Source organism: Lolium rigidum, chromosome 2 (assembly GCF_022539505.1).
Source record: "Lolium rigidum isolate FL_2022 chromosome 2, APGP_CSIRO_Lrig_0.1, whole genome shotgun sequence".
In the NCBI taxonomy this organism is placed as follows: domain Eukaryota; kingdom Viridiplantae; phylum Streptophyta; class Magnoliopsida; order Poales; family Poaceae; genus Lolium; species Lolium rigidum.
The window spans coordinates 56,036,023-56,108,111 of NC_061509.1; the positions used below are offsets into that span (position 1 = coordinate 56,036,023).

Genomic DNA, 72,089 nt, shown 5'->3' on the forward strand with positions numbered 1-72,089 from the left:
AGGAAGTGTCCTTACTTGTTCGTGGTCCAGTGCATGTCAAAAGTCTATTCACACACTAGTAGTAAAGTTGTCTTCTTTTTTCTTTCCAGAAGCAAAAGGACACGCTTAATCCTGGACAAGTTTGGTTAGCACCTGTCGAGCTTTCAAAAGAGTTTTGATGTTGGAACCATATGGTTGGTGCTTGCATCTGTGCCTCACGGACCGATCGATCAAAAAGTTGTGTAATTATATATGAATTTTAAACAAAACTTGATAAGAGTGAGCATTAAAATTAAACTATACTCCCTCCTTCTATTCTGAAATAGTCTACATTCTAGCTCCAAAATTTGTTCTAAAATACTCTATATTCTAGTTTTTAGTCATCAACAACACTGAAAACGAGGTGATTTTGCTCTCTTTATTAGACATTGTTATTTTCAATGTAGCTTGGATTAGTTGTTCACGTATGTAATAGTACTATTGGTACTTGTATAAATGCAACACTAATTTATCTCATTTTTTTTTCTAGAATGTAAAATAAATCAGAACGAAGGGAGCATTGCATCTTCTTCCTATTGGTACTTGTATAAAAAGCTGGTACTCCCTCCGGCCCTAATACTTGGCACATATTTAGGCAAAATGTAGGCTAAAATATGTTTAGACCCTCTAAACACGTGACAAATATTCAGAGGTTAAACCCGTGAAGTATTTAGAGTCATTGTAGATTCAACCGTACCGATTACCATCCATGATACTTCATCTGTTTATAAATAAAAGGCCACTATAAAAATAATTTTTTTTATCTACAAGGCCACTAACACTATTCGAGAAAAAATGATTAAACTTGTACCTAGTAGCATGGTGCTAGTTAATGTGAATGTTTCATGTATCCATAGAGAAAAATACACCGTGATATATATGTTTAATTAGCACAGAAAACGAGAGAGTTTCCGCATGATTAGTCATGATATTTATTAGTTGAAGTTATTTAACAGTAATCGGAATGGATCCGAAACGGAACTTACGTATAGAGAAGAAACAGGCATCCAAAGGGTGAAAATAAAATAATCATGGAAAGGGTGATCCACTTCTACATTTTCGCCCAGCAGAGTATTATATAGGGTATTGTGCTCCAATTTTATTGGTCCTGATCCTCGATGATTTACCTTGTACTTGGAGAGTCCTCCGCAATCATCATTCAATAGTAGGGAAATAAATCAACACAGGATGCCATGCATGTGCAATAGTCCCTGGACGTTTGGCTTCCATCTTTCCCAGCAATTACTAGGAAAATCAATCAGCACCGGACCATGTGTGATACACACTAATTTCATGCCTTAATTATTTGCCCGGCCACCTGCCACGTTAACAATAGGCGACCCTTTGCAACTTGACCGTTAAAGAGAATCAAAAATTTCACCATGGATGTAATTTTCTCGAAACCTCAAAACCATGCAAATATTCTCGAAAATGCACAGTAGTTCGCATGGTGAAAGTAGCACAGAATGTTTCCTTTTCTTGGAACAATCGTAATATTGTTTCCATCATGGAAGAAAAGAAAGATGGAAAAGCATCCAAGGCGACAAATCCAGCAGCATCATTTTAGTTACTACTATTGGAAGCAAACTTGGGACAGACTGGATCGCTTCGTAGTAGTTATTTAGAGACATTGAGAGATTTATGGAAGAGTGATTTAGGGCAGACAACAATCACTAGTAAGTGCTACCGAGAGAGTCCAGGGTCAATTAGCAGGGAAATCAATCAGCACAGGGCAATGCATGAGGCACATTAATCTCCTTCCTTGATTGTATTAACCATAAGAGGCGGGATCAGCTTCCTTGAAATATGGCTGCTGGAAGCAGCTAGCGATTATTAGGAGGGAAACTCAGTAATATTTGGAAGCTATTGCTATTAGGATGGGATTCGTAAAAGTCAATCAGTAATCATGCCCGATTTAACGTATCAGTGGTTTCGTTTGGCACGCCAGCGATCTGTGTGCTCCCCAATGTGAGCCATCCATTCCTCCTTCCCTCTCATCATCTCCCTCATGCCCATCGATTGAAAAAAAAAAGGGCGGGAGATGAAAAGAGTGGTGCAAAATTTCTAGTAAAACCTCTAACCTTGACCTCTTGCCGCGTCTACAAATACTAGGGGAAGGGCACTAGTGCGTCGTGTGTGACTTTTTTTTTTTTTTTTTTTTGAGAAACACAGTACAAACGCAGACGCTCACATATGTTGGCTTATGTATTTATATCTAGATAACATGTAGTGCTTGTTGTACATACAATGTGTATGTTGGCTTATGTATTTAGAATTTTAGATCCAGATTTTGAGTTTGTAAACATATGATGTATGTTGGCTTGTTATTGCACTTGCGATTTATATCCCTAATGTTACATATAACATGTATGCACGTGTATAAACTCAGTCCATCCTCTTAAAAAAACTCAGTCCCTAATGATAATTTTTATGTGTGTGGTCATAACCATTTTATAATTGATATAAACATTTTATGTTTATCTCACAACGGAGCAAAATACTCGAAATCATCAAAACCATTTGCCGATGGAAACAATTTCTTAGCTGAACCGCGGTGCAGTTTCCATGGTGAAATTAGAAGAGAACTTTTCCTTATGTATTTTGATTTGAGCAATCCAAATACTATTTCCATCATGGAAAAAACCAAGTAGAAAAATCATTGATGGCGATACAAAACCAATCCGGCAACATTAATTTAGTTACTATTGAAAACAAACATGGAACGAATGATCGTTTTGCTAGTAGTTCCCTAAAGATATGGAGAACAATGTGTAGTCTGGCGTCAAATATACTGTAGTAGGGAAATAAATCAGCATCGGATCAGGCGTGATCCACACTAATTTCTTACCTTAATTGCTTACCCGGCCACCTGCCACATTAGCGACACGCGGCTCTTTGCATCTTGACGGTCAAAATAAATAAAATTTTCACCATGGATGTAATTTTCTTGAAACCTCAAAACCAATCTCTGATGGAAACAACCTCTTAGCAGAAAATGCGCCGCAGTTCGCATGGTGGAAGTAGGAGAGAATTGTTCCTTGTGTGTTTAATTTGAACAATCCAAATATTTTTTTCAATCATGGAAAAAAATAAAGCAATAAAATCATTCATGGCCACAAACCAGTAGCATCGTTTTTACTCAGTACTAGTAGTTACTATTGGTAACAAGCATGGGACAGACTGGATCGTTTAGAGCTATGAATAGATTTGTGGAAGAAGCATTTAGGGGCAGCCAACAATCAAGTATACTATACTCCCTCTATACAGATTTATTAGGCTTGGAATGGCCACTGATAGGGCGAGAGAATCACACTTGTAATCTCCCCAAAATCTTGGCAGTAATTGCTAGCAGTAATTCTCTCTATGAGCCATCTGCGTGGACCAGAAACATTCACGCCGAGGCATGTATTGGCCATGCAAGATACTAGTACTATTCACGGTAGAAGCATGCAGGAGAGGGCTCGAGACATTTAAGCCAAGCTCACCGAAGGAGGGAGCCATGCAACGCTAATTAACCGGGGCATTAAGTGCTAGCCTAATGAATCGGCGGAATCTAGATTTTGTTAGAGGCCCAATAGACCAGTACAGAGGGAGTAGCGAGAGTCTGGGTCAATTAGCACCGAACCATGCATGAGCCACATTAACTTTCTGTCTTATTTGGGGGATCTGTTTCCGCAAATGACATCTACTGGAAACAGCTCAAGATTAGGAGGAAAGATTGTGGAAGCTATTATTAGGAGATGGACCATCATGCTTGATTTAAGGAGATGTTTCAGCTGAGAGGCCACGCCAGCGATCCGCGTGCTCCGCACATGTGAGCCGTCCATCCCTCTCTCCAGGTGTCTATGGATGGAAAACAGAAGGAGTGACGGGAAATGAAAAAAAGTGGCGCAAAATTTGAACGAAAACTTCCGCTCTTTTAGTCTATAAATATAGAGAGGGGTGGAGCTAACGCGTGCGTCGTGTGTGACGACTTAGACTTTGACTCTTGCTCGGAGAGGAGAGGAGAGGAGAGGAGAGGAGAGGAGAGGAGAGGAGAGGAGAGCGATGGGTGCGCCTGGTGCTTCGACAAAGCCACCTCTCTACAGAGGAAGATGCATGGGTCGGCAATGCAAAATCTTGTGTAGGTACGTATTTCCTCTGCTCCGATACGGCCGGCCCGATGAGTGAATCTTGATCATGTCTTGAGTTGTTCGATCAGTTCTAAATGTTTACGGAATCAGTTAACAGGAATCTGTTCATAGATCTTGTTTGGAAGGGTGGGCGGCCTTGCAGCGATCGGTCGACGCGGGGCGTAGCGCGGGAACGTACGTCCAGGTCCAGGCCGCGCTAGATCTATCTTGTGGCGTGTGGGGACGACCAGTTCAGACCGATCGACGAAGCAGGAAGGCCAGGTACGTTCTCTTCTTTTTTTATTGGTCTTGGTTCCTGAGTTAATACGCATTCACGAAGAAGTCAGCACAGTTCCTACGCACCCGGTCAAATGGATTTCTGAACCGGCCACCTGGGTCTCTGAGGTAACTGAACCTCAGGGCATCTGTAATCTCGTTTGTTGTTATATTTTCCGGATATCTGCAAGGCAGGAAGCAAAAAAATATCAGCTGTAGTTATATTTCCAGATATCCGCAAGGCTGGAAGCAAAAAATGATCGACGTGTGGAGAAGAGTGCGGTTTAAGGCTGAAAAAGAAGGCCAATCATTTGAGTACGAAAAATGAAAAACAGTATACCAATGAAAAATATGATGAATCATGTCATAGCAGAAACTATAATTTCTACAATTATATTTAGACACAAGCATCTGCATAAACAGAATACATCCCTGTTGATCTCACTGCTAGACTAGAGAAAATGCAAACAAATTACAGATGGCACTTTGCACTGGAATAATAATATGTAACAGCGTACAAATGGGTAAACAATGGAATGGCACATAAATGTCCATCAAGGAATGCGGCACTTGGTTCACGTGCCGGTCATGATCATCAAACAGAAAAGAAGACCAATAATCTTGGCTCACGTGCGTGGTCATCAAAACCATGTGAAATTGTTCATATCAGTCATCATTAAGATAGCGGCAACTGCAGCCAGAGTCTCCATAGAATATATTACATATAAATTTAGCAAATAAAGCAGCTACTAGAAGTAGAACCCTGCCCAACAGGACTGTCAACAAAATGCAACTTTGTCTAGTCCTCAGAGAGCATACTCCTACACCTGAAACCAGTGCCTACTGCAACACAACACAATAGGGCCTAGTCTTCAGGGAAGGCCTCAAAAGGATCATCAACTGACAAATCTGATCCCGCTTGGAGGCTCCAAGAACCACCTCCTATAGGATAGCAACTCATCTTCAATTGCACTTTGCAGTCCTTGCTAGCCCAATTAGTAGAATAAAGAGCCCCCACTCTGGCAACCACCACTTGCCTCTCGGTGTACGTTAGGCCATTTTTCATCACGATGAACATCCTTTCCAGCTTCGGCGCATTCTCCGCGATAAACATGAGGAAATCGAACTCGTTATGATCCCCTTGTACCTCATGGAAAGCCGAGTCTTGAGGTGTGATTGGACACACTCAATAGAACTTGTCTTCCGCCGAGATCTTCGACTAAGGTTGTTGCTAGTGGGATCGCGAAGTACCGGAGACTGCAATTGAAATCCATAAACGGTTCAGCTACACATAGTGGAGATTATGCAGCAGTAATCTTATGCAATATAGTGATGATGATCTGAATGTCAATGAAAGGGTTACGTGATGGTGTTACCTCGACAATCAGCGTCTCAACCCTAGGAAAGCATTTGAGGAAGCTGGGAAGCATCTTGACTTCACTGCGGAGTCCAAATTGCAGTTGGACAGCCAACATCTGGACGCTTGACACAGTGGTGTGTGTGCTCGCCTTTGTTTCAGCCTTCGACGCACAAAAAGAGCACAAATCAATCACACTCAAAATTGGTATCATTTTTTTTCTAAAATTCGGCGAAGGTTATTTGCTCGGCCACCAAACCATCTTGCCATGTAGCGATTATACGGTGATCGACTCGGTACTTGGCCTTTTACTCGATTCGTCTATTTAGAATAGCGGATCAACATATATCACTCTGTCCCATAATATAATATGTTAACATCTTATATTATGGGACGGAGGGAGTAGTTTTTTTAGGTGCGCACAACTTATTTTGAACTATCCAATTTATACGATCCTCAGGTATGGCTAGATGATGAACTTATGTGAGCCAATTTTGACGGAGGGAGTAATAAAATATGCAACTTTCTATAAAATGATGAAAATGCTATATATAGAATGACCAGATGGTGAACCTACCCTTGATCAATCAACGGCTAAGATATATATGTAGAATCAAAAAAATAAAAACGATTATACTATTTGGATGTATACTGGAGGTTTATAAGTAAAACACACATTAGCTTGGTCCTCCTATCATGAAAAGTGAGGCCACCTCATGAAAAAATGGGTAACTGTATAGCAATGATGCAAATTTTCAACTGAACAGAAGTAGTGATGAAGGATCAGAACTTGAGCAAAATTATTATAATATATCATGTGATGGTAAATCGGGATGAGGAAGGTGACTTATAAATGCAAATCAGCACTATGCCTTATAAATGTGAAGTTAAAAGTTCACAACATATACTATTTAGATGTAAACTAGCACTATGCCTTTAACGCTAGGATGGAACATGAAAGTTGTATATATTATTAGTCTCTGAAAGATACATTACTAACGTTACCATATCAAATACAAACATAAAATATGATTAAATTTAAAGCACAAAATTTATAGAATTTTGGAATCTAAAAATTAGAAACCAATAGCATTAAAATGAAGTTCAAGAAAATAAATATCTGGAATCAAAATCCCCAAATAATTTAAAAATTCTTCAGATAATTCAGTGGTACCAAAGAAACTATCAATACACAAAATAGGATAAACTATTCCTTTGTCCACTCGAACTTTTCTGACTTTTTCATTAAGCTGTAAAAGGGCAAAGCTTTCTCTCCTAGCTTGGCGATGAATCTACTGAGGGCTGCTAAACGTCCTGCCAACTGCTTTACTTGGTGCAGATTCTTTGGCGGCTCCATGTCGAGAATAGCATTGATCTTCAAAGGGTTGGCTTCAATCCCTCTAGCTGAGATGAAGTACCCGAGTACTTGTCCCCCTGGCACTCCGAAGAAACATTTTTTGGGGTTCAGCTTGATTTTATACTTGTCTAGGTTATCAAAAGTTTCCCGCAGATCATCGATGAGAGTGGCGGCATGCTTCGTCTTCACCACGATATCGTCGATGTAGACTTCAATGTTCGTCCTAATCTGCTCTCCAAGGCAAGCCTGCATGCAACGTTGATAAGTTGCTCCTGCGTTTTTCAACCCGAAGGTCATGACGTTGTAACAAAAAACGCCGTGTGGGGTGATGAACGTGGTTAGCTCCTGGTCTTCTTTCTTCAGTTTGATCTGATTATACCCGGAGTATGCATCAAGGAAGGAGAGGCGATCGCATCCGGCTGTCGAGTCGACTATCTGATCGATACGAGGCAGCAGGAAGTGGTCTTTCGGACAGTGTTTATTAAGGCTGGTGTAATCGATACACATGCGCAGAGCGGTGGTGTCCTTTTTGGGCACCATGACAGGGTTGGCCACCCACTCAGCTTCCTTGAGGTCCCGAATGAATCCTGCTTTACGGAGTCGACTGATTTCTTCGCCAATTGCTCTCCTCTTCGGTTCGGAAAATCGGCGCATTGACTGCTGCACTGATTTGGCTGTCGGGTCAACATTAAGGGCATGCTCAGCGAGTTCCCTGGGGATACCTGGCATGTCGGATGGTTCCCATGCAAATATCTCCCAGCGCTCACGGAGGAACTCGATGAGCGCGCCTTCCTATGCGCCAGTAAGGTCAGCTGACGTATTGACCGTTTTCTTCGGGTCAGTGGGGTGCACCTGCAGCTTCTTGGCTTCCTTTGCAACGTCAAACTCGTCGTATCTTACGTTTCGATTATCGGCCGGTGGTTGCGTATGATCTGTAACGGTATCGATCGCGTTGAGTTCTTCCTTGGCTCCGAACTTCGAGGCGATCTTCTGGAACTCCCTGTCGCAGTTGTCCGATCGAGCAAAGCTTCCATGAACGGTTATTGGGGTCCCGTTGTTGCACGGCATCTTCAGTTTCAGGTACGCATAATGAGGTGCGGCCATGAATTTGGCAAACGCGGGCCTGCCGAGGATGGCGTGATACTGAGACTCCCAGTCGACTACTTCGAACTCGATCTTCTCTTTCCTGAAATTGCTGGGCGTGCCGAAGACTACATCCAATGATGTTTTACCAAGAGAATAAGCGGGTCGAGTCGGTATAATGCCGTGGAACCCTGTATCAGACTCTTTTAGCATATCGACTGTTAGACCCATTGCTCTCATTGTGCTGGCGAATAGTAGGTTCAAGCCACTTCCTCCATCCATGAATACTTTACTCATATTGTACCCTCCAATCTGTGCTTCAAGTACAAGGGCCGCGTGGCCGGGCCTTGGAACAACTTTCGGATGATCCGCTCTGTTGAAGGTGATACTCTGATCTAACCAGTCGATGAAATCGGGTGTATCAACCATGGCGACTTCCGCATATTTTACTTCTCGGGAGAACTTCTTGATTTCTCTCTTTGAAAAGCTGGTTTTATGGATCATGTTGACTTGCCCGCATGGTTCCGGGAACACCTCGGTTGGTACATGCTCGTCTCCTCCTGCTGGTACGTATGGTTCCGGTACATATGGTTCTGGTGGATAACTGTAGGACCCCGCCCTTCTCTCCATTGCGTGAACTCTTGACATGGCCTCAGCACTGAGGTCATCGCAGAACTGCCGAATTTCCAGAAAATGTCGACAGTTCCTTAACAGGTGACTGGATTTCTCTCGACCGTCCTTTGGATCAATGTAGGAGTGAAGGTAGCATGGTGCGCTCCGTAGCCGATAGGTATGGTGAACGGGTGCGACCCCTGATTGACGATGTGTCGTGGCATCCTTGTTCGAACTGACGAAGGTGAGCTGTTGTTCGTCCTTCCTCCACGCGGTGCGAGCCCCTTCGTCTTTTCCTCTGTCCTGCCATGACGTCGAAACTTCCTCGGTTGCTCTCTTGTATGCTCCTAGGTGGAATTTTTAGGGTTGCTGTTGGAGGAACGCCTTCCGAAGCCGCGACTTTCAGGTCGGATGCGCCGGCCCTAGGGAGGCGAAGAAAGCCTCCGGAGTCGATGATGAAGTGGACACCACCGAAAGTAGCATCCATGTCGCGAGATGATCCCACAGGGATCGGGTGAAGTGCTTCATGGTGCGGTACGAACTCGAAGGACCCGCATCGGATTGAATCTCTTGGTTCTGCTGGCGTCGGTGATTCGAGTAAGAACGCCGCGGACGTGACTGGTACTGCCGATGACTTGCCTGGTGCCGACAGGCTTCCACGAACGGTGCCAATTGTCGAGGGTACTCCTCGGCAATGCCCTCCGATTGGGGCTTAGGGTTGACGGAATCCTGCAAGCTGACACGAGACATCGGTTCACATACAAGCGGGGAGAGCGATTTACCCAGGTTCGGGGCCCTCGATGAGGTAAAACCCTTACGTCCTGCCTGTCTGTTCTTGATTATGAAGATATTGGGTTACAATGGGATGCCGAATAGTTCGGCTGAGAAGTCGTCGAGAGGCTAAGTGCTGCGGCGACCTAGCTCTGGACTTTTGGTGGCTAAGGCTGCTAAGATTGATTGTATCCCTCGGCAGCCCCTCTCCTGGCCTTTATATAGGAGGCCAGGTCTCAAGAGGTCTAACCGAGTACGTCTAGGTTTATAGTAGCTTTAGATCTAATCTTTCCTTGTTCGGCCGCCTCTTTGTCTTGCCCGTCAAGGAATCTTCTGGTGCGCCATCCAAGTAGCCCGTCTTGCCTCCAAGTGCCTTCATGGGCCTCCAACTAGACTATACGGGATAGGGCAATGTCGGTTACCCGAAGGGTAATGCCCACGTCAGAGGCGGTGGTGGAGGCGGCGACGCAGTGGCAGAGAGGTGGGGAGAGCGAATTTGGGATGGGGGTAGGGGAGTGTGCTGGGACGCCGACATCTGGCCCAGTTGCTCTTTTACTTCCGCCGGAGCCCCCACCCCCCCCCCCCCCACTCGTTGGGTTTGGCTACGATCGCCGGCGGAAAAACGGCCCAATCCGGCGAAAATTTGGCTCTTGGGGGGGGGGGGGGAGGGAGTGGGAGAAAAAGGCATCCGGCGATAAAAAAAGGTTCCAGAGGGCCTCTCCGGGGAGCGAGTGGAGATGCTCTAACAGCTAGCGGGATTGTTACGTACAAGGCCCAACCCTAGGCCCAAAGCGGTCTTGGCAGCTTTCTTACTGTGATTGTAACATTTAAATGAACTGACTTGACGATTGGGTTTCAAGTGGGCTTGTGAATCAGCACAACATTGGTCAGTCCCATTAGCATGAAGTGGCATGCACCATTCTGCCGGACTGGACTTGTCATTTGAATAGTTGCCATTTCTTCATCAGGATGCAATGTCTGTTTTACCTTCTCAATATCCTTACCCATTCAGGAAGAAGTCAGCACAGTTCCTACGCACCCAGTCAAATGGATTTCTGAACCGGCCACCTGGGTCTCTGAGGTAACTGAACCTCAGGGCATCTGTAATCTCGTTTGTTGTTATATTTTCCGGATATCTGCAAGGCAGGAAGCAAAAAAAATCAGCTGTAGTTATATTTCCAGATATCCGCAAGGCTGGAAGCAAAAAATGATCGACGTGTGGAGAAGAGTGCGGTTTAAGGCTGAAAAAGAAGGCCAATCATTTGAGTACGAAAAATGAAAAACAGTATACCAATGAAAAATATGATGAATCATGTCATAGCAGAAACTATAATCTCTACAATTATATTTAGACACAAGCATCTGCATAAACAGAATACATCCCTGTTGATCTCACTGCTAGACTAGAGAAAATGCAAACAAATTACAGATGGCACTTTGCACTGGAATAATAATATGTAACAGCGTACAAATGGGTAAACAATGGAATGGCACATAAATGTCCATCAAGGAATGCGGCACGTGACCACGTGCCGGTCATGATCATCAAACAGAAAAGAAGACCAATAATCTTGGCTCACGTGCGTGGTCATCGAAACCATGTGAAATTGTTCATATCAGTCATCATTAAGATAGCGGCAACTGCAGCCAGAGTCTCCATAGAATATATTACATATAAATTTAGCAAATAAAGCAGCTACTAGAAGTAGAACCCTGCCCAACAGGACTGTCAACAAAATGCAACTTTGTCTAGTCCTCAGAGAGCATACTCCTACACCTGAAACCAGTGCCTACTGCAACACAACACAATAGGGCCTAGTCTTCAGGAAAGGCCTCAAAAGGATCATCAACTGACAAATCTGATCCCGCTTGGAGGCTCCAAGAACCACCTCCTATAGGATAGCAACTCATCTTCAATTGCACTTTGCAGTCCTTGCTAGCCCAATTAGTAGAATAAAGAGCCCCCACTCTGGCAACCACCACTTGCCTCTCGGTGTACTGTTAGGCCATTTTTCATCACGATGAACATCCTTTCCAGCTTCGGCGCATTCTCCGCGATAAACATGAGGAAATCGAACTCGTTATGATCCCCTTGTACCTCATGGAAAGCCGAGTCTTGAGGTGTGATTGGACACACTCAATAGAACTTGTCTTCCGCCGGATCTTCGACTAAGGTTGCTCGCTAGTGGGGTCGCGAAGTACCGGAGACTGCAATTGAAATCCATAAACAGTTCAGCTACACATAGTGGAGATTATGCAGCGATAATCTTATGCAATATAGTGATGATGATCTGAATGTCAATGAAAGGGTTATGTGATGGTGTTACCTCGACAATCAGCGTCTCAACCCTAGGAAAGCATTTGAGGAAGCTGGGAAGCATCTTGACTTCACTGCGGAGTCCAAATTGCAGTTGGACAGCCAACATCTGGACGCTTGACACAGTGGTGTGTGTGCTCGCCTTTGTTTCAGCCTTCGACGCACAAAAAGAGCACAAATCAATCACACTCAAAATTGGTATCATTTTTTTTCTAAAATTCGGCGAAGGTTATTTGCTCGGCCACCTGACCATCCTGCCATGTAGCGATTATACGGTGATCGACTCGGTACTTGGCCTTTTACTTGATTCGTCTATTTAGAATAGCGGATCAACATATATCACTCTGTCCCATAATATAATATGTTAACTTCTTATATTATGGGACGGAGGGAGTAGTTTTTTAGGTGCGCGCAACTTATTTTGAACTATCCAATTTATACGATCCTCAGGTATGGCTAGATGATGAACTTATGTGAGCCAATTTTGACGGAGGGAGTAATAAAATATGCAACTTTCTATAAAATGATGAAAATGCTATATATAGAATGACCAGATGGTGAACCTACCCTTGATCAATCAACGGCTAAGATATATATGTAGAATCAAAAAAATAAAAACGATTATACTATTTGGATGTATACTGGAGGTTTATAAGTAAAACACACATTAGCTTGGTCCTCCTATCATGAAAAGTGAGGCCACCTCATGAAAAAATGGGTAACTGTATAGCAATGATGCAAATTTTCAACTGAACAGAAGTAGTGATGAAGGATCAGAACTTGAGCAAAATTATTATAATATATCATGTGATGGTAAATCGGGATGAGGAAGGTGACTTATAAATGCAAATCAGCACTATGCCTTATAAATGTGAAGTTAAAAGTTCACAACATATACTATTTAGATGTAAACTAGCACTATGCCTTTAACGCTAGGATGGAACATGAAAGTTGTATATATTATTAGTCTCTGAAAGATACATTACTAACGTTACCATATCAAATACAAACATAAAATATGATTAAATTTAAAGCACAAAATTTATAGAATTTTGGAATCTAAAAAATTAGAAACCAATAGCATTAAAATGAAGTTCAAGAAAATAAATATCTGGAATCAAAATCCCCAAATAATTTAAAAATTCTTCAGATAATTCAGTGGTACCAAAGAAACTATCAATACACAAAATAGGATAAACTATTCCTTAGTATTGCATAGGCAGATAACGTATGTTACTTTCGAGGACAGGTGTATTTAGGTCTTTTGACTTCGAGCACTCCATAAAAATTGGTAAAGAAGCAGTATAAAAACCCTAGTTACCTCCAAGGTACTAGGAAACTTTTCATTTACAGAACGAATAAGCATCCAAATATTAAAGAATATATGATCTGTACAACTTAGCAACTATATTGTGAATCATGTAGAAAACAAGATAAGTCACCTGGTATTTAAGAAAAAACATAAGGGAATCCATAATATATTGAAAGCTGTAACTAAATCCATTTCAAAGATATGCATCTTTCTATAAAACGATGTAAAATGCTATAAATAGAATGACCAGATGGTAAACTTACTCTTGATCAATCAACAGCTAAGATATATATGTAGAATCAAAACGATTATACTATTTGGATGTATAGTAGACATTTAAAAGTAAAAACACATTAGTTTGGTCCTAGTATCATGAAAAGTGAGGTCACATAATGAAAAAAATGGGTAACTGTATATCAATGATGCAAATTTTCAACTGAGCGGAAGGAGTGATGAAAGATCAGAAGTTGAGCAAAATTATTATAGTCTATAGCATGTAATGGTAATGGGGATGAGGAAGCTGACTTATAAATGCAAATCAGCAAAAAATGCATGTCAAATTGGAGATGATAAGTTTGAACCATCAAATCCATATCATCCAAAGGCAAAAGTACGACTAGCAAATGTTCTAAATCCTAAACAGGGAGCATGCATGCTCATCTTATACTCGGCCCATTAACTGATTTTTTCCCTAAGCAATTGCCTGGAACTTTGGCTTATCCTGTTAATTACTTGTCTTTGCTAATCTTACTCGTGCCACACCTACTACGACTACTAGAGTGAGTAAACTGAGTTTTATAACATTGTTGCCTGTAAGCATTTAACTCAAATGCTGCGCACGAACTAGACCTTGTTCTGTCCATGTATCATAAAATGAAATTCGATCTGAGGATGTATGCACAATTGCAACAAGGGGCGTTGCTCATACCTTGATGATGGTGTTACCGATCTGCAGCATATGCACCCCTGGCTCCAGGTATCCCAGCACACGCAGCTTGGGGGCATGGCCAATCTTGACGCTAATTTTGACGTGCCGCTCATTCCAATTTCTCCAGAGGAAGAAGCGCTCCAGGCTTGGGGAGTCCAGCACGGCGACCTCCTCCAGGCTGGACAAGCAGAACTGCGCGCACCGTAGGCTGTGGTTGGTGAGCCGAGCGCGCAATGGGGTGAGGCTTCCGAAGAGCGAGAGGATCTCCAGCACGGGGCTGACGGCGAGCACGAAGTCGAGGTCTTTGTCCTCCATGACGACACAGCCAAGGGCGAGCTGGTGGAGGTTGGGAAAGGCGACGCCGCGCGGGAGCGCGGTGGTGTCCGGGAACGCCCAGGCGCCGATGTAGAGGCGGCAGAGGGAGGCGCAGCTGAAGAGCGAGGGAGGGAGGCGCAGGCCGCGCACGGACCAGGGGCGGTTGACGACGACGAGCTCGTCGACGCCCTTGGTGGCGAGGAGCTGGAACCAGCGCGCGAGCAGGCGGCGGTCGGCGGTGTTCATGAAGCTGCAGGTGAGGCTGGCGAAGGGGAAGGGCCCGGGATGTGACTCGAGGGCGGCGGAGACGGCGCTGGTGACGGCGCGCGATGCGGCGCCTGCGCGGGCGGGCCGACGCTCGCCGTCACCCCCGCGGAGGAGGTGGGTGTCGACGAGGACGAGCGGGGCGGAGCGCCAGAGGTGTCGCCAGCGTGAGGATAGCACGGTGGTGCGCGCGCCGTCCTTGGCGGGGAGGAGGGAGACCACGCAGAGGAGGATATCGTCGGGGAGGCGGCTGACGTGGTCGTTCTTGTCGTCGTCGGCGGCGGCGGCGGCGCAGAAGAGGGAAGGGGATGTGGAGACGGGCGGCTTGGGGAGGAAGGCGTAGAGGAACATGAGGCGCGCTTCGTCTTCAGTGCTCCGCGTCTCCGGTGCCAGCCCGTGCTGCATCGTCGGAGGGATTGAGGCCATGGCGATTGAGGCGGCCGCACAGCACGCGGAGGATGAAGGGGAGAAGGAGGGTTTGGGCCTTTGGCTTTGGGGCGACTATGGACGGGGAAAGGCATAGAATTTAGTCTCGGAATTGAATTGGACTGAAATTCTAAATTAAGATGGAAAGAAAATAGTTTCCATTTTAATTCTGTTGTTTGCGTGTATATGGTATTTGTTCTTGGCATTAAAGGGTGGCACCAATTTCAATTCATGTTCGGATGTGCAAACCGAAATGTGTGTTTGACACATGAACACCAGTGCCTCTAGTTTTTAAAAATCATAATTTTGAATTTCAAAGAAAAATGAAATTAAATACCTGCATAGATATAAATATTCTGAAGGTACGGCAGAAATTTTGAAGAAAATATGTTGTATTTTAAGATACAAAAAAAGAATTTCTTTTTAACAAAGACAATGCAATTTCTACCGAAACTTCACACGAGTATTCAGGACATGTGTACGTATTCATGAAATAAATATGACAATTTTTTGGAAATAAATACATGATTTTTAAATATTTTGAAAACTAGGAGCACTGATGTTCATGTGCACCAAATGTGATTCCCGCGCAAACCGTGAAATTTCATGTTTTATTAAGCTTAGACAATATAAAGTTGTCTACATGTAAGAAAATAATATGTTTATATTAAAATGTTTATGTATTATTTTTTACACATAGTAATATTAAAAAACTCATCATCTAATAATATTTTTCAAACAACTTTTCTGTCAAAGGCAGCACCGATTGCCTTACAAAATCTTCCAAAAAAATGGCAACAAGATCGTCATTTACCATCAATCATAAACAAGGAACAAAAGATGTTATCTAACAATTGCCTTCAAATGGGCCATAAAAAATATCAAACAATTAGCTCCAAAAATATGAAAAATCAACCACGATTTAGAGGAACCGAATGGGGAGACGAAGCCCAGAAACCACACATGGAGCCTGAGCTACATGGTGACCTTTTTTTTGGAAAAATTGAAATGGCATTTGTAAGTTTCAAAAAAATCGGAAAAAAAATTCTTGGTGCAGATATTGTTGAACTCTACCATTGTGAAAAACCTCGACTAAAAATTTGTTATATTCTAGGCTACACAAAAATGACGAATTTTCAACTTTTCAAATTGTGCACTGTTCATCACACCTAGATCCACGCATTTGTCACTTTTGCTGAGACAAAACTACAACGAATTTGTGACTGATTTTTTGCACACTAGTAGACTTTATTATTATCTACATCAAAAAAAATTGTTCTATTTTTTTTGGAAAATTTAAAATGTCATTTTTGATTATTTTTTTTAAAAACGAGCTACATATAGCTTGGGAGCCATTTGGCCACTCTCAGATGAAGCCTAGCTAAGATGTCGACTTGGGGAGCGACAGGGAGAGGGCTTTGTTCCCCTTCCACCACTGTTAACAATCCCGCCGTCATTCCCCATCGCATCTAGAGTGAGGGCAGGGATGCGGAGAGGAGGGAGGGGATGCGGAGAGGAGGGCGGACCTTGGAGGAGAGCGGGGATGAGGAGAGAAGAGCGAGGAAGAGGTGAAGAGGATGACGACGGGAAGAGGCTTACAGGAGTTGTCGCCGCTGCCGAGAATCTCCACGCCGGTAGCGTTGAGTTCGTGAGGGAGAACCGCTCGCTCGCCAGACATGGACGAAGCGGTATACGGGTTCGCGACAAATTTATGTGCGTTGCTGAGCTCTCCCCCTCAGAAACTCGCTAGGCAGAGCGTGCGGGCGCTCGAGGTGGGCTTGGAATTGGGTCAACTTTCCGAGCCCTAATTCTATGGCCACCCAAACATCCGAATTGGCCTATCCAATTCGAATTCCGCCTCCGAGGCCAAATTCTGTGCATCCAAACAGGTGGAATCGCTGGGGAGGGGGGTCCTTGCCACCAAACTGGTCAATAGGTGCGGGACGCAGCACACCCTCCGCGCGAGCTGGGCCGGGCCCAACAGGTAACATTGTTTTTTTTTGTTTTTTCCTCTTTTTTCTCTATTTTTTGAAATATTTATGCTTCCAGAAAAACTAATATTTTTTTAGAAATCTGAACGGTTCGAAATGTTGTAAATTTTGAACAAAAAAGTAAATATCCGAACAATTTTATGAATTGAACAATTTTCAATTTGAACAAATTACAAAAATGATGTTTTAAAAAGTTGGAAAAATTTTAAATTTCCAAGTTTGAACTTTTTTCATGTATTTGAACAATTTTCAAATTTAAACATTTTTAAATTTAAACAATTTTCAAATTTAAATAATTTTAAAATTTGAACACTTTTAATTTTAATATTATTTGAATCGTAAAATAAGAAAAGTAGAAAAGAAATAGAAAAATAAAACATAGAACATAAAAGAAAAATAAAAAACGAAAAGCGAAAAAAGGGGGGAAAAGACCGGGAAGAGCATTTCTGCTCCCGGGCACAGCTGCACACAGCACACGCTATCCTTATCGTCCATGTGAGCATGGAGATATGTGTGGGGCACGTTTTCTACACCGATGCAGTCTGCCGTATGTAATGTACCCCGTATCAGACACAAAGACATTAAATTGGAGCCGTGGCATGCATCTAGTATTGTCAGGTTTTAACATGCGTCTAGCTCCAGCTCACTACAAGCCAAACCTGATGCAAGGTCATGGTGAAGCAAGCGTGCGACACGTACTTGTCCATGTCTAGATGCAAAGACTTTCAGGGGCAACTATTATTACACAGGACCCACATGTGGACCATGCCAGCCAAATAGAAAATTGTAAATACAGACAGCGAATACAGGAGCATCTATGCCCGCGTTCAGATAAGCATTTTCGGGAAAAGACCTACCTAGGCCAGGCCCACACCCGCGCGAGGGGTGTACGGTGCCTACCAGGCGCCGACCTAGTCATTGCATAGGCTTTACCGAATCGCTAGACTGAGAATGAAGTGCTGAGTAACATCTTTTTTTTTAGAGGGAAACAGCAGCCATTTTAACATCTGGAAATGCTCGATGTTGTTCTCACATGATTCATATTTTGTCTGTGTTTCGTATTGGTTGGCCCGTTATCCTGGTTTTCGTGGGCTTATTTATTTTGGGCTGTCTATTGGGCTGCTATATTGTCTTGGTTGGCCTGTTATACCCAATTCGTTTTCCCTTTTAGATTGACAAGGAGAGTTGGAAGTTCCTAGCATGCTAGGTACACAAGGGCCCCCAAACTAAAGGCAGCGATCAGCAAGACAACAATGCATACTAGCTAAAAAGCACTAAAATCTTTATAGCGACCATTCACCCCCCCCCCCCCTCCTCCCTAGTCGTGCCATGGTCATTCACATATCTTCATCGCTTGTCATTTGATGATCAAGATTTTCTCTCATTTTTTGTACTACCAAATTGACATTATTTAAACAAACATGGGAGTGTAGTTCCATATTTGATGTCACCGGTATTGTAAACGATAAGATATTTTCTTCCTATATACCAAGTCAGATTTTATAAAGTTCACCTTTGATCAAATCTAAAATACAAAGTAAACTTAAATGGTTGGAATAGGCGTAATCTCGCCACCTTAACCAAGAGGTCACCACAACATTCTCCATAGCGCCAAGCCTCCTCTTAACCTTTCAATCAAACAATGAATTAACTCATCTAACCCAATCAACCAAATAAAATGTGACTATTACTAGCCATGTGTGAACCAATTCCCCAACCAAACACGTTCTTAGTAGAAATATACATTGTAGAACCCTCGACTAAGATATCTAAAGATACCCAATACTCAAATAGACAAAAGAAAACTTATAAGGCATCGTGGTGCACCTAGGTGCTGCAAATTAGTAGAAAGTGTCTTATCAAATTTATTTGTTTTCCTTAGATTTAGGGTAAATCTAGTTTAGCTAAATGTATGTAACTAAAAGTCTTCTTCCTAAATTTCAACTTAATTATGTAGTAATGTTTTCACACAACAACGAACTTTGGATAACATTATACCAATACAATTATATGGTTTGTATTGTTAGACACACAAGAAACAAATACTACATGAAATTGTATATGTAAATACTATGATTTCAAAAGACTACTTAACATTTAGTGATAACTCAATGAGATAAGTAATAATTTTTAGTATAAATACCTTCTGGTTGAGTCCATGATGTTGTTATTGTTGTACTAACACGACACAAAAACTGCGTTGCCAACTACAACACTCAGATGACACTTCTAAGTCTTCTTAATAAGCTTGGTGATTAGCCAACTCTTAATGCTATGTGCAAATCAGTCACACAAACTAGAGACAACTTGCAATATAACCAATGGGTTCAAGTGGTTCAAATAACTTAATACTGAACCAAAGGAAGAGGGTGCTAAAATGTAGTCCAAATCCAAGATCATGACACGGGAACTCTGATTTAAAAGGTTGCTTCTGAGAAAAATTGGTCTATCAGGTTCTTTTGAAAACAAAAATCATATGCGATCTTGCTACTGCAAATCTAGAACATGTGGTATCCCTCAAATACAAGATGGCTACTTGGTTGTTCGTCCAAGGGAGATTCTCTGGACTACGGGTAGACTTGAGAAGCGTGGACAACTCCACAATGACAAATGTGTTCTCTGTAATTTTGATGTAAAAATGCACTTCATCTAACTATTGGCCGTGTGATCATAACTACTATTTGGAGCAATATATTAAATTGGGAAAATTGTAAAAAATCACGATGGGCATGGACCTCTATCGTACTCATGATCAGGTTCTCTATCTCTGAATTTGGAAACTAGTGTGTACTATGTTTTGTAGCTGAAACTGCCATGACATTACTTTGTTGTAAGTGTTTTGCTAGCAGGCTTATATATCTAGATTCACGTCGTTCTCTTGCAACAACATGTAGCAAAGTTTCATCTCTTAATAAGAGTGTGATGTAGCATATGTTCAGGTTTGATACAAGTGGTTTGGTCTAGGATACATGCACACTACATTCATACATCTCTTCTATAGTTATGCATAAGTTAATATGTGAGTTTAACTAGATCATCTTATATTCATTTCAGGCCTTGGTTTATGCTTGCAGCCGAGGAGAAAGGCCTAAGAACATAATATGAATGGGATGATGTCAACCTTCTCTTAGAGTTGCCACATTTTTTTATTAGTTGGAGAAGAGAGAAATATAGAAAAATTATTTGTCTTGCCATAGCTAAGGGGTGATCCCTTAACAAATGAGACAAGGCTAGGTATGTGTTGTATGATATGTCTTCCCATAGAAAATTAATTTCTTATTAAAATTTAGTTAATTTGCATTGATTTATATGGACGACAATATGAGATAATACATTATACAACTTGAACTTGTGTATATTGGTTTCTGTAGATGGTGTGGAGGTATAAGATAAGGCACATCTTCTCTACCATTGTAGGTCTGATAACCAACAAGTATAGGGGATCGCAACAATCTTCGAGGGAAGTAAAACCCAGATTTATTGATTGCACACAAGAGGATCCAAAGAATATTTATAAGCTTTAACAGATGAGTTGTCAACTCACCTGCACTTGAAAATAGACTTGCTCACAATATTTTATCAGTAGTAACAGTTTTATAGTAGTGGTAGTAGTGAAGTAACAATAATAATGAAATAAAAATAGCAGTAGCGATGATTGCAGTAGACATCATGATTAAAATACTGTAGGCACATGGATGGATGAATGAGCGCTGCATGGATAAGATAATTCATATAATAAGCAAGACATGGGCATTACAAGTAATAATAATAAAAGCATCATAATATAAAATAACCATAGGCATGTGTTTTTATTTAGTCGTGCGTGCTCGCAGGGAGAAACGTGCACGGCATCTTTTGTCATACCAGCCCGTTTGCAGCGGGGCCTCAAGGAAATCTACTGGTAATTAAGGTACTTCTTTTAATAGAGTACCGTAGCAAAGCATTAACACTCTGTGAACACACATGATCCTCACATCAAATCCATCCCCTCCAGTTATCTCAATTATTGTCACTTTGGGGTCTTGGGTTCCGGACAATAATATGTGTATACAACTTGCAGGTATGATCAAAAACAATAATTATCCTCATGAATCAATAACATGTTCAGATCTGAGATCATGGCACTCGGGCCCAAAGTGAAGAGCATTAAGCATAACAAGTTGCAACAATGTCAAAAATACTAACAACGGATACTAGGCACTATGCCCATAACAATCTTATAGCTATTACATGAACAATCTCATCCAATCCCTAACATCCCCTATAGCCTACAGAGGGGAATTACTCACACATGGTGTTGGGGGATGACCCCCGGTATGCCAAAGGCATGCCAAACCGGATGGTTTGGGCTATCAAGATACCGGTTTAAAGTTTAATCCGGGCTGTGGAGTTAAGCTTTTGGCTAAGGAAATCTATACTGGAATCTCCAGGAGGGGTATACCGGAATGAGAAAGGAAGATACCGGATTACCGGTATAGGCTACACGGTAGCACGTCGGCAAGACTGGTCAAAGATTCTCTCAAGAGCTAGAGGACAAGGATGACCTAAGCAAAGTGGCTTTAAACGAAGCCCTGCCGCCAAAGCAGATGATGACGTAAAAGCTACCGGAGGGCGTCACAGCTCCCTGATTAAAGAGATACCGGCATCGCCGGTAGCCAAAGTAGCTTTGTAAAGTAGTTTGTCCGTTCAAAGATGCCATTAGTGTTTCCTAGGGTTTCTTCCTCTGTAAGCCACCCTCTCCCCTATATAAGGAGAGGGGGCACACCCCGTCGCGGGTATGTGAGACCTTGTATCCAAAAACCTGTAACCGTTTGAGATCAATGAAGGGAGAGATCTGGAGCTGAGTTTATACTTGTGTTCTTCTTCTTCTTCCTCTGGCCAAGGCCAAGTTCTTCAAGACACCATCCGGAAATCCATCCCATACAACCAAAACGCTCCCCCGAATCCTCTAGAGCCCATTCGGCCCCAACTTAAGCCATCCTATGGCATCTGTTTGTTCACCACGACGACAATTGGCGCCCACCGTGGGGCATGAAGTGGCGCTTGCTGGAGTTCACATTCGGGCGGGCATCCTCAACGTCTCCGGCGAGCGGGTGGTGTCTGCACTTGTGCAGCGCATCTACTCGATGGACTTCATCAATGACAACGCAGGCTGCTTCGCCAACGGCAGTAAGTTCCCCAAGAACAGACGCATCATCAAGTTCGGCAGCCACCGCGTCTACTTCGGCACCGTCCCTGTGCGCCAGTGCCTCTCGCCGGTGCTGGTGGCGCTGGATCCGCCAAGGTGGCTATGTGCTGGCCGCGCCGCCGGCAGCGTGGAGATGTTGATGGCTGGCGCGGCTGGTGCTGGCAAGGAAGCTGTTGAAGAAGGCGCAGGGCGCACGGCGTCGACGCGCCCGGCCAAACCACCGCTGGAGCGCGACGAGGGCGCTGCGGGAACATCTTCTGCACCACCGGAGACTCCTCTCCAAGCGACGATGCACGAGCTGGCGACGCCCATCGCGCAGAACATCGATCCGGCAGTGGCACAAGCGGAACTGGAGGCAACACGCAAGAAGCTGCTCTCCGGGGGCGCGGACATCATCCGGGCGCAGCGCGAGCTGAACCTAACCTTACGTGAGTACAACGCTGCCCATGGCTTTGCTTCTGTTAGCGCTCAGGCTGCTAGGGTGCCGGAAAACCGGCTTAAGGCTCGCAATCTAGATCAGGATCTGCGTAAGGAAGTTCTTGCCGGTAAAAGTACATCTGCATCTGTGAGCATCGTAGAGAAACCTAAGTACAGTAGCCCGGATAAAACTATAAAAGCTGCAAAAGCCGCTGTAGAGCTGTGTGAGTCGTTATCCGGAGATGCACTAGCAAAACAACAGGATAGAGTTAGAGAGTTGCTTGAGATGATAGAGGCACAAAACGCTGAGCTCGCTAGAATCAACAAAGCAGCGATAGAGTCAAAATCGATCCGGTCGACAAAAGTTGCCGGAAGCAAGTCCCATGGGAAGGCATCGTCCCCCCATCCGACAGAAGAAAAGAAAGAGAAATGAATGTGCGGCAGATGACCGTGTATGATCCGGTTCTTTCCGGAAAAGAACAAGCCGGGCCACACGAGGCCGGAGGAAAAAGCTATGGGGCAGGTCATGGTTATGCCGGAAATGGCTATGCCGGTAGATATGAAACCTTGCAAAATTATCGAGCTGCAAGGGCAGCGTATGTTGAAGAGGAAATGCCACCACCAAGGTACCGGCAGGCAAGAGCCGCGGAACCGGTAAGATATGATGAAGCAGATTTCGGAGTGGAACGAGCCGGAGCCTACCGGAACCCTTTGGGGGAACGTGTGGGAGAAAAATGCTTGCCAGGCCAGGATGCGAGGCACAGGCTGGACAGAGTGTATCTTTCTGAGATGATCGAAGCTGAGGGTCCTCCCGGCCCAAAATGCTTTGGCCCGAGGATCATGAGAGAAGAGCCACCGGCGCGCAACTTCCAATTGCCTCGGGACACAAAAACGTATGATGGCATGACTAAGCCGGAAGATTGGCTAGAAGATTATGTCACAGGTGTTTACGTCGCTGGTGGCGGAGGAAACCGGCGTTGGGCCGTGAGAATCATACCGTCCTTCCTAGTAGGACCTGCACGTATTTAGCTTAACAACTTGCCGGCAGGAAGCATAAATGGATGGTTGGACTTTGAGGAAGCTTTTGTGAGTAACTTCACCAGTACATACCGGAGGCCAAACAGGCCACAACAGCTCGCATTGTGCGTACAGCGCCCGAATGAAACAGACCGGGATTATCTGACCCGGTGGAGCTCGATGAGAAACTCTTGTGAAGGGGTGATAGAGGCACACGCCATTGCTTGGTTTTGCAATGGGTGCCGAAGGGGAACACCTTTATGGCAAAAGTTGCAGCGAAACATGCCGATGACCCTGGCAGATATGATCCGGGTGGCAGATAACTATGCGTTGGGAGACCCAATGCAACCAGCGGTACAAGCTGAACCCGCGCAAACAAACCAGCCACGGCAAGATCAATACCGGGATAACCGGCATAACAAAAGAAGGGAAGATTTTCCGGATCGGAGATATGGTCCGCAGCAAGTAGCCGCGGTGCAGGAACATTCCGGCCCCAGCGGGAGCCAAAGGCAAAAAACCGGATCACAGCCGTGGGCGGGTCCTAAGAAGCAATGGGTTGAAAAGAAAAAGTGGGGAGAGAAAAAAGATTGGCAAGAGCATATGAGATACACCATGGAAGCAGCAATGGAGCAACCATGCCGGTTTCACACTCCTAACCCGTCGAAGCCGGCGAATCATTTGACAAAAGACTGTTCCTGGGTCATGCACTTGATGTTGAGGGGTACGGTAAAAGATGCCCAAGCACAAGGCTGTTCCACGATACTGCCACCCTCACAAGAAATGTTGCGGCAACAACTACCACCACCACCACCGCTTACCGGGGCAAACGCTTTACCGGTACAGCCTCAACCGGAACGGCAGCAGCACCAGCAAATTCACCAAGTGGAAGATGGCAATGGCCAACCGCCACCGCCGACACCTTTGGGCCGGAATGTTTACAAAGATCTGCACTTGTGCTGTGTTGTGTTCGTTACTGAGCCAACTGTCAACACCCGGATTTTTAAGTCCAGATGCCTATTATGTCATTCATCGCAATCCCAGGAATAATGTTGTTGCGAGACATAACAGTTGATATCATAAGTCATCATTCATTACAACCCTTAATTGTCTTACAAAAGGGGATCACGTGATCCAATATTACACAAATAGTTGATCTATTGATCAACGAACAACATATTAGCGGAAGCGTAATAGAAGTGGACTATCTAGTTCCACAGGCCAACGCTTGACGTTAGGCGACTCCTAGTTGTTGTAGACGTCCTGCTGACCATCATCCTCATATTGCTGCTCCTCTTCATATTCTGGCCATTTGAATAGCCAGGGACACAGCCGTGAGTACTTTGAAGTACTCGCAAACTAATACTAATGTAACTATGATCAATTTTAGTAAGGGGGTGCTAATCTCTAGTTTTATTTGCATAAAGCCAGTTTTAGTTCATAAGAATTTCATATAGACCATTTATAAACTAAATAACTCAAGTGGGAACATTAGTGTCACTCCCACAACCTAGTTGTGTTTCAAAATCAAGTCATCACTTCAAATTCAACCATCCTTTTCAGGTAAATTTCTAATGACGGAACAGTATGGCCTTTCCAATTGTCCGTAACAGTGGACACGGCTATTCGAATAGTTTTACACTCTGCAGAGGTTGCACACTTGTGCCACAACATTTGATTACATCCGTCAGAGATAACTCTGAATAATCGTAACTCAGTACGCGGATCATCAACTCTAACCATTCACTTACACATCCTAGTATAGGCACCTCTCCCCATGAGCTTGGCCTCCCGGTGAAAACGAACCGTCCACCCGGGAACTGCACAGGGCTTAGGCCGGACAATTCACCTCATTCACGTCATTTCACGTCATTTCACATTTCTCGGAGGCAGCCTCGGCATAACCCCTATGACGCTTGTTTAGAGGGAATCCATACTAAGACATATAAACTTCTAGTTAGACCCTACCCATAATCAGGTATTGTGGGGGTACTTGTATATTGGAATGGTATCGCATCCGAACCCAACCATTAGTTTTTAGCAATTTCACCAAGTCATTCATTTCATTCCAGTCATATTCACCTTCAAATCCTTCCAAGTCATTTCATTTCACAATGTTCCCATCTAGAGTAGTCAATTTTAGTTATTTAGCACTAGCCACTATTCAGGAGGGGTGCTAACTAGCTTTGATTGCCATAGGCTAACTTTGATGATATTGTTCTACTCTAGACCAAGTGAATCATGAATCAAAAAGTACTTTGATAAAATAAAGCAGTAAAACTTGTAAGTAAAAGCTTGTAGTAAAAACTAGGATGGCTTAGTAAATATAAAGTAAAGTGTGGGGTGCTTTGCTCTTGGAGCTTGCACATTGCAAGAGTGTTAGCTTGCCTTGGGTGGTGCACTGGTCAAAGTGGTCTTCCTCTCCTTGGAAGTAGACCTCCTCCTCCTCCTCCTCCTCGGTGTACTCCTCGGTACTAGCGTCTAAATACGAATATAATACACACAATCACCACACAAAGCTTAAGTACTAGACTAAGCACACACATGAATCACTCCCACTAAGATATCATCACAACATTCTTATCATGTGAGTTGACTTGATTTTATTCTTAAGAAAAATAATTTCCTCTCATTATAACTATTAATTAGGGTTTCTATTTATTTCTTGAGAGAAAATAGTTTCCTCTCATTGAACCTTATTAAGATTTAATTTCCTCAATTAATATCATATGACCTAGGTTGACCAAGGTCAACCTCTTCATAAGTATTAATTGGGAAAATGATTTAAATGAGGTAAAGCACCTCATGCATTTTAGTAACTCATGGTAATGGTTTAATATCATCAACTAATTTAATATGAGTTTTAATTGACCATGGTCTCTACCTCATATTAACTTAGTTGAGACAAGATTTAAATGAGAGAGAGGCTCTCATACTTTTTAAATAAATGATGGGCATCTTTAAAATGAACTAGAAATAGCCATAGGGCCAATTTTTAAACAAAGTCATGATCATACCAACAACTATGCAATATTTTTATAGATTTAGGTAGATATTATGAAATATGATTTTTGAGAGTTGGACAACTAAAAAGCATTTTTATTCAATTTTTAATAATTCTTTGAAGTTGCAAAAGGCCCTGCCTTGTTTATTTTGTCACATTTATTCTACAAATAATCTAGGGTTGGGACCAGTGTAGTTTTGTAGATATTTTCACAAGGTTTCCAAATATATAAAATTTGTCAAATTTGGTTTAGTGGATTTTATCCTATTTAATTTTGAAAACAGCATCAGGGAATAATTAATTAAATTCGAAAATTCATATTTGAATTGGTGGGCTTAGGCGGGAAAGGAAATGGGCTGTACAGGGGGAACCAGAGATGGGCCGGCCCAGTAGCGCGTCCAACGCAACGAGCCGCCTGACGAGTGGGGGCCACACGTCAGTGTGTTTAACACACCGAATCGGTATGCGAGATGTGAGCCGTTGGATTAGACCAAGATCGGACGAACGACGAGCGTCGTCGTCACCGACGAGAAGGGAGGGCACGGGCGGTGGCAGTAGGGGGTTGACGGCTTACCGGCGGCGCGGCGAGGGTCGGCGAGGCGCGGAGAAGACGTTGTCGAGGAAGGGGAAGCCGATGGTAGCAGTGGCGTCGCCTGAGGTGCTCTGCAACGGCGGCGCCCTTCTCAGCACCTCCGCGGGCTCCGGCGATGAAATTGGACGGCGGCGGTGGCTAATCGAGCAAGGGGTGAGGTCGAGCAGGCTTAGTGAGGTGAGGAGGGAGTGGTGGTGTGCTTGGATTGAGAAGGGAGGCCCTCCTTTTATAGTGGCGAGGCGAGGCCGTGGGGCGGCGATGAAGTCATCGTCGACGACGATGCTACAACGGAGCTGGTGGCCTGGCGATGACGCAGGCTTGCAGGCAATGTCCTGGCGGTGACGTAGCGCGTGATTGCGGTGAAAACGAGGGCCGGTGGCGCTCGTCATCGTCCTCGCGAGCTGGGTGTCCGTGGCGGACGTCGGCGGCGTCGGCGAGGTGCACGGCGTTCCCGCGGGCCAATGGCCGTGTCTGGGTGGCTCACGGTGTCGTCGTGGAGCGTTTGGCGCAGATAGGAGAGGCAGGGGTCAACGGAGCTGGTGGCGCGACGACGTGGCCGGGCGCGTTCTGGAGCGTGCCAGTGCACGCTCTGTCGTGCGCGTGCACGTTCTGGGCGCGTCTGGGCGTCACGTTTCTGGCGCGTCTGGTGCATGATTTCGTCGAGCAAGGTGTCGAGGAGGTTCAGGGGAGTGTGTAGCACCAGGTTGACACGGTGGTGCATGCTGGAGATGGCCAGGGAGAGAGTTGGCATGATGAGCTCATGCCATGCCACGTCATGGCATGGTTTCCATCTGTTGATGATGCAAGAGTGTACCAAGGCTTGTCTAATGTGCTTGGCAGTGTAGAGGGAGGTCAATGGAGTACCAAGGATGACCTAGGGTCGATGGTTCATGCAAAAACCTGCTGGATAATGCAATGTATGGAGTTGGCCATTTGGTGCACACCAGGTGTTTGTAGAAATGGCCGCAAGAGAAAAAGTTTGGAATTTTTGAGTGAAATTTGGAGGGTTTGATTTGAATAATATTTGCAGTAGAGTGGTGGTGGTGATCAAAATGGTGGTGAAATGCAAAATCTCAAATTGCCCATGATCTTCATTTTGATTTCTGGTTCCAACTTTGCTTGATGATATCTTTGAATCCAGAAGGAATTTGTATGTGGTTGCTTTGACAAAGTTGTTCACCTTTATGTTGTCTTGGATGGGGTGCAAAGGTTTTTCAAAGTTTAGTTTAGAAATTTTGAAATAATAGGGCTCAAAGTAGGCATCAGGTTATAATTGTCAAATGTGACCATATTGCATGTAACTTGGGATTTGGATTTAATTTTCATTTGATTTGAGTTCCTTTGAGTTCAAAGGTGTTTAAATGTGTTTAGTAACCAATTACAACTAATGGTGCAAGCCATTGTGGCTTAGATCAAGTATTTGTATAATTGGCCAAATTCATATGTGAGTCTGGGTGGGGTTTTTCTCTTTTCTTTCTTATATGATTTTCCTTGAATTTGATTGATCAAGTGATTATGGAATTAGGGTTTTGGCACATGGGCACACACACAAACAATCCTCATGGCAATATGCACACTTAGCACAAAATAAATATGAGTATATGCATAGCACTTGTGTTGTGAAAAAGTTTTTGTTGGTTCTCAATTTTGGGTTTTGGAACTTTCTCTCTTTATCTCTTTATTAAATTTTTGGGATGTTACACCAACCGACAGGCAAAGCATGTCGTTCCATGGAAGTGAACGCTGTGATGCCGGCAGTTCCAAGGTACATGATGTGGTCAGATCAGGAAATCACCTGGTCATTCAAAGATCACCCCAAAATCATGCCTAACCCGGGTGGTTACGCTCTTGTCGTGGATCCAATCATGCACGGGCCAACGACTCGAGTCAAGTTCAACAAAGTGCTGATAGACAATGGAAGCAGCATAAACATCATGTACAAGCATACAATGCTCACGTTGGGCATAACAGAAAACATGCTACAGCCAACTCACACAACATTCCATGGAATCGTTCCGGGCCTGTCCTGTGCGCCTGTGGGAAAAGTCCGGGTGGATGTGTCATTCGGAGGACGTGACAACTGCCGGGTTGAAAACATTCTGTTTGAGGTGGTGGACCTAGATAGTCCTTACCATGCACTGCTAGGGAGACCGACATTGGCGGCGTTCATGGCTTCAACCCATACGGCTCATCTCAAGATGAAGTTGTCGGCACCTCGTGGACCCTTAACTGTGGTGGGAAACTACAAGGTCTCACTGGAAACTGCTTCCGCCGGATCAAATCTGGCTGAATCGCTGGTGATAGCGGAGGAAAAGAAAAGAATGCAAACCGCTGTGGCGCTCGCTCAATCCTCGCAGCTGAGTCTAGCGGCCATGAGTGGAAACTTGGGCACACCGGCATTCAAGCCGACTAAAGAAACAAAAGACATCATGCTGGACCCAGCTCACCCGGAGCGCACCGTTCGTATCGGTGCCGGCCTGAATGAAGCATAGGAAAGCGCGCTCGTCAGCTTCCTCCGTGAGAATCGGAATATCTTTGCCTGGTCTACTGATGACTTGGTAGGTGTTCCGAGGGAGCTGGCTGAGCACTCTCTAAACGTCCGGAAGGACGCTAAGCCGGTGCGACAACCTTTACGCCGGTTCGCTGAAGACAGGAGAAAGATCATTGGAGAAGAAGTGACAAAGTTACTGGTTGCTGGTTTCATCGTGGAGGTACTGCATACTGAGTGGCTAGCCAATCCGGTGCTAGTCGAGAAGAAAAAAGAAGAAGAGCCCAAAGCTCCAAAGGTGTGGCGCATGTGCATCGACTACACCAACCTGAACAAGGTTTGCCCTAAAGATCCTTTCCCTTTACCCCGGATCGATCAAGTGATTGATTCCACAGCTGGTTGTGAACTGTTGTCTTTCCTGGATGCTTATTCCGGATTCCACCAAATTCCCCTGAAAAAGGAAGATCAAATAAAGAATGCTTTCATTACCCCGCACGGGGCTTATTGCGATGTCACTATGCCTTTCGGTTTGCGCAACGCTGGTGCAACGTACCAGCGCTGTATGCAAAAATGCTTGTTTGATCAAATCGGAAAAAATGTGCAAGTCTATGTAGACGATGTCGTGATAAAAACTAAGGTAAAAGAAACCTTAATCGATGATCTTAGGCAAACATTTGACAACTTAAGAAGGTTCTGGATGAAACTGAATCCGGCAAAATGTACATTCGGTGTCCCAGCCGGCAAACTACTTGGCTTTCTTGTATCAAGCCGGGGCATTGAAGTTAATCCGATAAAAATCCAGGCAATAGAAAGAATGGCTATACCGCAAGAACTAAAAGATGTGAAAAAGTTTACCGAAAGCTTGGCATCGCTAAGCCGGTTCATAAGCAGGTTGGGAGAAAAAGCTCTGCCGCTATATGCATTGATGAAAAAATCCTATACATTCGTCTGGACCCCTCAGGCAGACGCAGCTTTCAAAGAGCTAAAAACTATGCTTGTAACAGCTCTTATACTGGCTTCACCTTTGGAAAGGGAACCCATGTTGCTTTGCATAGCGGCAACCAACCGGGTGGTGAGTGTTGTGGTTGTGGTAGAACGAGATGAGGAAGGAAAAACCGTGCAGAGGCCGGTATACTACCTGAGTGGCTCTCTTCTTCAAAGCAAAACTACCCGCATTTTCAAAAAATGACCTATGGCGTGTTTATGGCCGCCACGAAGCTTAAACATTACTTCGAAGAGCATCCGATGAAAGTGGTGAGTGCAGCACCAATTTCAGACATCATGTGCAACAAAGATGCTAGCGGTAGGATTGCAAAATGGGCAATTCAGCTGTCACCTTATGTGCCGGTATACGAGAGAAGAGATGCCATAAAATCACAAGCTCTGGCTGATTTCCTGGTCGATTGGGTGGAAATGCAATATAAACCACCAGAACAGAAACTGGAGTACTGGAAGATGCACTTTGACGGATCCAAACTCAAAGAGGGTCTGGGTGCCGGTGTGGTACTCACCTCGCCTAAGGGAGATCATCTATGGTATGTTTTGCAAGTACATTTCAGGGCATCAAATAATGTCGCTGAATACGAGGCTCTGATCCATGGACTTAAGGTCGCAAAAGAAATCGGTGCACACCAGATCATTTGCTATGGCGATTCAGATCTAGTGGTGCAACAATGTTCCGGAGATTGGGACGCAAAAGATGTAGGATAACGTTGCATAGAAAACAAAAAATTTCCTATCGCGAACACGCAATCCAAGCCAAGATGCAATCTAGAAGACGGTAGCAACGAGGGGATGATCAAGACTAACCCTTGAAGAGATTCCAAAGCCTATAAGAGTAGGCTCTTATTGCTGCGGTAGACGATCACTTGCCGCTTGCAAAAGCGCGTAGAAGATCTTGATCACGATCGGTTCCGGCGCCACGAACGGGCAGCACCTCCGTACTCGGTCACACGTTCGGTTGTTGATGAAGACGACGTCCACCTCCCCGTTCCAGCGGGCAGCGGAAGTAGTAGCTCCTCTTGAATCCGACAGCACGACGGCGTGGTGTCGGTGGCGGTGGAGAAATCCGGCGGAGCTTCGCTTAAGCGTGCGGGATATGGTGGAGGAGAGAGAGACCGCTAGGGTTTGGGGAGAGGGGCGCTGGCTAGAGCACCCTTGAGGGGTGCGGCCATGGTGGTGGCTTGAGTGGCCGGCCAGCCCCTCTCTCCCCCTCTTTATATAGGTGGAAGCCCCAAGAGTTGGTGTACAAGTCTTCGAATAAGACCCCAACCCAAAACCTTCCATGTGTAGGGAAACCTACCCAAGGTGGGATTCCCACCTCAAGTGGGACTCCCACCTTTCCATGAAGGGGGGTGGCCGGCCACCTTGGGGGAAGTCCACCTTGGACTTTCCCCTCTAGGGTTTGGCTGGCCAAGCTTGTGGAGTCCTTCCGGGACTCCACCTTCCATAGTGCGTTTCTTCCGGACTTTTCTAGAACCTTCTAGAACCTGCCATAAATGCACCGGATCATTTCCAAACTTGGAATATGACTTCCTATATATGAATCTTATTCTCCGGACCATTCCGAACTCCTCGTGATGTCCGGGATCTCATCCGGGACTCCGAACAAATATTCGAACTCCATTCCATATTCAAGTACTACCATTTCAACATCCAACTTTAAGTGTGTCACCCTACGGTTCGTGAACTATGCGGACATGGTTGAGTACTCACTCCGACCAATAACCAATAGCGGGATCCGGAGATCCATAATGGCTCCCACATATTCAACGATGACTTTAGTGATCGAATGAACCATTCACATACAATACCAATTCCCTTTGTCTCGTGATATTTTACTTGTCCGAGGTTTGATCTTCGGTATCACTCTATACCTTGTTCAACCTCGTCTCCTGACAAGTACTCTTTACTCGTACCGTGGTATGTGGTCTCTTATGAACTTATTCATATGCTTGCAAGACATTAGACGACATTCCACCGAGAGGGCCCGAGTATATCTATCCGTCATCGGGATGGACAAATCCCACTCGTTGATCCATATGCCTCAACTCATACTTTCCGGATACTTAATCCCACCTTTATAGCCACCCATTTACGCAGTGGTGTTTGGTGTAATCAAAGTACCTTTCCGGTATAAGTGATTTACATGATCTCATGGTCATAAGGACTAGGTAACTATGTATCGAAAGCTTATAGCAAATAACTTAATGACGAGATCTTATGCTACGCTTAATTGGGTGTGTCCATTACATCATTCATACAATGACATAACCTTGTTATTAATAACATCCAATGTTCATGATTATGAAACTAATCATCCATTAATCAACAAGCTAGTTTAAGAGGCATACTAGGGACTTCTTGTTTGTCTACATATCACACATGTACCAATGTTTCGGTTAATACAATTATAGCATGGTATGTAAACATTATCATAAACACAAAGATATATAATAACCATTTATTATTGCCTCTTGGGCATATCTCCAACAGTCTCCCACTTGCACTAGAGTCAATAATCTAGTTTACATATGTAAAGATATAACACCTTGGCCTTCTGGTGCTTTATCATGTTTTGCTCACGGGAGAGGTTTTAGTCAATGGTTCTGACATGCTCAGAAACGTATGTATTTTGCAATTCATATGCGTCTCAGCGCATCACTCATTTTCCAAATGAGTCGGCATATATGCTTAGTCCTCTGGTGGAACCTTAATTCCGTGGTCTGAAATATGTCACTAATATTGTCACACACAATATAGCTTCAAAGTTCTGACTTTGTCGGAACTACACCAAGTTCTCAAAGAACCTCCTGACTTAACATCTTTTGTCATTGTCAAAACAATGACATATTCTGCCTTCTTTTGTAGAATCCATCACAATATTTAGAACTCTTCTAAATCTAGCATAGACAACTTCTAGCTCATTGTGTTACCTTTTAAACAACACTTAGTCTAATTTGAGATTTGAAATTATATTTTATATGTGACAAAACCAATATCGGTGTAACACCTTACAGCGATTTGTTTGTCATTTCTTCATACAAATATATATATATATATATCCTTAGTTCTTCTAAAGTACTTAAGGATATTCTTACTGTCGTTCAATGATCATCATATGAATCATTCTGGTATATGCTCATAACACTTTATAGCACATGATATCTGATTGTGTACATGTTATTCGTGATCTATAATCACTCATGTGTTTTTACTCATTGAGTGTCAGATACACTCAAGTCTTGTTAAACCTTCACATGATAAGAACATTTTCTTAATATTTCTATATTGAACTACTTCAATATCCATCATATGTACTTTGACTTAAACTTATTTATGTGTTTCAATCTATCTTCATAGATCTTGACACTAAATTTGTTTCAGTCCATATCCTTTCATTGAAGTTAATTCTCAATGAAACCTTTTAATCAAGTATATAATTACATCATTTATAACCAACTATATGTCACCTACATAAAGTATTATAAATGTGTCTTAGCGCTCCCACTTAATTTCTTGCAAATGCAAGCCTCTTCATCGTCTCTGATGAAATCAAAAAACTCTTTGACTATTTCATCTGGTGAAGATTCTAACTCCGTGATACTTACTTCATCCAATTGAAGTTCGTATACCTATCTAGTATTCCACGGACCAGCAAAACTCTTGGTTGTATCTTGTATACACCTTTAATACACACTTCTGTTAAGTAGTGTATTTTGCCATCCTACTAGCATATCTCATAAAAGAAATATGTAGTGATTACTAGAATAATCCACATAGACTATAAGCATTGCTACGGAAGATCTAATCTTATCGTAGTCAACTCTTTGAACTTTGTCGTAAACAATTTTTTCGACAAGTCGAGCTTCTTTAAGGATATTCCATCCAAGTCCATCAATTTTATAGATCCATTTACTTTCAAAAAGTATTTATCTATCTTGGATTTCATGGCGTATAGCCATTTTAACGGAGTCAGGGCCCATCATAACTTCTTTGTTTGTAGTTGGTTTATCATTGTTCAAAATCAATCCTTTGTTCACAAATCATTTATTTGATCACAAAGTAAACCATACCTACAAGATTCAATATGTATTTCGATCTCCATGGCTAAAACACTTTGTAGTCATGGGAGCCATGATCGTTATGGCCGCTTCCGAAACCAATTCCGATGCTGCGCTACTCTGATCATTATGCTCAGGTTCATAAACCTTATCAAATTATATTGTCCTCCCACCCAAATACTTCACTAGAAACAATTTCTCGGAAATAAGAAACATTGACAAACACTTTTGTCTTTGTCTTGTGGGAAGAATTCCCAATTAAATCTTTGGAATAACCAACAAAGACATTCATCCGATTTTGGTTGTAAACTCTTAGACCAAAATTTAAAGAAAAGACTATTAGGGTTTATACCCATACCATAACTTGTATGGTGTCATTTCAACGGATCATGATGATGCTCTATTCAGTGTAAAAGCGGTAGTCTCTAAAGCATAATCCACAAAAATATAATGGCATCAATATATTATCTCATCATTGATCCAACAAGGTTTGGATACATCTCTCGGATACTCCATCATCACTATGATACTCCAAGAAACGTGAGTTGTAGAACTACTTCATAACTCTCTTAGATGTTTGCTAAAACTCGTAATTCAAATATTTCCACTATGATCGAATCATAGATATTTGACTTTTCTATTACGATGATTTCCACTTCATGCTGAAATTTATTTGAATCCATTCAAATGTTTCAAACTTCTTCCTTATTGAATATATCCACATATATACTCAATTCATTGTTGAAAGTTTTCATGAAGTAGAAGAATCTCCCGCACACAACTATGCCCAGTGAACCACATACATCATCATGTATTTTTCCACTAAGTTAGTTGCCTGTTCAACTTTTGGCCTATGAACGGTATTTTAATCATTCTCTTTAGAAAAGATTTGCAAGCGTCAAATGATTCAAAAATCAAGTGACTCCAAAAATCCATTTACATGGAGTTCCTTCATGCGTTCCTTTCTAACATGACCTAAATGGCGGTTCCACAAATGAGTGGAATTCAAATCATTTGCCTTATGGCATTTTAGCGTCAGTGTTATGTATGTGTGTTTCACCATTAAGATTTACAATAACTTATCCATCGTTCATGGAGTAATGTCATAATTTGAACAACTCATTGTTTTCATTTGACCGAGCAAAATAACAATTATTAAGTTCTTTATTATAAATTCTAAGGGCTAGATAGAATGCCAACGATGAACATAATAACACTTTATTTTTGTTCCGGACGTGCATACCTATCATATTCCTTGTTAGTCACTTAGGCCATTGTACTCTTGTATTGCGTTGTTTTGTATGACACTTCATACCAACCAATGTGGTACAAATACCCAAGAATTTTATTGTGTGACCAAATGAGGAATACATCCATAACATGTATATCATTTATATACACCTGAGCTAGACTTTCTAGTCTTTTCTTTCTTTCTTTCTGCCAATAATCTTTTGTAGTTTCTCTTTTAGCTTTCCTCATTATTCAGAAAAACACTTCAACATCAATAACTTCTAGGTTTGTTGATCAAATACCAATAACCTTGAGGTTCTTTGAAGTTGATCATCATATGACAAGTGTTCCGGATTTCACTATTAGTAACCTTTTAATATGATGAACAATTTCACTCATAATTTTATCCATCATATCATGACGACTTTTTGAGACCATGTCTGTACATGCTAGGCTCATAAAGTTTAACCTTAGTATTCGCATGTGCAAATCTGGCTTGCACCCATTGTAAGCACACGTAGAATCTATAACACCCGATCATCACGTGATGCTTCGATACGACGAGTCTTAGCAACGGTGCATACTAAGGATGATAACTTCATGGATATGCGAATATCGTTAGTGCTCCAATAGTTGGAGGATTGTGACGCCTGGCGTCTTCAACCTTCATACATTCCCATAAAACTTATGAGTTTATGTAGTCTCACCAAATTATATTCTATCATCTTGCAATAAGGTCTTGGATATCACATATATCTCGTACCTTGATTATTTCTGAAAACTAAATTTTCAGCTCCTTACTTTTCAAACAGATTTGAACTTCAAGTTTCACGGAGACAAGATAACTTTAGGTACTAATTGAAACCATAGCTCTCTGAATCAACAAAGTGAGTTTCACTAAATGTTTGCAATAGGACTTAATCATTTCTTGATTCATTAACAATACGGTACTAATCCGTAAAGTTTCTAGTCAGATTTTAACAGTATTTTTATCTCAATTATAAGACTAGCGCATAGTAGTAAACGGATGCCAATACTACAAAATTAATTCAAAATACTACTCGGACTATGTTTATGATAATTAGTTCATGTTTTAATCTAATTACTAATGAACTCCCACTTAATACAACATCCCTCATAGTTGTAAAGTGGTACACGATCCAAATCCACTACACCAAAACCGATCATCACGTGAGATGATGTAGTTTCAATGGTGAACATCAACATGTTGATCATATCATCCATATGACTCGTGTTCAACCTTTCGGTTTCCATTGTCCCGAGGCCATGTCTGTACATGCTAAGCTCGTCAAGCAAACCCAAGTATTCCGCATGTGCAACATGGCTTACACCCGTTGTATGTTGAGTTTATCACACCCGATCATCACGAGATGCTTCAAAACGTCGAACAATGCAACGGTGCATACGAGGGAAGAACACTTTATTATCTTGATATTAATGTGAGGGATCATCTTATAATGCTACCGTCGCGATCTAAGCAAAATAAGATGCATAAAGGATTAACATCACATGCAATTCATATGTGATATGATATGGCCCTTTTGTCTTTGCGCCTTTGATCTTCATCTCCAAAGTACGGACATGATCTCCATCATCTTCGGGCATGATCTCCATCATCGTCGGCGTAGCGTCAAGGTTCATGGCGCCGGCTTCATGGTTGTTCACCTCATGTAGCAACTATTACAACTACTTTGAAAAACTACTCAACATGAAAATTAAAGACAACCATAAGGCTCCTGCCGGTTGCCACAATACAATAATGATCATCTCATACATATTCATCATCACATCATGGCCATATCACATCACCAAACCCTGCAAAAACAAGTTAGACGTCTCTAATTTGGTTTGCATATTTTACGTGGTTTAGGGTTTTCGAGTGAGATCTAATCTACCTACGAACATGAACCACAACGGTGATACTAGTGTTGTCAATAGAAGAGTAAATTGAATCTTCACTATAGTAGGAGAGACGAGACACCCGCAAAGCCTCTTATGCAATACAAGTTGCATGTCGAACGAGGAACAAGTCTCATGAACGCGGTCATGTAAAGTTAGTCCGAGCCGCTTCATCCCACTATGCCACAAAGATGCAAAGTACTCAAACTAAAGATAACAAGAGCATCAACGCCCACAAACCATTGTGTTCTACTCGTGCAACCATCTATGCATAGACACGGCTCTGATACCACTGTAGGATAACGTTGCATAGAAAACAAAAATTTTCCTATCGCGAACACGCAATCCAAGCCAAGATGCAATCTAGAAGACGGTAGCAACGAGGGGATGATCAAGACTAACCCTTGAAGAGATTCCAAAGCCTATAAGAGTAGGCTCTTATTGCTGCGGTAGACGATCACTTGCCGCTTGCAAAAGCGCGTAGAAGATCTTGATCACGATCGGTTCCGGCGCCACGAACGGGCAGCACCTCCGTACTCGGTCACACGTTCGGTTGTTGATGAAGACGACGTCCACCTCCCCGTTCCAGTGGGCAGCGGAAGTAGTAGCTCCTCTTGAATCCGACGGCACGACGGCGTGGTGTCGGTGGCGGTGGAGAAATCCGGCGGAGCTTCGCTTAAGCGTGCGGGATATGGTGGAGGAGAGAGAGACCGCTAGGGTTTGGGGAGAGGGGCGCCGGCTAGAGCACCCTTGAGGGGTGCGGCCATGGTGGTGGCTTGAGTGGCCGGCCAGCCCCTCTCTCCCCCTCTTTATATAGGTGGAAGCCCCAAGAGTTGGTGTACAAGTCTTCGAATAAGACCCCAACCCAAAACCTTCCATGTGTAGGGAAACCTACCCAAGGTGGGATTCCCACCTCAAGTGGGACTCCCACCTTTCCATGAAGGGGGGTGGCCGGCCACCTTGGGGGGAAGTCCACCTTGGACTTTCCCCTCTAGGGTTTGGCTGGCCAAGCTTGTGGAGTCCTTCCGGGACTCCACCTTCCATAGTGCGTTTCTTCCGGACTTTTCTAGAACCTTCTAGAACCTGCCATAAATGCACCGGATCATTTCCAAACTTGGAATATGACTTCCTATATATGAATCTTATTCTCCGGACCATTCCGGAACTCCTCGTGATGTCCGGGATCTCATCCGGGACTCCGAACAAATATTCGAACTCCATTCCATATTCAAGTACTACCATTTCAACATCCAACTTTAAGTGTGTCACCCTACGGTTCGTGAACTATGCGGACATGGTTGAGTACTCACTCCGACCAATAACCAATAGCGGGATCTGGAGATCCATAATGGCTCCCACATATTCAACGGTGACTTTAGTGATCGAATGAACCATTCACATACAATACCAATTCCCTTTGTCTCGTGATATTTTACTTGTCCGAGGTTTGATCTTCGGTATCACTCTATACCTTGTTCAACCTCGTCTCCTGACAAGTACTCTTTACTCGTACCGTGGTATGTGGTCTCTTATGAACTTATTCATATGCTTGCAAGACATTAGACGACATTCCACCGAGAGGGCCCAGAGTATATCTATCCGTCATCGGGATGGACAAATCCCACTGTTGATCCATATGCCTCAACTCATACTTTCCGGATACTTAATCCCACCTTTATAGCCACCCATTTACGCAGTGGTGTTTGGTGTAATCAAAGTACCTTTCCGGTATAAGTGATTTACATGATCTCATGGTCATAAGGACTAGGTAACTATGTATCGAAAGCTTATAGCAAATAACTTAATGACGAGATCTTATGCTACGCTTAATTGGGTGTGTCCATTACATCATTCATACAATGACATAACCTTGTTATTAATAACATCCAATGTTCATGATTATGAAACTAATCATCCATTAATCAACAAGCTAGTTTAAGAGGCATACTAGGGACTTCTTGTTTGTCTACATATCACACATGTACCAATGTTTCGGTTAATACAATTATAGCATGGTATGTAAACATTATCATAAACACAAAGATATATAATAACCATTTATTATTGCCTCTTGGGCATATCTCCAACAAAAGATGCCAACATGGCTTCATACCGGTTTCATGTGCAAAAGATTGCCGGCTTCTTTGAAGGGTGCGAGTTTCACCACGTGCCACGGGCTGAAAATGAAGCCGCGGATACTTTATCCAAGCTAGGCTCGTCTAGGCAGGAAATTCCTCCCGGAATAGCCTTGGCCCACTTAAGAACACCATCGATCAAACCAAGTCCGGAATCAGAATCAATTTTTGTACCGGAGCCGCATGTTGTGCCAATGGATATTGACGAAGGAAACTCGGGGACTTCTCCGGCAAACCAGGGGACTGCGGTGTCCATACCGGAAGAAGCAATTCTAGTGGATAGTATGGAGATAGACGTGCCGGTGTTTTTGGTTCGAGAAACACCATCTTGGGTTAAACCTATTAAGGAATTCTTGATCAACGGTACCTTGCCGGTTGACGAAAACGAATCAAGAAGGATCCAGCGAAGGTCCAAAGCATACACCTTCATCAATGGAGAAGTCTACAAGAGGAGTGTTACCGGTGTCCTATAAAGATGTGTGGAACCGGAAGAGGGAAAAGAGATGCTTGTGGAAATTCACCAAGGGGAATCTGGGCATCACGCTTCATCAAGGGCGCTGGTGGCAAAAGTATTCCGGCACGGTTTCTACTGGCCCACTGCTTTGGAAAATGCCGAGGATTTGGTACGAAAATGCAATGGGTGCCAGAGATATGCCAAGCAAAATCATACCCCAGCATCCGGTCTAAAAACTATACCGTTAACTTGGCCGTTTGCTGTTTGGTGCCTGGACATGGTTGGCCCATTCAAAACTGCATGGGGGAACATGACCCACATCTTGGTAATGGTGGATAAGTTCACCAAGTGGCTGGAGGTGAAACCTATCGCAAAATGTGATGGGCATACGGCGGTGAAGTTTCTGAAAGATGTTATTTTGTGGTATGGATACCCACATAGCATCATTACTGACAATGGTTCAAACTTTTCTCAAGGAGAATTCAAGCGATTCTGTGAGGATAATAACAGCCGGTTGGATTTGTGCTCAGTAGCGCATCCACAAGGAAATGGCCAAGTTGAAAGAATCAATGCGCTGGTGCTTTCCGGCATAAAACCAAGGCTCATTGAACCACTCGAAAAGACACCGGGATGTTGGCTCGATGAGCTGCCATCAGTGTTGTGGAGCATAAGAACGACTCCGAACCAATCTACCGGATACACTCCATTCTTCATGGTTTATGGGGCAGAGGCCGTGATACCAACTGATATCATCCATGATTCGCCAAGGGTTCAGCTCTATACCGAAGAAGAGGTAAAAGAGGCCTGAGAAAACGATGTGGACTTGCTAGAAGAAGCAAGAGAGCTGGCTTTGGCAAGAACAACCATTTACCAGCAGAACCTCAGATGCTATCATAGCCGGAAGGTTAACCCGAGAGTATTCCGGGAAGGAGATCTGGTGTTACGCCTAGTGCAGCGCACTGAAGGCCGGCATAAACATTCACCTCCACGGGAAGGGCCATTCATTGTGATCAAGGCTCTACACAATGATGCCTACTACTTGATCGATGCACAGGAATGGAAAGAAGGAAAGGCGGACAGATCCGGAGATGAGACCAAGCGTCCGTGGAACATAGCATTGTTGCGTCCTTTCTACTCCTGAAGTGTGGTGTAAGAAGTTCCTTTTTGTACCTTATTTGCTATGAATAAAAGATGTCGGAACCTCGAATGAATCTCGGGGACTACCCCTAACGAAATTGCATGCAATATGTTTATTTTTTCAGTTTACCGGTTGCTTGTTGAACATTTTTTCTTTCCGGTTTAGTAACGTGCTAAACCTACCGGAGTCTTCGACTCTTCTGCTGTCCGCAACCCGGCTTCATGGCAAGCAAGATAAACCGGTAGGAATTAAGCACGTGAACTACGAAACGAGGGAGTGGGAACAGACAATCCGGAAAAGTTTAACTAACCCCGGAGATGCCGGTTTTTGTGAAAAATTTCGAGTTATTTCTAAGTTCAAGAAAGTGTTCGCTTGGAAAAAGAACTTTGTAACTCGTACGCCAAAACATCCAAAGAGGTAGGCAGAGGCAAAGGGAAAGAACCAAGTGTGCATCAAATTGGATGCGGAAACAATCCCGGAATTTTCGCAGTGCAAGATAAAAGCAAACAACAAAGGCAACATGCTAAGGTAGCAAACTAACATAACTTAATAAGTTACCGGCAAAAGACACCGGCATAAAATTGTAGCACAACCAAAGGACATGTTAAGTGTTATCTTACATCAAAGCCCCCGGCATACCGGGGCAGAATTTAACGAACATTGTCTTGTGAGCCGACATACATAGCAGAGAGCATTTAAGCAACGGGGGCTTCAGGAGGAGCATCACCGGCTCCAGGAGCTTCCGGAGGCACATCACCACCTTCTGGAGGAGCGTCACCTTCTCCGGCATCTTCGATCTCCTCGTCACCGACGTCTTCTTCTTCGCCGTCGCTGAGGCAGTCCTCGACATCGGGAGGAGGAGGAATGAAGGTGCGGATCGGGCGTACTCCGCTATCCGGTAGGCGCGGTCCTTCCGCTTCGCGGTGAGGACTGGATCCTTGTCGGTAGGAGCGTCGCGGCGGAGGCTGTGGAAGGCGTCCAGGTCCAGATCTTCGTACCAGGAGCAGGCGATGCGTAGCGCGGCATCTGCTCCGACACGGGCAGCTGAGCACTGCCACTCGTGGATCCTCCGGCTGGCACCCTTCAGGCGTTCAGAGATCGACAAGGTGCCGGTCCACGGCGCGCATGTGCTGGATCCGGGCAAAAAGTGCGACCAAGTAGTCATAGGCATCCCAGGGTGCTTCCGGACTCCTCATGGCCTGCTCAGCTCTGCGCTCCATCACCTTCTTGTGCGCGTGCGGCTGGGAGTCCGGGAAGAGCTCTGTGAGAAGAGAAAGAAGAAAAGATAAGGAAATGTTGCCGGAAGGAGAAAGCTTATAAGCAAAAGATAGAAGAGAAAAAGACTTACTGAGGGCGAGCGCGTCAGTCTGCAAAACCAGCCGGTCATACTCCTTTTGCTCCGCGTTTAGGAGGGCGAGCCGGTCTTCGGATGCTTTCCGCGCTCTGCTATGCTCCTCCAGTTCCGCCCGCAGCACTGCCGTGGAGTCGGTGCACTCTTTCAGAGTCTCATCCAACTTGGCTTCCGCTGCCGCCTTGGCCTCCTTCATCTCACGGTCATGCCGGAGCTCAGCCTGCACGAGCTGGTCCTTGAGCTCCCGGGAGGTGGTCTCCTGGGCGGATAAGGCCTTGCGGTGCTCCTGTACGAGCTGCTCCTTTTCACCTGGAGTCCAGAAAAGAAACGTTAACAGGAATGTAACCGGTAGGATGCAGGGAGGCAAATCAACCAGAAAAGGAATAATACCTTGAAGAGTCCGGAGCTGGGTTTTGAGGGCCTCGATGGAGGCTTCCGGAATAGCTGCTATTCAAAGGATTCATAAGTAATGAGAGGGAAAAACAACAGGTAAAAAGAAGCCGGCTGCATAAGAGCAAACCTTGGCAGTGGCTATGGGCCTCAACGAGGTCCCGGTGCTCCCACAAGAGCTCCTCGAAGAGGCGCTTCCGGGCGTCCGCCGTGCTCTGTTCAAGTAAGAATAACAATAAAAAGATGCTGGTTTTTGGTATTTCTGAGGAAGTTTTGCGCTCAGAGCTATGCTCTCAACCCGAAACTCGGGGACTGGGTAGATATACATAATCTTGAAAGAGTAAAAACCGGCATGATTTAAAAGAACTTTGAAGTTTGGTGAAACTTACCACCACATTGTTGGTAGCGTCGTGCCACGCGTTGTCAAATACCTTGACCGCGCGCCGCAGCCGGCTAAAATGTTGCCCGGTGGTTCGAGGGCCCGAGGGATCGATGGACGGCATCTTGTCCTTACCTAGGCCGCGCGTCGCCGCGGACATATCCGCTTGATTCCACTTTTCAGCGTAATCAAGGAGATGCCCCAGGTCAGCTCCTTCGCGGGTGAGCTCGGTGATCCGACCCAGCGGAGCTGAAGCCGTTTCCCCGGCCACAATAGCGGCTTGACCAGCGTGCAGTACGAGGGACTGCGGGCCGGAGGAGAAGGAGCTGGCTGCGGTGGCCACCACGGCAGGTTTTGGATTGGAAGGCTTAGTGCCCTCCGGAGGTGTGGGCTTGGCCGCTGCGGGTTCTTGGCCTGGCGGCGGTGCTGGCTTGGCGGTGGCTGGCTCGCCGGTTGAGCTTGCCGGAGGGGGCGTTGGCGTGGTCCTGGAGGGCGTAGGGGCGTCAGGCGCGTCCCGTGCCGGAGCGGAGCTTGCCGGAGCGGAAGCTTCCGGTATGGCCTTGGAGGGGGAGGAAGCAGTTGTCTTCTTCTTTTTCTTCTTGGGGACGGTGGGAACCAAAGGTTCCACCCTCTCGGCATCTTCAGTGTTGGTGCCGGTGTTGTTGGCGTCGGTGTCTTGGTTTTCTGGAGGGGAGACGATGTCCTCCTCCGCGCGGTGTTCTGAAAGTTCAGGGGCCGCGCGCCCTGCACTTGTGGTGCCCCCAGAGGGGAGGCAGAAGAGTTGCCGGCACCAGATGGTACCGGGCTTGGTTGAGGAGGAGGTGAAGGCCTCGCGGCTTCCTCAGAGCTTTCCGGTCGCATGCCGGAGGCGCTCTTGGAGATCTTGAGCGCAGGACTGAAGAAGATTGAAAAAAGAGGAGGTTGGAAAAACCAATCGGAAAAGGGAAGTTTGCGTAACAAAGGGAAAGGAGAAACAAAAGCTTACCCGGCAGCAACCGGCATCTCGCGCTTCTTGTAATGCCTCACAGAGGGCTTCTTGGGGCGTTTGGCGGGAGGAGCATGGCTCGAACCGGCCTCCGGCTCCGGTGCCTTGTGCTTTTGGCCCCGGGAGGTAAGTTTGTCAAGAAACTCCCGACCAACCTCGGCTTGCAACGGAGCCACGTGCTCCAGGACCTGCGGGTTGGCGCTGGCTGAGGGGGCATCTACAAAAAGATAGTGTATGAGGAAACGAAGAAACTAAGTACCTCAAGTATAGTGACCTCGTCGTCAGAACCGGAGTCATTGGTTGAAAAGTTACCGGGGCGTGGAGTGTGCGTCCGGCCCATCTTGAGTTCCTTAAGCGGCACGTAGGGGTCCGGGTCCACCTCGTCCACGTCTCGCTTCCGGCAAGGGCCTGATGCCTCCGCGGTGATGCGAGAGAAGCGTTCAAGGGCCTGTAAAAGAGAGAACAGAACGATTAGCTGCATATCAGAAGCTACCGGAAAAACAATCCGGATTGCGTGAACTCTTACTTCATCAGTTGGAGGGTTGGTGGAGCTCAGAGGAAGGAAGCCCCACTCCCAATTCATCGGCATGTCAGTTTGACAAATTTGTTTAGCCTTGAGGACTACGTCCTCTTTGCTCAGTCTACAGCCGGTGATCTTGGTAGCGTCGCGCGGGCCGCACATCTCACTCATCTTATGAGACCGACGCTGAAGGGGAAGCACCCGACGTGAGATGAATGTACGGATGATATCATCGGAGCAGATGTTGGTATCCTTCATGAGATGCTCCATGAAGCGTACTACCCGGTTGGTTTCTATATGGTTGGTCTTCGGGTTGTAGCTCCAGTTAGCCCTTGATGGCGGTCCCGGCTGGTAGGCCGGCAGATTGATGAAATCTGCGGCATCTTTGTTCTTAACATAAAAGAAGGTCTCTTGCCACGCCCGGCATGACTTGAGACCGGAAAACTTAAAGAAAGGGATCCCTTGGCGGGAGCCGATGATACAAGACCTGCATTGAACGGGGGGGTTTGGGCTTAGGAATCTCCTTGCCCTGGACGGAGTTAATCCGAAGAGAAAAGAAGCGAGCGAAAGTCTCGCGGGTAGGGCGGAGACCTATGTAGGCTTCCATGAAGGTTGCGTAGCAGGAAAGGTAGAAGATGGCGTTGCCGGGAAGATGGTGAGGTTGGAGTTGGTAAAAATCAAGAAACTGGCGGAAGAAGTTGGAGGCAGGAAGGCCGAAGCCGCGCTCAAAGTGAGCAAGAAAAACAACATACTCTCCCGGTTCGGGGTCGGGTTCCACCTCGTCACACGGAAGCCTGCAGATCACCTCTGCCGGTACCCTTCAGGAGCGGTACAGCCAGTCAATCTCCGGCTGCGTCACATCGGAGCCTTTCCAGGCTCCGCGGGTGACCATGGACAGGTCCACTCCGGAACCTTGGCCCGAGCTGCTGGCCTCCTGGCCCCTTCCGGTATCGGCCTCCGGAACGGTTGAAGAAGCTTCCATCCGGGCGATGTCGGCTTCCAATCCGTCGGAGTTCCGATTGGTTGAGGCTTGCTCCCCAAAAGATACCGAAGGATTCTCGCTGTGAGAGATGCTGCCGGATGGATCAGACAAATACTCTTCGGTAGACATACAAGTCTAAACCTACCCGCAAACACTTTTCCCAAGATCTAGCCGCGTGCGAAGATCTACGAGTAAGAGAAAAACCAAAGAAAAAGGGAAAGTAAATCCCCTATCGGCCCAAGAACAAGGAGGCGAAAGGAGGAGAAATGTAAGAACGTCGAGGCTAACCTGGAGCGGCGGAGAGCGCTGAAGACGGCGGCCGCCGGAGAGGAGGCGAAGTCGCAGGTGAGGTAGACGAGCAGCGGAGGAAGAACCGAGGTCGCCAAGGGATTCAGCGACAGCGGAGGCGCTGGAGAAGCTCGCCGCGCGGCGGAGCTCGATGGAGGTGTCGCAGAAGTTCGCCGGAGAGCGGCGCGTTGGCGATGAACAATGACGGCGAAGGGCGCAAGGAGGCAAGGGTTCTCTGAGCGCTCGAGGAGTTGAGAATGCGGAAAAGAAGTGGGGGTGGAACCGCTCCGCCCTTAAGTAGGAAGAAGGAGTAGTGGGCCGGCAACCGCCGGGCCGCGACGGTTCACCTCGTGGGCCGCCGCGTGGCGCGGAGATACACGCGAGAAAATCAAAAAGCCACAGCGAGGCCACACGGATCCGGAACGGCGGTGGGGATCCGCTGTGGCACATTAAATGCTGGCGCAGAAGTCGAAGGGAAGTGACCCCTGACACTGGCGCGTCAGAAACAGTGGGCATGTCTCTGACAGGCACTGTACCCGAGAAATCCCCGACTTCACCGAGGAAGGTTTAAATGTCAAAGATACTGGAAGGATCCGGAAAAAGAGAGAAAGTATGGCGGAGACGCCGGAAGGTTCGAACCGGATGCCGGAAGGTGTAAACCGGTACCTTGAGTGATGTGAACCTGGCATGGTCCGTTGGACAGGATCCACTGGACTATACCAGCTTCGTGGACTAATGTTGGGGGATGACCCCCGGTGTGCCAAAGGCATGCCAAACCGGATGGTTTGGGCTATCAAGATACCGGTTTAAAGTTTAATCCGGGCTGTGGAGTTAAGGTTTTGGCTAAGGAAATCTATACCGGAATCTCCAGGAGGGGTATACCGGAATGAGATAGGAAGATACCGGATTACCGGTATAGGCTACAGTGTAGCACGTCGGCAAGACTGGTCAAAGATTCTCTCAAGAGCTAGAGGACAAGGATGACATAAGCAAAGTGGATTTAAACGAAGCCCTGGCGCCAAAGCAGATGATGACGTAAAAGCTACCGGAGGGCGTCACAGCTCCCTGATTAAAGAGATACCGGCGTCGCCGGTAGCCAAAGTAGCTTTGTAAAGTAGTTTGTCCGTTCAAAGATGCCATTAGGGTTTCCTAGGGTTTCTTCCCCTGTAAGCCACCCTCTCCCCTATATAAGGAGAGGGGGCACACCCCGTCGCGGGTATGTGAGACCTTGTATCCAAAAACCTGTAACCGTTTGAGATCAATGAAGGGAGAGATCTGGAGCTGAGTTTATACTTGTGTTCTTCTTCTTCTTCCTCTGGCCAAGGCCAAGTTCTTCAAGACACCATCCGGAAATCCATCCCATACAACCAAAACCCTCCCCCGAATCCTCTAGCGCCCATTCGGCCCCAACTTAAGCCATCCTATGGCATCTGTTTGTTCACCACGACGACACATGGATGGGAGAATCATGGATGGTTGATGGAGAGGCGTCGGTGATGGCGATGGCGATGATCTCCTCCAATTCCCCGTCCCGACAGGGTGCCAGAACGGAGTTTCTGGTTCCCGGATTGGGGTTTCTGGTGGCGGCGAAGCAGCGGAACTCTTTCTGGAAAAACGTCGAACCCCCCTCTGTTTTTTAGGGTCAGAGGCTTAATATTGTCCGAAGGAGAGGTCGAGGGGGTGGCCTAGGCGGCCATGCACAAGGCGTTGGTCATACCTTGATGATGGTGTTACCGATCTGCAGCATATGCACTCCTGGCTCTAGGTATCCCAGCACACGCAGCTTCGAGGCATGGCCAATATTGACACTAATTTGACGTGCCGCTCATTCCAATTTCTCCAGAGGAAGAGGCGCTCCAGGCTTGGGGAGTCCAACACGACGACCTCCTCCGGGATGGACAAGCAGAATTGCACACACCGTAGGATATGGTTGGTGAGACGAGCGCGCGGTGGGGAGAGGCTTCCGAAGAGCGAGAGGATCTCCAGCAGGGGCTAACGGCGAGCACGAAGTCGAGGTCTTTGTCCTCCATGACGACACAACCAAGGGTAAGATGGTGAAGGTTGGGTGTCGAGGGTGCTCCTCGGCAATGCCCTCCGATAGGGGCTTAGGGTTGATGGAATCCTGCAAGCTGACACGAGACATCAGTTCATAGACAAGCGGGGAGAGCGATTTATCTAGGTTCGGGGCCCTCGATGAGGTAAAACCCTTATGTCCTGCCTGTCTGTTCTTGATTATGAAGATATTAGGTTACAATGGGGTGCCGAATAGTTCGGTTGAGATATCGTCGAGAGGCTAAGTGCTATGGTGATCTAGCTCTAAACTTTAGGTGGCTAAGGTTTGCTGAGATTGATCGTGTGTCCCTCGGCAGCCCCTCTCCTGGCCTTTATATAGGTGGCCAGGTCTCAAGAGGTCTCACCGAGTACGACTAGGTTTACAGTAGTTTTGAATCTAATCTTTCCTTGTTCGGTTTCCTGGGAATCTTCTGATGCACCATCCTAGTGGCCCACCTTGCTATCGAGTACCTTCACGAGCCTCCAGCTAGACTGTATAGGGTAGAGCAACATCGGTTACCCGAAGGGTAATGCCCACGTCAGTAGCCCCCGAGTGTCTAGCCGAAGATAGTTCGGGTAGAGACTAAAGCATGCCTCCCACCTAATGTTCTTCTCCTTGATTGTTTTTGTCCATCTTGTATCAGCATCATCTTCTTCTGTCGGGTGCGCGTCAGCGCTCCCGATGGGAGTAGCTCCCGAGTCTAGGTACGGATGCTTGCAATCCATGCGTAGACTCAAGTTGTACTACTCGAACGTTTTCTTCTGCCGAAGTTTTGCTGCAAGCCTTCATGGATCATCCGATACATTTGTACCAAGGCTTGTTTCACCCGATAAATTTCAATGTGTAAGGGATAATAAGCAACGTGCCCAACTTTGACTGGTTAACTGCCAATGGCAAAACAACGTCACCCTACACATAATCAAGTCCCCGGGCATGAGCCTGGAGTGCAAAAAAGTTTTATCGGGTGCGCGTCCAGCGCTCCCGATGGGAGTAGCCCCCGAGTCTGGGCACGGGTGCTCGCAACCGGGTGTAGACTCGAGTTGAGCAATTATCTCTTCCTTCAAGGTTTTTTTCTTCGAGTCTTCATTCTATCGGGTGCGCGTCAGCGCTCCCGATGGGAGTAGCCCCCGAGTATAGGTACGGATACTTGCAATCCGTGCGTAGACTCAGGTTCACCATTCGATATCATTTTTATTCCTTCTAATGCTTAGAGCATTTCCTATGACGTCATTGATGACGTTTGCTGACACCTTGATTTTGAGTAACAGGACGCGACCCGCTGGGCCTATTCTTTCTCTGTCTGGCCCTGTTTTTAAGCAATATCTGCCCTTCTCGCACGGTTATCAAGGCGTCTCCTTGATTTCCGCAATCTTCAATGGAAAAGATCCACTTAATGAACTGGCAGCAATGACACGTGCCCACACAGTCCTCAAGTTCTCCCTTTCTAAAAATCTCCAAAGGGCGAAAATCTCTAATCTTCTCCCACATTTTCCGTAGCATCTTCCTGTCCTTCTTCCTCTTCTTTTCTTCGCAACCGCTGCGCCGCCACCACCGCTTTTTCCGATCCTCCTAGATCTCGCAATGGTGAAGAAGAAAAACCTCACCGCCACCGCCAGTTCTACGAGCGGTGGTGCCGTCGCCAAATCTTCCGAAGAGGAGCGCTTCAGACGCTCCTCCTCCAGCTCCGGCGCCGCCAGCGCCGCCAGGCTCGATAGCCAAACCTGGAGATTGGCTAGCATCCTCCATCACGAAGCGTGATGAGAAGAGGGCCCGAAGTCTCGGGTTAGTTTCCTCCGACGAGGGGAACGTGATTCTTCCAGGTGCAATTTCTCGGCCCAATCCCCCTGCTGGTTTTTCCGTAGTGTTCCTGTCATTCCTGTATCGGGGTCTCTCGCTTCCTGCCCATGAATTTCTTCGCCATCTTCTACGGACTTACGAAATCCAACTGTGGCAACTTACCCCTAACTCAATCCTTCACGTTGCTGTGTTCATTACTCTCTGTGAGGCGTTCTTGGGCATTGAGCCCCATTTTGGATTGTAAAGAGGTACAGCAGTAGTAATGGATCCTTTGTCATAGGGGGAGTGGGGGTTGTGGTTCGTTCAGAGGTTAACTATTTCAGTTTCCCAATGAGAGAATCCGTGCAAGGATGGAGACTGAAATGGTTTTACGTCAAGGACTCTTCATCAACCGAGTACCAGCTTCCTTGTTTTGTCGATGTCCTTGAAACCAAGCCGAAAGATTCTTGGAAGAACATTCTCTCTCCCGACGAAAAGACGGCGGCCGACGAATTATTTGCCAAATTCCTTTGAATCAAAGAAGTCGATGGTCAAACTATGATCGGTACATAGGTAGCCGCGGTGTTCTTGAAGCGTCGAGTCCAACCAGTCATGGCTAGAATCCGCTCGATGTGGTTGTATTCGGGTGCAAAGGATGAAACCAGGATAAATGTTGCTGAATTTTCGGAAAAGGAGCTGCTTGACGAAGTCCGTCGCCTTACTCTCTTTAGTCAGGAAGACTCGATTCCGCTGATATCTTCTTATACTCCCCTTGATGTTGATCATCCACCACCAGAGGTATCTTTCCTTCTCATATCCTTATTACGCTGCTTCCACTTAGTCAACATAATTACTATTTACTCTTATTTGTTCTTTTCTTCGATAGATCCCCATAGTCTCTGGAAACTTGCATGATTCGCCAAATGAAACTTCTGAGGAAAGAGGCTCTTCAGTCCCTGTTGATTTTCACACTGTTGAGTACACGGGCCCAGAGGGCGAACACGATGATCCGATAGATTCTGAAACTGTTCACACCGATCTTCCTTCCTCAGCCGATGATGCTTGCGACACAGAGGGATCAGTGCGTGATGACGACGCTGATCGTGATGCCTTTGTCGATGCAGCTGCGGAGGAGACCGGGGCTTCACCTGTGAAGAGATCGACCGGCGGCTTTGCCGATGAAGACGATCTCTTTGATATGTAGGCACCTTCTTTCCCGAAGTCATATTTTGTCTTTTTACTTCTCGCATTCTTTTCATAACTTCTATCAATCATTTCCTTTTTGCAGGGACGAAGGTTTCGTTGAGCCTCAGTCTAAGAAAGCCAAATCTGGCGCTGCTCCACCGGACGTTGCGGCTTCCGAAGCTTCGGCTCCTAAGGTGGCCCCCGTGGCTCAGGTATCGACAGCTTCTTCCCTTTCTAAGGGGAAAGATGTTCCTTCAACTGTCGCCGTCGTGACTCCTCCTTCTGTAAGTCCCTTTTTGATTATGACGCGAATTTTCCTAGTGCGTACCTTGCTTAATGATTCTTTGTCAAACATCCTTCTTTCTCAAGGACCTGCGGGGTGTTATCTCCTCTTTGGAGGCCTTTGCCTCCCAATTCACTTCTCTGGAGGCAGACAAGGTTCGGCTGCAGAAGGAAGTTAAATCTTCTTCCTCGAAACTGGACGGTGCCATCAAAATGGCCGCCGCAGCTCGCCAAGAAGTCGACTCCCTCAAAGAGGAACTTGGCAAGCTAAAGGAAAAGCTGAAGGAGGAGGAAGCCTCTAGGTTGGCCACCGAAGCTTGGGCAGCCGAAAAAGATGATCTTCTGCGTCAATCTTCGTTGGCTTTGCTTGGTAATCCCTTTTTATGCTTCCTTAACGACTATTACTTTGCAGATCTAATCCTTTGATAGTAATCTTTTCCATTTCATCCCTTTTCAAAGGCCGCTGACATTCCTGTTGATGCTTTGGATAAAATTCCAAACAACTCTCCGGCAAACAGTGTGTCGGTGACTCTTGCCGCCCACCAGCTTACACGGGAGATCCTTGATAAGGGCAAAGGTGCCATGGCGCGGATGCACTCGATGATCTTTGATGACCCACAAGTATAGGGGGTGTATCGTAGTATCTTCGATAAGTAAGAATGTCGATCCCAACGAGGAGCAGAAGGTGTTGACAAGCAGTTTCGATGAAGGTTTCACTGTAAATGCTCACAGACAAGTATTCGGGAGGTTTTGATGTAACGAGATGAAATAAATACGAGTAAGTAAAATGCGAGAGAAATGATTGCAGCGAGTGGCCCAATCCTTTTTAGCACAAAGGACAAGCCGGTTTGTTTACTTATAATGACCAAACGTTCTCGAGGACACACGGGATTTTAGTCTAATGCTTTCGCTACATACGGCTAAATAATCTTCATTGTTATGATAAGTGTTGTGTGGGTGAACCTATGCTAATGTACCGCCCTTCCTAGGACTAAATACATACTTGTGATTATACCCCTTGCAAGCATCCGCAACTACAAGAAAGTAATTAAGAATAAATCTAACCACAGACCTTAAACTCGAGATCCTCGCAATCCCTCCCCGCATCGATATACCAACGGGGTTTAGGTTTCCGTCACTCCGGCAACCCCGCAATTGGCAAACGAATACAAGATGCATTCCCCTAGGCCCATAAATGGTGAAGTGTCATGTAGTCGACGTTCACATGACACCACTAGAAGAATAACACCACAACTTAAATATCACACCATTGAATATTACTCAACCATAGTTCACTACTAACATTTAGACTTCACCCATGTCCTCAAGAACTAAACGAACTACTCACGAGACATCATACGGAACATGATCAGAGGTGATATGATGATGAATAACAATCTGAACATAAACTTGGTTCAATGGTTTCACTCAATAGCATCAACAACAAGTATGAATAGATACCGGGAGAGTTTCCCCTATCAAACAATCAAGATCAAACCCAAATTGCTACGGCGGTGACGAGGTGCTGCGGAGGAGATGGCGGTGATGATGGTGGAGATGATGATGATGGTGATGGAGATGATGTCCAGCTCGATGACGGTGACGATGGCGTCGATTTCCCCTCCCGGAGGGAATTTCCCCGGCGGATTCCTCGCCCGCCGGAGAGCTCTTTTCTCTCCGGTGTTCTCCGCCCCGCGAGGCGGCCGTAACTCTTCGCGAGGTACCCCTTCCGGCTTAGGTTTTCGGGACGAAGGATTTCGTGAAGAAAAGGAGGCGAAAGGGGTCGTGGGCCCCCCAGACCATAGGCCGGCGCGGCCAGGGCCTGGGCCGCGCCGCCCTAGGGTGTGGGCCCACCCTGGCTCCTCCTGGCTCCTCCTTCTGGCTTCCTTCGTCATCTTGAAAAATAGGATTTTTGGTATAATTTCCTTCCACAGTTGATCTTCCGAAATATTGCGTTCCGACGGTGCTTTTTCCAGCAGAAATCTCGGCTCCGGCGTTCGATCCTCCAATAATGATGAATCATGCAAAATAGATGAAATAACATAAGTATTGTGTCCCAATATGAAATATATCGATGAATAACAGCAAATTATGATATAAAATAGTGATGCAATTTGGACGTATCAACTCCCCCAAGCTTAGACTTCGCTTGTCCCCAAGCGAAACTGAACTCGATAGACATGACCACATGTTTATGGAGTGAAGAGTCGATAAATAAAATACGGACAAGAAGCATCATATTCATCCACACAGGATATTATAGTAAACAATCTCTTATAACTCATATTGAAACAAGTATAAGGTAATCACAAGTAAAGGTGCATAAGAAAACATCATTGGTGATGGCAAACTTCGTTCTTGGTCAGAGAACAATTAACAGATTATATTTATCTCATTGAGCAGCGCTCTCATACTAAAGTTTATAAGGCACAACTTGCATGCTCAATCATAATGGTCTCTTCATAATCATTGATAACTTGCAAAGCTATATTCATTCAGATAAAACTTGTACTAAACAAGGAAGAATAAAAGACATGATGTAGCAAATCACAATATAATGGTTTGATCACAACTACTCAAATGCTTGCTTGAGATGGAGAGAAATAGGTTTATTGACTCAACATAAAGTAAAAGACAGGCCCTTCGCAGAGGGAAGCAGGGATTAAATCATGTGCTAGAGCTTTTTCAGTTTTGAAATCATATAAAGATAATAAAAGTAACATTTTGAGAGGTGTTTGTTGTTGTCAACGACTGGTAGCGGGTACTCTAACCCCCTTGCCATACAACCTCCTAAGAGCGGCTCCCATATTATTTTCATTTTGTGTGGCACTCCTTCCAACCTTTCTTTCACAAACCATGGCTAACCGAATCCTCGGGTGCCTGCCAACAATCTCATACCATGAAGGAGTGCCTTTTTATTTTAGCTTTATGATGATGATGACACTCCCCCAACCTTTGCTTACACAATCCATGGCTAACCGAATCCTTCGGGTGCCGTCCATCAATCACATACCATGGAGGAGTGTCTATTTAGTTTAATTAATTTGGGACGGGGAATCCCATTGCCAGCTCTTTTTGCAAAATTATTGGATAAGCGGACGAAGCCACTAGTCCATTGGTGGAAATTGCCCAACAAGATTGAAAGATAAAACACCACATACTTCCTCATGAGCTATGAAACATTGACACAAATAAGAGATACTAAGTTTTGAATTGTTTAAAGGTAGCACATGAAGTATTTACTTGGAATGGCAGAAAATACCATGTAGTAGGTAGGTATGGTGGACACAAATGACATAGGTTTGGGTTAAGGTTTGGATGCACGAGAAGTATTCCCTCTCGAGTGCGTGTCTTTGGCTAGCAAGGCTAATTAGCAAGCATAAGAGTCGAGGGAAACAAACAAATATACATATGATAGAAACAATCATGCATCTTCCTTGTAAGCACAAACAATTTTAACTTCAGAATAATGAGCTATGAGCTAACAAGAAAGACAATGAAACATCTACATGTATTTCTCTTTTCTATTTAAACCTCAAAGCGTTGTTGCTATTGACCAATGCTAAGTTTGCCAAAACCAAATAGATTTATTCAATGCTCCCAAAGTGATACCTATACTAACAACAAGACGAATCATATAGTAGAGAATGCAAACTAAAATAAGATGTGCAATATGTAAATGATAAGACTTCTCATTAATATTCCATATCGATAACTCACACCAAGGGATACATAGACAAACTAAAGGAGAAATACTTCCAAACGCAACCCATCTCATATGATAACTTCCCTACTCATGATATGACACTACTTGACAACAAAAGTAAAAGATAGTGATAATGTGATACCGCGGCACTCCCCCAAGCTTGGAACAAACCAAGGGGATGCCAATACCGATGATGAATTACTCCTGAGGAGATGGTGGTGATGAATTCTTCCCGCGCTTCTTAATAAGCTCCTTCAACTTCAGTTTCTCAGCTTGACAATTCTGCACTAGGATTCGAAGAGATTCATTGTTATCTGAGGTTGGCGATGACGACCTTGTGACGCGAATCGAGTGGTATTCAATCAATCTTCGGAGACGGCAGCTTCTCCTCTTGGAGTATCTCCACTTCTCTTCTCGGAGCCCGATATTGATCACAAAACTCATCGGTAACCCGTAGAACTTCTTCCATCATGGGGAAGGAGTCGAGGCTAAGAGCCGGTGGTAAAGGTCCCCGCGGGTTATGAGAGAAAGAACGTCGAGTGTCAATAGATCCCACCAAGATTTGCTTGCTCCCTCCGGCTTGCTGCTCTTGTCTTGGTGGCACCTCCTTCACTTCTTCCTCCGAAAGCCCCTTGCCCTTGTTGTTGGAGGCCATGATGCTTCTAGACTAAAAACAGATCCTGGCAGAAACAGCTCGAAACAAAACACGTCGAAAACACGATATACGGACCTCCAGGGGTCCGGGGGATTATATAGCAAAAAATTTTCTCAACAAAAGGAAAGTACCAGATCGAACCAGAGTCGGAAAGGGGCGACGGGGCGGCCAGACCATAGGTCGGCGCGGGCCCAGGTCAGGCCGCGCCGGCCTATGGTGCCACGCCCTCGTGCGTCCTTTCCACTCCGTTTCGAACTCGTAATTTCTCATATTTTCCAGAAACAGCAAAAATATAGTTCGGAAAGTAAATTGCGTATTTTTCATTACCGCATCGTTACCTATTCAAAGTCGAGTTCGGCGGACTCGTCGGCTTGTCCTTTGATGAAAGCTTCCGGTGTTTCCACTTGAATAATATCAACATCAACATTATAAGAATCACCCGAGATATAATGCTTGAGTCTTTGTCCATTCACCACTTGCGTAGCATTGCCTTGGAGAGAGCTAATCTTGATTGCTCCTGAGCGATACACCTCCTCGACAACATATGGTCCTTCCCATTTCGAGAGTAATTTCCCCGCAAAGAATCCGAGACGAGACCGATACAATAGGACTTTATCCCCAATATTAAACTCTCTTTTGATGATCCTCCTATCATGCCATTTTTTAACTTTTTCTTTAAAGAGTTTAGCATTTTCATAAGCTTCGCTTCTCCATTCATCTAGAGAACTTAATTGTAACAACCTCTTATCACCGGCAAGTTTAGGATCTTTATTTAATTCTCTAACAGACCCTATAAGCTTTGTGTTCTAACTCTAAAGGTAAATGACAAGCTTTTCCGTAAACCATTTTATAAGGTGACATTCCCATGGGGTTTTTATAAGCAGTTCTATAAGCCCATAGTGCATCTCTCAATTTACTAGTCCAATTCTTTCTAGATTTATTAACAGTCTTTCCCAAAATAGATTTAATTTCTCTATTTGATAATTCTACTTGACCACTAGTTTGAGGATGATAAGCGGAAGCAATTCTATGATTAATACCATACTTAGCAAGAGTCTTTCTAAAACCTCCATGAATAAAATGAGAACCTCCATCAGTCATAATATATCTAGGAACTCCAAATCTAGGAAAAATAATATCTAAAAGCATTTTTAAAGAGGTCTCACCATCAGCACTTTTTGTAGGTATAGCTTCCACCCATTTAGTAACATAATCAACAGCAACAAGTATATGAGTGTTACCTTCTGAAGACGGAAAAGGTCCCATGAAGTCAAATCCCCAACAATCAAACGGTTCAATAACAAGAGTATAATTCATTGGCATTTCATTGCGTCGGGAGATATTACCAACCCTTTGGCATTCATCACAAGATAAAATAAACTTTCTCGCATCCTTGAAGAGAGTTGGCCAATAAAAACCTGATTGCAAAACCTTTTGCGCGGTTCTTTCTCCGGCGTGATGTCCTCCATAAGCACTCGCCATGACATTTACTCAATATCTCGTGTTGTTCATATTCGGGGACACATCTTCGCATAATACCATCCACTCCTTCTTTATATAAGTGTGGGTCATCCCGAAATAATGCCTCAAATCATAAAAGAATTTCCTCCTTTGCTTGAGCCGAAAAGGTTGGAGGCAAATACTTGGAAACAATAAAGTTAGCATAATCAGCATACCATGGACTGTCTCGCGAGCTCACCTTTATTACAGCCAATTGTTCATTTGGAAAACTATCATTAACGAGGAACAGGATCATAAGCAATATTTTCCAATCTAGACAAATTATCAAGCAACAGGATTATCAGCACCTTTCCTATCTACAATATGTAAATCAAATTCTTGCAACGAAGTACCCATCTAATAAGCCTTGGCTTAGCATCTTTCTTTGTCATAAGGTATCTAATTGCAAGCATGATCAGTATGAATAGTAACTTTTGAATCAACAATATAAGATCTGAATTTATCACAAGCAAAGACTACAACCAACAATTCCTTTTCAGTTGTAGCATAATTTCTTTGAGCAAGCATCAAGGGTTTTACTAGCATAATGAATAACATTCAGTTTTTTATCTACTCGCTGTCCAAGAACAGCGCCTACAAGCAAAATCACTAGCATCACACATAATTTCAAATGGTAAATTCCAGTCAGGGGGTTCAACTATAGGAGCAGTTGTTAAGGCTTTCTTAAGAGTTTCAAAAGCTTCCTTACAATCATCATCAAAAACAAATGGTACATCTTTTTGAAGGAGATTAGTAAGAGGCTTTGAAATCTTGGAGAAATCTTTAATAAATCTCCTATAAAACCCAAGCATGACCAAGAACACTACGAATACCTTTAACATCCCTCGGATAGGGCATCTTCTCAATTGCTTCAACTTTAGCTCTATCAACTTCAATACCTCTTTCAGAAATTTTATGTCCCAATACAATTCCTTCATTAACCATAAAGTGGCATTTCTCCCAATTAAGAACAAGATTAGTTTCTTCACATCTCTCGCAAAACTTTATCAAGATTTCGCAAACAACTATCAAATGAGTTCCCATAGACAGAAAAATCATCCATGAATACCTCTACAATACTCTCACAAAAACCATGAAAAATAGCAGACATGCATCTTTGAAAAGTAGCAGGAGCATTACATAAACCAAAAGGCATACGCCTATAAGCATAAGTTCCATAGGGACAAGTAAAAGTGGTTTTCTCTTGATCTTTAGCTTTAACAAGAATTTGTGAAAACCCGAATATCCATCAAGAAAGCAAAAATGAGTATTTTTAGACAATCTTTCTAGCATTTGATCAATAAATGGTAAAGGGTAATGATCTTTCTTAGTAACTTTATTAACTTTTCGAAAATCAATGCACATTCTATACCCTACAACTACTCTTTGAGGAATGAGCTCATCATTATCATTAGGCACAACAGATCATACCTCCTTTCTTGGGAACGCAATGCACAGGACTAACCCATCTACTATCAGCAATAGGATATATAATACCAGCTTCAAGAAGTCGTAATACCTCATTCCTTACCACTTCCTTCATCTTCGGAATTAGACGACGTTGAGGTTCAACAACAGGCTTTGCATCATCTTCCATATTAATAGCATGTTGGCAAATAGATGGAGAAATCCCCTTTAAATCATCAAGAGTGTAGCCAATAGCTCCTCGGTGTTTCTTCAATATTCCCAATAACCTTTCTTCTTCAAACTCGAAAGCTTAGAACTAATAATAACAGGATATATTTTCTTATCATCAATATGAGCATATTTAAGATTATCGGGTAAAGGCTTTAAATCAAAAACAGGATCTTCCTTTGGTGGCGGTGTTGTACCCAAATCTTCCACCGGTAAATCATGCTTGAGAATAGGTTGGCGAAGAAAAATTTCCTCAAGTTCATCTCTTTCTTTCCTAAAAATTTCACTCTCGCTATCCTCCAAATGTTGCTGCAAAGGATTGTTAGGAACAAGAACAATAGATGCACATTGCTCCATTTTAAAATCATTACTAGGCAAATCAGATTTATAAGGAGTTTTAGTAAATTTAGAGAAGTTAAACTCATAAGATTCACCAGCAAATTTAGTCAAAATTTTCTCTTTCTTGCAATCTATAATAGCTCCACAAGTATTTAGAAAAGGTCTACCAAAAATAATAGGACAATAATCACTAGCAGCAGAACCTAGTACCAAAAAGTCAGCAGGATATTTAATCTTACCGCATAAGACTTCCACATCTCGAACAATACCAATTGGTGAAATAGTTTCTCTATTAGCCAGCTGAATAACCACATCAATTTCTTCAAGTTCACAAGAATCAATTTCATGCATAATCTCCGTGTAAAGCTCATACGGAATAGCACTAACACTTGCACCAATATCACATAATCCATAATAGCAATGATCACCAATTTTAACGGACATCATAGGAACACTAGCTTGTTTGGGTTTATTAGGATGTGAAACAATATTAGAAGCATCTTCACAGAAAATAATATGACCATCCTCCACATTTTCGAGTCACAAGATCTTTAACTATTGCAACAGACAGGTTCAACTTTTATTTGTTCTTCAGTGTTCTACAGGTTTCTTTTCACTTTTATGAACTGCACTATTTATAACGAGTACTCTTTCATTTTAGCAGGAAAAGGAGTTTTTTCAATATAAGCTTCGGGAATAATGCGATCAGCTAGCTTCAATTACAACACACTTATTAATAGATGAATCAATTTTATCTTTATACGGTTCATGATACTTATCAAAATTCTTCTTTGGCAATTCATAATGGGAGGCAAAAGCTTTATAAAGATTTACAAACGACTTGAGAATCAAGACCATATGTAGCACTCATATTACGAAATTTATCAGTATCCATAAAAGCTTCAATGCATTTATAATCATAAATTATACCTGATTCTCTATCTTTGTCGTTCTCCCAACCTTCAGTATTTTCTTGGATTCGATCAAGAAGGTCCCTTTTAAACTCTTCTTTGTTGCGTGTAAATGATCCAGAACATGAAGTATCCAAGCAAGGTCTTGTCTTGAAAAGAAAGTCTTGCATAGAAATTATCAATAATAACATTACCAGGAAGCTCATGAATGGGGCATTTGAGCATTAAAGACTTCAATCTCCCCACGCTTGGGCAATACTCTCTCCATCATGAGGCCAAAAATTATATATGCGATTCCGATCCTTATGAATTTCACTTGGAGGATAGAACTTAGAATAAAACCGGGGCACAATATCATTCCATTCAAGAGAATCCCCATTATCCAGTAATTTATACCAATGCGCCGCCTTACCGGACAGCGATAAGGAGAATAATTTCTTCCTCACTTCATCCATAGCAATACCTGCACATTTGAATAACCCGCATAATTCATGCAAAAACAGTAAATGATCACCAGGATGGACAGTTCCATCCCCTTCATAGCGGTTATCCATAACATGTTCAATAATTTTCGTAGGTATTTTATATGGTATTACTTCCTCACTTGGCGCCTCATCCACTACCGTTGCGGTAGTAGTAGATTTCCCAAATAGAAAATGAAGAGAAGATCTCTCCATAATGACTTATAGCAGCGAAAGTGAAATAAAATCAGCACAACAAGAAGGTTTTCCTTACCAATCCCACTTACCAATAGCGCTTCACTCCCCGGCAACGGCGCCATAAAATAGTCTTGATGACCCACAAGTATAGGGGGTGTATCGTAGTATCTTCGATAAGTAAGAATGTCGATCCCAACGAGGAGCAGAAGGTGTTGACAAGCAGTTTCGATGAAGGTTTCACCGTAAATGCTCACGTGACAAGTATTCGAGGAGGTTTTGATGTAACAGATGAAATAAATACGAGTAAGTAAAATGCGAGAGAAATGATTGCAGCGAGTGGCCCAATCCTTTTTAGCACAAAGGACAAGCCGGTTTGTTTACTTATAATGACCAAACGTTCTCGAGGACACACGGGATTTTAGTCTAATGCTTTCGCTACATACGGCTAAATAATCTTCATTGTTATGATAAGTGTTGTGTGGGTGAACCTATGCTAATGTACCGCCCTTCCTAGGACTAAATACATACTTGTGATTATACCCCTTGCAAGCATCCGCAACTACAAGAAAGTAATTAAGAATAAATCTAACCACAGCCTTAAACTCCGAGATCCCGCAATCCCTCCGGCATCGATATACCAACGGGGGTTTAGGTTTCTGTCACTCCGGCAACCCCGCAATTGGCAAACGAATACAAGATGCATTCCCCTAGGCCCATAAATGGTGAAGTGTCATGTAGTCGACGTTCACATGACACCACTAGAAGAATAACACCACAACTTAAATATCACACCATTGAATATTACTCAACCATAGTTCACTACTAACATTTAGACTTCACCCATGTCCTCAAGAACTAAACGAACTACTCACGAGACATCATACGGAACATGATCAGAGGTGATATGATGATGAATAACAATCTGAACATAAACTTGGTTCAATGGTTTCACTCAATAGCATCAACAACAAGTATGAATAGATACCGGGAGAGTTTCCCCTATCAAACAATCAAGATCAAACCCAAATTGCTACGGCGGTGACGAGGTGCTGCGGAGGAGATGGCGGTGATGATGGTGGAGATGATGATGATGGTGATGGAGATGATGTCCAGCTCGATGACGGTGACGATGGCGTCGATTTCCCCTCCCGGAGGGAATTTCCCCGGCGGATTCCTCGCCCGCCGGAGAGCTCTTTTCTCTCTCGGTGTTCTCCGCCCCGCGAGGCGGCCGTAACTCTTCGCGAGGTACCCCTTCTGGCTTAGGTTTTCGGGACGAAGGATTTCGTGAAGAAAAGGAGGCGAAAGGGGTCGTGGGCCCCCCAGACCATAGGCCGGCGCGGCCAGGGCCTGGGCCGCGCCGCCCTAGGGTGTGGGCCCACCCTGGCTCCTCCTGGCTCCTCCTTCCGGCTTCCTTCGTCATCTTGAAAAATAGGATTTTTGGTATAATTTCCTTCCAGAGTTGATCTTCCGAAATATTGCGTTCTGACGGTGCTTTTTCCAAGCAGAATCCCGGCTCCGGCGTTCGATCCTCCAATAATGATGAATCATGCAAAATAGATGAAATAACATAAGTATTGTGTCCCAATATGAAATATATCGATGAATAACAGCAAATTATGATATAAAATAGTGATGCAATTTGGACGTATCAATCTTCCCCAAGCTTAGTCAAGACAGGACCTTGGGGCAGCTGATTGACGCCTTCGCGGTCGACACCAAGGAGGTTATCGAGGTATTCAAACGTACTTCGCGTACTTATGGTGCCCTCCTAGCCTTCCAACTTATGATGGGTCATGGCTTCAAGGCCGATATCGAGGAGATGTCTAAGGAGCTGCCGAAAGATCAAGATGGGCAGTTTATTGATTTAGGCATCTTCAAAACGTCAGCTGCTAAATGCGCACGCCAGCTCCTTGATCTGGTTTCATCGAAGAAAACACCGGTTGGCCCAAGTTTATCAACCCAAACTCAAGCCCCTTGACTTTTGTAACAAGCTTTTCTTTGATTTGATGTGAAACGATGATCTGTCGAAAAACTTATGTTTGTAATAAACTTTGTGCTAGCAATGTTGCTAGTACACACTTGCTATGATATTTCCACTTGCACTTCTCCCGATGAGAGTTACTTTAGATGTTTGAATTGAAGCGATCTATCATCCCTTTAACGCTGTTCTTTGCAGATTTTCCCAGTGCCGCCATTTGTCGATGATTCTTCGGGTGTTCTTTCTGAAGAGGATCGGATCCAGCGTATGAAGGATCGGATTGCGCAGATGGAAAAAGATCTGCGCAATACCTATGCCTTGGCTGCTATTGTCAGGAAGAAGGGCAAAATTGCAGCCGACATAGAGCGCTATGCTCTTACTGAACTGCATAAAGCCACTGAAAGCTTGAACTGTAAATCTTCATGGTCCTCGTGCTTATTATTCTCTGTTGAACATATCGCCTGATTTCTCTATTAATTCCATCATTAGTCATAGCCCTGAACCGTGCTGAAGAGAACAAGCGAATTCACGAGCGCGTGAACGCATTGACTCAGCTGTCATCAGCCGAAGAAATTTTCTGGCGGGAACACTCGAAGGCTTCGGCTGTCGCACGATTTCAGGATCGGGTCCAACAGTTCCACCATTTCTTCGACAAGTGCTACAAAGCCCTGAGGGTAATTTGGAGGACTATGTTCCCGTTGAACGCGATTCCTCCTACGTTGTTGACTCTGATGTCTGAGTTTGGGAATACCAAGAAGATTCGAGACTTGGTGCGAGCACAGGTTTTTGCCGGAGCCAGGTTTACACTTGCCCTTGTCCTTGCACGTTACCCCTCAGCAAATCTGCTCACTATAGCCAACGCGGTTGGTGACTTGGAGACTGTTATCACCAGAATTTGACCAAGTCAGAGGTGGGCCGCGATCAAGATGGACGTGCAGATTATACATGGAAGAAAATACGTGAATCGGCCTTTTGTATCAAGTTGGGCTAAACTGCCCATGTATCTGTAACATATTAGGTCGCATCTTAGTTTAGGAGTTAGAGTTTTACCCGTGCACGGTTTGGTGCACGCCCACATTAGAAAGTCCCCTGGACTATAAATATGTACCTAGGGTTTATGGAATAAACAACAACCAACGTTCAACACAAACCAATCTCGGCGCATCGCCAACTCCTTCGTCTCGAGGGTTCCTCCGGTAAGCACCATGCTGCCTAGATCGCATCTCGCGATCTAGGCAGCACGAGCCTGCCTAGTTGTTCATGCGTTGCTCGTGCTGAAGCCTTTTTGATGGCGAGCAACGTAGTTATCATAGATGCGTTAGGGTTAGCATTGTTCTTAGGATCATATGCTTTCGTAGTGCAACCCTTGCGCATCTAGCCGTCCTTGCACCTCATCGTGGGTGCAGGGACGGCACCCCGCTTGATCATCGTTTAGTAGATCTGATCCGTTACGGTCGCTCCTTGATTCATCAAGGATTAGTTTAATATCTCGCAATAGTTAGGCCTTACAAAGGGTTGGAGGATCCAGCGGCATGCAGGGTGTAGTTTGCTGCCCCTAGACAGGATGTTCCGAGGATCAACCTAGTGTTGGTTTTTAGGCCTTGTCTAGGGCTGGCTTACGATCACCGTGCGTGAGCGCGAGGCCCAATCGTGAGTAGGATGATCCGATTATGCGGTGAAAACCCCAGATCGTCGTGGATCTCATAAGCTTTATCTTGATCAAGCAGGACCACCATATATTCGGCCACCTTGGACGAATCATGGGTGGATCGGCTCCATGAGCCGATTCACAGGACAACCTGAGAGCCGATCGAGGCTCGTATTTAACGTGTACGTGTGTGCCCCTGCAGGAAACTAAGCGAGGCATCATCCCCACCTTCCCGACCAGGTATAGGTCGGGTGGCACGCCCTTGCAATTTGCATCGGCGCGCGACCGGGGAGGCTTTGCGGGCCGTCGCTCTGAGGGACTGGGGCCAGCCGCAGCCCTAGTTGTTCCCGGCTCTACGGTGTTGACCAGTCACTGCCCGCCAGTGGGTTTCTGACGTCAACACATTGTGGCACGCCCGGTGGGACAATCCTCAACGACAACCACCTCGCCATCTACATCAGAGATGGCTGAAGAAACTCCTGTTACCTATGAGGAGCTCAATGGCGAGCTCAAGAAGAAGTATGACGAGGTCAAGGCTGTCCTCGAAGCCGACCTAATCGGCTCTTTCCACGAGACCCGCTCCCATGGCATCGGATGGAAGGGGTTCACACCCGAAGGCGCGCTTGATGGAGTGGACCTGTCCACCCGTCGGAGGAACGCACCAGTGTCGCTGCGTCGGAGATAAACTTCATGGTGGCTCATTCGCCGCACCGCCATTCTGAGAGCCTGGTGAATACGTTGGAGCGCGTCGCGCTGCGCGTGATCCAGGAGATCATGAGCCATCAGTACTCTCCGTCAGGACCAGCCCTAGGGACTCACCAAGGGGAGTTGCTACTCCAGTCCCGTCCACCGCTGCCGTTCGCGTTGACAGCGCCCGAAGCGCCGAACTCATCGGCCTATGTCGTCTACAAGATTGGTGGTGACCCTAGTGACTACCAATTTCTACAGGACGCGCCCAAGGAGATCCCGCACGGGTACGCATGCGCATACGTGCCAGACTGCAGCACCTGGGCACCCTCGAACCAGGTTGCTGTAGCAGGGACTTCTGGGGCAACAGGAGGAACGTCGGAGGCAGACCCTGAGAAGCAAACGTGGCTAGCTAAATACGCCACTCCGACAAAACTCCCGAGCCCAGCTCCTGCAGTTGGCTCAGAACCAGAAAAACAAGCATGGCTGGTTAAGTACGCCACTCCGACGAACCTTCAGGGTTCGGCACCTGCAGCCATCACCGCGGATCAGATTTGTACGATCCTGAAAGATCAAGTTCGGCATGATGCCGAAAAGAAAGGCGATCGGCTATACCAAGCCGTACCCCAATGAGTACGAATTGATCCCGCTACCACCCAAATATCGGCTCCCGGACTTCACAAAGTTCGGCGGATCAGATGGTTCCAGCTCCATCGAGCATGTGAGCCGATATTTGGCGCAGGTCGGGCATGATCTCAGCATCGGACGAGCTGCGCGTGAGGTACTTCTCACGGTCCCTCACGGGATCGGCTTTCGGTTGGTACACTTCGCCGCCACCGAACTCGGTCCGTACTTGGAAGCGAGCTGGAAGAACGGTTCCATGAGCAACATCACTCGGAGGCTTCCGAGGCTGGCATTGCCGATCTAGCACAAGTACGACGAAGCGCGGGGAAACAGTGTCGAGAATACATCCGGCGCTTCAGGACCGTTAGGAACCGATGCTATTCGGTTCACGTAAGCGAAAAAGAAGCGATCGAGTTGGCGGTGGTGGGTCTATCATCATCAATCAAGGACGTGGCCTCCCAAGCGAGACTACCCTTCATTAGCACACATGGTGCGGAAGCCGTCGGCGTATGAACAGCGCCACCCGGATGTCTACCGGGACAAATTCAAACGCGTGGTTACCATGGTTGACGCAGGCGAAGATGAAGGCACTACGGGAGAACAAGAGGTTGCGGTGGCTGAGTGGACTCGAGCGGCGAGCCCGGTAACTCCGCAAATGGGTGAAGCCACCGGGGCCTCCAAGAGGGTTCGACTTCGACGTGACTAAAACGGAGCAGATTTTCGATCTATTACTCACGGAGAAGCACATAAAGGTACCCGAAGGCCACAAAATTCCTACGGTGCAGGGAGCTGAACGGAAAGCCATACCGCAAATGGCATAACACGTACTCCCATACCACCAACGACCGCAGGGTGTGGCGTCGCGGATCCGAGAGGGCGATAGAAAATGGGCGACTAATTTTTAACCAGTACGCCATGAAGGTCGACACACACCCCTTCCCCGCCGTCAACATGGTGGAGTTCGCCCACCTCGGAGGGTGCCGGCCTGATTTCTCAGCCAACATCGGCATGGTAGAGCTTGGACACCGCTCCGAGAAGGACGGGGATGAGAGCAGCTGCTCTCGGAGCAAGGACACGAGAGGGGGCCGCTCCATGCGATCGGCTCCGCCAAGATGGCAAGCGCTACGTCACGGAGGGGGAAGTGAAGAACATAAGATATCAACGACCCCTCTCTGATCACCTCCTCAACAAGTATGTGAGTCAGTACGACCAACGCCGGCAACACGGCGACGACGATGAGAGAGACCGTCTGGCTAGAGGAGCCAGAAGATATCGTCGGCACGATCACAATGAGGAGGAGCACGAGCGCCGTGCCACGGAAAAGCCAAGGGAGCAAGATGACAACGCCAGGCACTGGGACTGCCCCTTCTTCAGACACTGCTGGGATTCGGGAATGAGCCGATTGCCAACAATCGGCAACTGCCCAGAATGCAACCAGAAAAAGAAGGAGGCAGCCAACGTGTCTGTGTTCGAGCGCCTAGGGCCTCTCCCACCGCAAAACAGACGTGCTGAGATCCCTCGGTTGGAAGATCTCGAGGATTCGGAAGACGAGGGGGAAGACGAAGAAGACAGGTACCACCGTCCAAGGTGGTGCCCTGATGGTCTCAGCCATTCACAAAGCGCAGGGTTCAGCGATTGCGCGGTCTGGAGGAAGCCGAAAGGTTATACTTGCACACGCTGAGGAAGGCACGACCTGATCTGGCTGCGAAAGTTCAGCGAACCCTGGATGAGGAGGGACCGCCGCAAAGAAAAGAGTGGCGCCCCAAGCAAAGGAAAGCCGATGATGACACATCGGCTGGCACAAACGTGGTGCTCGTTCGTCCGGCGAAGTGTAGGGCTCCACGGTTACACGATGCACTCGAGGTGGACGACAGCAAACGCACCAGCGTGATAAAGTCAGAGATTGGGCTGGTTTTGTCTACCGGCCTGGGCGAGTAGCAAAACTACGTCAATAAGCAACGTGGCAAGGCTGATCCTTGCGATCGGCCCTCCAAATTGATGAAGGGACGTTACAAAACCTTCACCGAGCAAGCAACGTGGAGGCCGATTCCAAGCAATCGGCCAAAATTATCCTCACCACCTATTTTGCTCGGGATCAACGTTTGACCCAACGAGGGATCTGCTCGAAGAGCCGATACCATCAATTCTCTTGACAGAATCGGCTCGGGGGGGCACCTAGGTGGATAAAACATGAGGATATGAGATAGTACTATCAAATATGGGGGCCGATACACAAATCGGCCTAAAAAATTCAAAAAATTTTGAGCAAAGCCGATGCAGGGCCATCGACTCAAGAGGAATAACTGTTACGATCAGAGGGTCAGTGGAGCACGAAGGGAGATTTTAATGGAAGAACTCCTCAATGGAGTAGTTTAAGGGCTCGGATCCTCTCTTCAAGGAAAATGCCAAGAGCAGCCTGGACGTACAGATCAGGTCAAGGATGGGTTGCATTAGATCCGCCAAAGGAAGAAAGGGGATCGGCTTTGGCATATTCTCTCTGACAGTCTCGCCTCGGGTAAGGCTCGGGGGGCAGCAGGCCTGGTGGATACTCTGTTTTTCTCTGTTTAAAAGCCGATTGGGATACCATCGGCTGATCCTTTATGGCAACTTTCTTCACAAATGATGAGTATCGGCGAGGATTATTGGGTTTGGTTGGAAAAGTTCAAAGGTTTTCCTCGAAGATCCTGCATTTTCCGCAGATTTAGAAAATCATCGGTTGGAGAAAGGAAGGGCAAATTCGAAGGACCGATGCGGTGCTATCGGCTCATTACGCATTGGCAAAAGGGACGAATCGGCAAGGTCGAGTAGAAGAGGGAATCGGCTCAATTGAACTCAAAGGAAATCGGCAAATCAAATTGGGGGAAAAGTTCTTCATTAATAAGAGAGATTTCTTACATAGTAGAGCTGATTGCCCTCAAAAGGGGATACATTGCCCCGCCTACTTCTACGGATCCTATGCTAAGGGCCCTATCTACGGGCCATTGCTGCCCTCGTCGTCACCGTCGTCGCCGCTGTCGGCGCTGCTCCCGGCCGGCTCGTCGTCGGCTGCTCCGGCGGCCGCCGACGGGACCTTCATTGTCCTCATCCTCCTCGTCGTCGTCGTCGTCGTCGGCCGTCGAAGTCACTCAGATTTCCCGGCCGGGGGCAATGGCGCTTGGCCGGCGGCTCGTCGGGGAGCGCTGTCGTCGTCGTCGTCCTCCCCTTCCTCCTCCTTCACCTCCTCGGAGGTGGCCCCATCCCGGGGAAGTGATCATCCTCGCTGTCTTCCACCGCTTCCTTATCGGCAAGGAAGCGGAGATCGCTCTCTCCGTCAGTCAGGGACCTGTCGTCCTCTGACCAGATGGAGAAATCATGGCTGGGCTCATTCCCGGCCTCGATGGCGCGGCGAGTGTTGGCCGCGTGAACCTCCGCTGGGTTCCACTCCGGCGTCGGCTCGCGAGAAGAAGAGGACTCGGTGGAAAAGCCCGATGAGGCGGAGGAAGAAGACGACATGGTGGCGCAGGAGGGCTTTTGGGAAGCTAATGCGAAGAAGATGCAGGAATAAACTGTGCGGAGTGGTTAAATAAAGGGGATATAGTGGAAGTTTAATGCCCAAGCAGTTTCCGAGGACGTGGTGCCAGAACCGTCAAATCGCGCAGAGAAGGCGAGGAGGCAAGACGTCATCGTGAAGGATACTGCAACGGTTCGCTGCTCGCCACGACATGACCCGACGAAGGGAAAGCGTAATGATTTTGGAAATGTCATTTCCAAAACCGAGGGGGCATGTGTTATCACCAGAATTTGACCAAGTCAGAGGTGGGCCGCGATCAAGATGGACGTGCAGATTATACATGGAAGAAAATACGTGAATCGGCCTTTTGTATCAAGTTGGGCTAAACTGCCCATGTATCTGTAACATATTAGGTCGCATCTTAGTTTAGGAGTTAGAGTTTTACCCGTGCACGGTTTGGTGCACGCCCACATTAGAAAGTCCCCTGGACTATAAATATGTACCTAGGGTTTATGGAATAAACAACAACCAACGTTCAACACAAACCAATCTCGGCGCATCGCCAACTCCTTCGTCTCGAGGGTTCCTCCAGTAAGCACCATGCTGCCTAGATCGCATCTCGCGATCTAGGCAGCACGAGCCTGCCTAGTTGTTCATGCGTTGCTCGTGCTGAAGCCTTTTTGATGGCGAGCAACGTAGTTATCATAGATGCGTTAGGGTTAGCATTGTTCTTAGGATCATATGCTTTCGTAGTGCAACCCTTGCGCATCTAGCCGTCCTTGCACCTCATCGTGGGTGCGGGGACGGCACCCCGCTTGATCATCGTTTAGTAGATCTGATCCGTTACGGTCGCTCCTTGATTCATCAAGGATTAGTTTAATATCTCGCAATAGTTAGGCCTTACAAAGGGTTGGAGGATCCAGCGGCATGCGGGGTGTAGTTTGCTGCCCCTAGACGGGATGTTCCGAGGATCAACCTAGTGTTGGTTTTTAGGCCTTGTCTAGGGCTGGCTTACGATCACCGTGCGTGAGCGCGAGGCCCAATCGTGAGTAGGATGATCCGATTATGCGGTGAAAACCCCGGATCGTCGTGGATCTCATAAGCTTTATCTTGATCAAGCAGGACCACCATATATTCGGCCACCTTGGACGAATCATGGGTGGATCGGCTCCATGAGCCGATTCACGAGACAACTCGAGAGCCGATCGAGGCTCGTATTTAACGTGTACGTGTGTGCCCTGCAGGAAACTAAGCGAGGCATCATCCCCACCTTCCCGACCAGGTATAGGTCGGGTGGCACGCCCTTGCAATTTGCATCGGCGCGCGACCAGGAGGCTTTGCGGGCCGTCGCTCTGAGGGACTGGGGCCAGCCGCAGCCCTAGTTGTTCCCGGCTCTACGGTGTTGACCAGTCACTGCCCGCCAGTGGGTTTCTGACGTCAACAGAGACTCTGTATCCGAAGGTATTGCTGCCCGCCAATATAATTGTCGACAAGCTTGAAAAGGATTCAAGGGTACCTAAAGAAAGAGAAACTCCGCAAGGGTGATTTCAGGGATTAAGGTTGTTTTGTAAATAGGTTATTTTGGCTACTTTATCCAAGTGTTAGGATTGTTTAGCCGAAACTTTTTATTCGGTAGATACATGTATATGTACTTTCACCATGTTAATGCCGTTGGCAAATTTTGAGGGAGCAAATCTTAATTGCCTGGTTTAGATGTATGTGTACTCGTTGGTCAGCAAATCATTTGAGTGATCAGCTCGTGTTGCAGGTTTTGCTAAACCTGTTGTATGCGCAACTTTGCTTTCAACCGATGTATGTTTCGACAGTCACTCCCGAATATTTCGGGTGAAATGATTCTGCCGATGAGCCCGTTGTTCTTTGATATTTCCATATCGAACGTGGGTTGTGTTTATATGTATTTCCGAACTCTTGCTATTTTCGGCACTCGTAGAGGCATCTACAGCAGAGGGAAAGGTCATCATCCTTGTCTATTTTTGCATCCTTTAGCACTCATAGAGGCTTTTTTGGAACACAATCTTTTGCCGCGTACTGTATTGCACCATCGTTCACCGAGGGGTGTAAGCAAAGGTTACGGTGATGCGGGTTAAGTGCTCCGAATTACTGCATGCTTATCAAGGGATCACAACTGAAGTTCTCATTAATAAGGTAAACACGGTACTAAAGGGCGTAAAATAGGGGAAGCCCTGCTAAAAATAAAAGAGGAAGCTAAACATTATTCGACTATTCTAAGCAAGGAAGGGGTTCTTCTTATCTTCAGGCTTGT

The 72,089-nt window shown here is 45.4% G+C and overlaps 1 pseudogene; it reads right to left on the bottom strand.

Moving 5' to 3' along the window:
• Nucleotides 1–5,271: 5,271 nt before the first annotated feature.
• Nucleotides 5,272–15,148, bottom strand: LOC124689761 (annotated as a pseudogene).
• Between the last annotated feature and the right edge of the window lie 56,941 nt (nt 15,149–72,089).